At 40.4% G+C, this 60,948-nt stretch overlaps 1 protein-coding gene across 1 annotated transcript; it reads right to left on the bottom strand.

Annotated features, from left to right (window-relative positions):
• Positions 1-385: 385 nt before the first annotated feature.
• On the bottom strand, positions 386-39,585 carry LOC126259923 (cyclin-dependent kinase 9). The gene is made up of 7 exons (XM_049957014.1): positions 39,328-39,585; positions 39,103-39,187; positions 38,929-39,019; positions 34,516-34,682; positions 34,247-34,365; positions 21,487-21,757; positions 386-1,724 (listed from the first exon to the last, which is right to left on the bottom strand). The coding sequence occupies exons 1-7, from the start codon at positions 39,486-39,488 to the stop codon at positions 1,404-1,406; spliced, it is 1,215 nt and encodes a 404-aa protein (XP_049812971.1). The 5' UTR covers positions 39,489-39,585; the 3' UTR covers positions 386-1,403.
• Between the last annotated feature and the right edge of the window lie 21,363 nt (positions 39,586-60,948).

The raw sequence follows: 60,948 nt of genomic DNA, 5'->3' as shown, positions 1-60,948 counted from the left end.
GGAATAGATCTGAGGGCTATGCAAGTGAAAAAACTTTAATGCTGTATTATAGAAAGAGGTGAGGAATTAAATGAAAATGAGGTGGGATATGTGATAATACAAGAAGAATTGGATGGAGTACTGAAAGACTCAAGTCAAACAAAACCCCTGGAGCAGATTCATTGAAATCAGTAAATCATTGGGGAGGGGGGAGATAATACTGATACTTGCATAAACATCATTTCACCTATTTCCAGCAGTGAAGTACAACTCACAGTTATGTATTCAGTAACACAAAATGCATACTCCACACATTTCTACTGCAATGTTGGGGTCATGGAGATTTATGGTTTACTTACATACTAAACAGGGAGAGAGAACATTAGAACAAAATATATTTTTTTAAACATTCATTTAATTTCATTTCATACATATTTATAAACTTCATGGCAGTTAAGTTCATGGAACTCAGTAAATTCTTACCAATTAATGGCAAGTGCCGTATCTCACTCATGAGCAATTTCAGTAACAAAACAGATAAACAATAACAAATAAGAAAAGGCACACAAGATGAGGTTATCCAATGATATGAAGAAAATGTTGTTCTATGTATTTACAATATTTCTCCATTCCCTGAAATTGGTGGACTTCCAATGTGGTTTTTCCCCCCCTTCAATATTCCTTGCATATGTCACCTGCACAACAGTAATCATACACATCTAAGAATATGTGTAGTGGCAAATGATTATAACCTCTTACATAGTTTATGTCAGTTATGTACATTTGAATAAATAGTCTACTACACAAGGATCTCTGAGATCTCACTGCTTTTTGTTGATACAAAAATTACAATTCTTGTACTTCTGATGTAATTTGCCTCACCTGACCCCTTCATCACCAATACCACTCAGTAACGACATCACTGTGATATCACTGATTAATAGGGAATATAGTCCGTGATAGCATAAATTACAAACTAACTTCAGTCACAGAGTGAAAAAGCTCGTTTATCAATCCAATAAATGGATAGTCAAAGAATGCAACATACTTACAAGGAATGTATTATTGTATCCTTGCTACACTGTACCTAACCTACAAAAATTATAGGAATTTTATGTACAACTGTGATACCACAGAGCACCTTTGATTATATCTACAAGAGCATTCTAGTTAAATTGCATTTTAGTTGTGGTTTCCAAAAAGGCATATGGCCTTAAGCTGGAACGATGCAACTTAACAAAGTCTGAATAGTTGAGTCTAATGTTTTTGAGACACTGTCACATCACATACAGTAATGGCATAGTCATATAGAAATTCTATACAACTGAACACAAGAAGCACTGTACACAGTTCATACAGCGCAACAAAATTGCCATTATAATGGAAAACAAATTGAGGACTACAGCACAGTGAAAATGTGTCCTTCAAAACACACGATCTTGATATCCACTGTCCATAGATGCCGAAGACTTTGCAGCCATTCCTGCTGCTCCCGTGACACCTTGATGATGATGGTGTGGCCGCATGTGCCCCTGCCGTCGTGGTGGTGCCAAGTACTCAAACATGCTCTGTGTATGTTGTGCCAACATTTTGGAAAGATCACACGGCATCGGATCTGTCCAGAAGAAATCATGGTTGAGGGCAGAGTCTGAATCGTACCTCTTAGATGGATCAAGCACTAACAGTTTATCCAGGAGGTCACACGCATATGGGTCCTTTACATACGGCCTTAGTCGTTCCTTCACCTGTAACACACATGGAACATTTAAAACAGCTACAGCCTGCACGCAAAATATATACATTCATGCTTATAAATTAAGAATAATGCTGATACATGGTGAAACAATGCTCTCGTGGGCAGTTTGCAGGTTTAAATCACCTCGAGGTACGACCATGTGGTGTATTTGACCTGCGGTCATCACACGGTGGCACTGGCAGCAGTTCACTTACGCAGAGGTGTGTTGGTGCATGTCAGAGTACGGTGCAGCGAGTAAGTGTGCAGACGTTTTCAGACGTGCTAATGCTGACTATGTGTTGAAAATGGCTCAAAGAACACATATTGATGATGTTATGACAGCAGTTCATAGCACGGGCCCTCCGTGTGCCACAAAGTGTGATCTCAAGATTATGGCAACGATTCCAGCAGACAGGAAATGTGTCCAGGCGCTACAGTACGGGATGTCCACAGTGTACAACACCACAAGAAGACCAATTTCTCACTATCAGTGCCCGCATACGGCCATGAAGTACTGCAGGTAGTCTTGCTCGGGACTTTACCGCAGCCACTGGAACAGTTGTCTCCAGACACACAGTCTACAGACAACTGAACAGACATGGTTTATTCGCCCGGAGACCCGCAAGGTACATTCCACTGACACCTGGTCACAGGAGAGCCCGTAAAGCCTGGTGTCAAGAACACAGTACACGGTCATTGGAACAGTGGTCCCAGGTTATGCTCACGGATGAGTCCAAGTATAGTCTGAACAGTGATTCTCACTGTGTTAGATCTGGCATGAACCAGGAACCAGATACCAACCCCTTAATGTCCTTGAAAGGGACCTGTATGGAGGTCATGGTTTGATGGTGTGGTGTGGGATTATGATTGGTGCACGTACACCCCTGCATGTCTTCGACAGAGGAACTGTAACACATCAGGTGTATTGGGATGTCATTTTGCACCAGTATGAATGCCTTTTCAGGGGTGCAGTGGGTCCCATCGTCGTCCTCATAGATGACAGCACATAGCCCCACCGAGCTGCCATTGAGGAGGTGTACACTGAAACAGAAGATACCAGGCAAATGGAATGGCCTGCCTGTTCTCCAGACCTAAACCACATCAAGCACGTCTGGGATGCTCTTGGTTGACGTCTTCACACCCCCTAGGGCACTTTAGGAGCTCCGACAGGCACTGATGCAAGAATGGGAGGCTATACCCCAGCAGCTGCTCAACCACCTGATCTGGAATATGCCAACCCATTGTGCAACCTGTGTACATGTGCATGGTGATCATATCCCGTATTGATGTCAGGGTACATGCGCAGGAAACAGTGGTGTTTTGTAGCACATGTGTTTCAGGAACTTATCACCAATACCGTGGACTTACAGATCTGTGTCATGTGTGTTTCCTATGTGCCTATGCTATTAGACTTTTAAATCATTTTCTTGAAAGAAAAACATCTGACTACACTATATCTTCCCCTTAGCCTGAGAGCTGGGGGAGGGGGGAGTCATGAGAATAGCAGCCACCTTTACACTAATATTTGCTGCCACCCACAAAAAAAAGTCTTGTACAATTGAACAGTGAAGGAATGAACAAGAGCAAGAGTTAACATTTGAGCAGTTAGCCATGGACCACAACACAGAATTTATCACAGAATCACATGTAGCACTATAACAACTCACTGTCAAAGCAAAAGTTCCATGAAAGGGTGTACATGCAGACAAGAAAAGAAAGAAAGAAGGAAAAAAGGAAGGAAAAAAAAAATCTTTGTATCCCAGTCACAAACACTTTTTCCTGGGTGAAAGTACACAATATCCCTGGTGAAAGTACTTTTTCTGAATTAAATGACAATATATGTTCCATTGGAACTGTAAAACTAGCCAATCCCTTGACTGCTGAAGGTTTTATACACCAGCGTAGAACTTCCTACACTATAAACAATTTTTTTTTGTATGTGTGTGTGGTTAAGCAGGATCCCAGGAAAACAGCTTGAACTGCAGCACAATTATAAATTTCACTACTCTGTAGAAAAATCATGTGTTACCTGGCTGAATATACGTTCCGTTTTCCATAGGAAAGCCAACTACGGGTGAAACTACTCAAGAACTTACTTCGCACTGTTTTTTGAAGGATAATTATACTTTTTGTCATTGTTTTTACATAATTTGTATCTATGAAAGAACTAAAATAAATATGGACAGCTAACCTTGGAACTCTCTTTTTTAGCATTTGTTACCCTTTAAGATATATCAAACACAAGTGCACCAGTAAGCTTTTAAATAATGGCATAAATGGCTGGTCTTCTGGGTTCTAAATTTTTCTAAGTGGCTCGTCCCTGAAGTGTTAAGTTTTGATTTAAGGAATTCATTGCACATTCTCACGTGTAATGTAATTCGTCTGGTGTAAACGTAAATTTACTCTCAAAGTAGTGCTTCTCAAATCACTATTCGCAACATTTTCCCACGACCTGTTATAAATGTAAACTGCTATGGCAACATTAACATTGAAAGCAGTTTGTTGTTATGAAGTATTGCATAGTCTGACATTTTGCTGTTGGCAGACACTTGTGTAGGCACTGTCTGTTGCTGTTGTGAATGGCGCATTTTCTTTGCGACTGAAATTTCCTTTTGGTGTTATTCTCTCGTTTATGTTTCACTGCTCCATTATTATTCTGGAGTAGTGGTGTAAAGTAAAATTCTTTGTTAGAGTATCATTTCTTACCAGTCAAAATTACAAAAATTTAACTGAAAATTATGACAAAAAATCTTGGAATTTAAAAAAATTTCCAGGTTTTTCCCGGTTGTCTCGGGCCGTATACACCCTGCACAATACAATCTCACAGCTTACATTGTAACCAATGCAGGATTACTCATGAGTACCTCCGAGATTTCAGAGGAAAATTGCACAAAAACTACAAGTCGTACAGAAAATACACCACATTACAGGACAGAGCTCCTCTCCAAGTTTTTAGCTCATATTACAGGTGCTCGATGTGGATACAATCTATAACATGGCAAACATTAATACTCTTGCCATAAACATCCCAACATGCCATGTCAAAGATCGCATTGATTATTCTTCCTTGTAACTCTTACAAATTAAGTGACAGTTGAGCCAGGGCACACAGTGACTATGGGAGCCACTGCAGAGAAGGAGAGTCATGATGAGAAGCATGTCCAATCCAATAAAGGCAGTTCAACATTGAGGTAATCACAAACATTTGAAAGTGTGATGGAGTACCATCTTCTTGCAAAATGAAGTCTCTACTATCTTGCTGTAATTGTGGCACAAGCCACTGCTGTAGAACGTCCGTGTACACACAACTAGTCATCATTTTCTCCAAAAAGAAATTTGAACTTTCGCAGAGGACATGGAAGAGAGAGAAAATGTTAACTTCAGATGTATCACAAATATGTTCCACAGTCTCATATGGATGTTCTGTGCCCCAAACACGCACATAATAATGATTTACGTTTTCAGAGTACACATGAAATGTAGAAACATCACTGAAAACCAACCTCTGTACAAAACCATCTTCACCAGCAACAGCTGCTGCTGCTGCAAGTCATTACTAAAATCAGAACAAAGCACAATGTCCCAAGTTGTCAGTACACTGGTATGGTCTTGCATGTAAATATTTGTGTAGAATGCACCAGACAGTTGACGGCAGTATGTATAGTTTTCTCTATTATAGGCTATGCTCTGAAGCGCCTGCCCCTAGTGGTCTGCTCTGCAACTACATCACAGTGCACACTACAAATTTAAACTCGGAGAGATGCCCTATCCACTGATGTTTGTCATTATTCTGTATGTCTTAGTTTGTGCATACCTGTCTTCTAACGCCCTGGAATTATTATGAATAACCCTGTATACATGGCCCTCTAATTTATGGTTGTCACAAAAGAGGAATATAAAGTAACTAACTACTTATGCCAGCACAAAACTGAATTTGCAGAATTGAAATAGTTAAGTTACAATAATTTCCGTACACAAACCACCAACTATAACACTCCAGAGCCCTCTCCTACTAGCTCTTAACTATCCAGGAGTTATATTGGAGATTTCAACAGTCAGCACAGTATCTTGGGATTTGCAATAAATAATGACAAATGGGAAAATCTAGTGAACTGGATACAATAAGAATTCCATTTGGTTTTTGATGTCAAACGACAAAAATATGGGGTGGTATAATTAAACTTTCCCTACTTCACCAAGTGTAGACAGAAAACTATTTACTGTACGGTTATCAAACTTCATAGGAATGATGTTCAGGCTGTGCACTGCTGGACTATGTTGTCAGTAGTGTTAGTGTATGACTGAGCTATGCACCGGCACTGGTACAGTGACGTAGGGTTGAAACAAGCATCAGTATGCATTACAGTTGCAGACAGTCAATATTGGTCTGGGCAAGCTGACAGGGATTTACTCGAAAAAGCTGTTTTATCAAAACAACAGCAATATTCCTGCTGGTCTTTGCAAGTATTGATGCATAAAACGAATACAGAGAGCTTGGGGTTGAAGAACACAATTCAGAAGTTCAAATTAACTGGTGGCTTGGGAACTGCTGCTGGGAAAGACCAACAGGCAATCTCACCACAAATTGTTGAAGTTACTGTTGCCTTAGCTGACAATGTTGGATACAATGTATGATCTTCAAGCAGTGCACGAGCTTTGTCATCACAACAGAACATTCCGTGATCCACTTTTCAAAAAGTGCTTGAACAATTATGGAATTGTGTCTCTAGTGCAGTTCCAGGCTGTTGCAGATGTGGTTGCTCGAGACAGCATGTGATATTTGAAACCCAGATTGTAAACAGCGTATGGAATTAGCAACAGTTATCCTCTCACATTGGAATTAAAATGTTTCTTCCAGTGGTTTATTTGTTATTTCTCTTCCGCATCCTACACGTTTCCACAAAATTTCATTGCCTACCATCACTTTTTTGCATGTGGGTGAATCAAGTTACAATGGGATATAATCGAGCCCCTCCTTTATGAACCATCAGCAAACAGTATAACTCAGTGGAACAACAGCATCAGGGCAGCCCATCACTTGACAACAAACTCTTCTCTGAAGGCGAAACTGTCTTCTGTTTCATTCATTCAGCAATGTTTCAACAGAGGGGAGATAACGCCACCGGGACAAAGCCCAATTTGACGTAAGCAAAACTTCTTGCCTGATCTCAATTTCTTCTCAGTCCTCAGGAAAGCTGGACACTACTTGCTCCACTGAGCAAATAAATTCAGTGGTGGGAAGACTCCTAGGCATAGAGCAAAATTTATGTCTCCTTCCAAAGCTGACAGCATGATGTCATCCTATTCTTTACTCATGAGGTTAATCATGATCCATCACAGGTATTATCATCCAATATTGCAGGTCAATGGCAAAGAAGTTGAATTTCTGAAGAGTACCTAGTGACTGCACTCCTGTGTGCCAAGTCTGATAGTGTCCAAGAGCATCAATCTATCCATTCCCAATATAATGCTGACATACATGAAGAAACCTCCAAGTGCAGGTGCATGTGAGCACCATATTTCTAATTCTGCAATTTTTATCCAACTGTTAAAGTCTTTGTCTCTTGGTCCCTCGGATTTGCTTGCGAGCTTTGATGTGGTGTCTCCTTTTACCTGAGTTTCTCGTTAAAAACCCTCTATGTTAATTAGTAAAAAACTAAACACGGAAATGACAAAATTTTGCCACCTTATGCTGACATCAAGATATTTTTTATTCAATGACAAATACTTTGAACAAACTGACAGAGTGGCTATGAGTAGTCCACTACCCCCTCCCCCCTCCCCCACCCATAACCAATTTGTTTATGTAAGATTCTGGAGACAGGGAGATGAGGGTGGCGTTTTTAAAGCTTACATGTTTTTTGGAGGTATGCTGCTGATATGTTTATGGTGTGGCCACATGGAATAACCACTCTGAACCGTTAAGTGGATCACTGTAATTGCCTTCATTACAGTAGCAAGTTCACAATGGAGTCTGAAGGATGGAAAGCTTCCATTTCCAGAAGTATGGCTCACATAAAGGACAATGGGAATCTTGGACACGATGTTAATTGAAAGACACACACAGACTGGTACCTACATGCTACAAGTTGTCAATACAAAAGCAAGGGAATCCTGTGGGCATTGACAAAGAGCATTTATGCTAATCGCACACAGAAAGCGTGACAAGAGCTGGAACATCTTGAGCTGGTGTTAGAGCTGAACAACTATTCCAACAAAAAGGTATGTCGGAGTTTGGACGTTTGCCAGAACAAATAAACACTGCATGTACACTGGTGGCTTTTTCCCATATGCTGGGAGAGTACCTAAAAAGATAGAAAAGATTTTAGAAAGATAAAGTCAAAAATGTTATTTTGGCTGCTAGCCAAGATTAGAGTACACCTCAGCTTGTTAAAAGATTATATAGGAATGAGGAAGCCCAGCATTTACAAAATCCCTTGCCATTGTGGGAAACTAACCAAACCATACACACCATTCACAACAGAAGTGTTGAGCACTGTAATGACATGTGACTGTTGCAGCCTGAGAAATCTGTGATGGCAAAGAACTGCCTTTCTGAGGAACAAACAATGTTGAATGATGAGACAAATAGTTGCCAGTGTGCCTCACTCTTAAGATTGTGTTTTAAAAGGAGCCAAATTAAATTAGACTGGCGGACATTAAAACAGACAATGGTTACCTGTTTAAGTATGAGAGTCATCCATAAAATAAAGAATTAAATTAAAAAGACATATCAACACAAAACTTTATTTACAAAGTTAGAATACCTCACCATTTTTCAGTGTCGTCATCGTAACTGTCACGGCATTTATTGTAACAAGGCACCAATTTTTCAATTCTCATGCTGTACTACTCAAGCTCCAAAGATTCGATCCACGATGCCACTGCTTGCTTGAGGTCTTCATCATTTGTTAACTGTTTCCCACCCAAAAATTCCTTTAGTTTCAGGAGTAAGTGAAAATCAGTAGTACCAAATCAGGGCTGCAAGGAGGATGCCCGTAAATTTCCCACTTAAGAAATTTAAGTTCATGCTGTGTTTGAGCTGATGCACAAGGTCCTGCATTGTCATGAATCAAGAAACACTTTTGCCAACATTCCACATCACTGAAGACCCAGTCATTGCACTGTCACCATAAATCATCTTTACTTGCCTGGCAAGCTTTTCAATGGGCGCCATTATTTCGAAAGGTTACAGAACAAAGAGGCCTGAATGCTCAGAAACAAAGCTTGGCTCACACTGAGATGGGGGTAGGAGCAACCTGGACACTTGCGATGACGGTGGTTGGGGATCAGGACTGGGTGTTCCTTTAGTTTCTGGATGACCATCATAAGATTTGGAATCCTACTTTATCTGGCATTAAAATTTGCCGACAGAGGCACTCTATACCGATTCCTTGGTTTTTTCCAGTTTTCACCACTGGAACATTGTACTTTCACTTGTGTTCCAGTGCAGCAGCAGCTATTTCTGATGCATGCATGTTGGACTTCTGCAACATTTACAAAGGTCACCATTCACAGTATGAATGAGTTCTGGCAAAATTAGCAAACAACACTTTCATGTGAAGATGGTGGCCAGATGGACTACAGAAATGTGTCTAGATGTTGTGCCATCTGGCTGCAAATCCAACAGAATATTATGAAGAATGGAGGATGTTGACAAAGAGCTAAACAAAGACCAAGATCTTCACTGTGCCTTCACCAGAGATGAGAAGAATATAGAAATAAAAACACTCCAACTGAAAATGGCTGTAGTAAATGATGGAATTTGTCCCGAATTTATTAGTAATCTGGGCATGTGAGCTAGAAGGGGGCTCACAAAATCTAGTCTCATCTTTTTAATGCCACAAGAATCCCACAGCAATTTAAAGTTGTTCAAGCACTAACAGCTCAAACTAGAAAACCTACCACCAACACAGCAAGTTATTTCCGTTTCACTCTGCTCAGTATATGTTATGAACTATAAAAAAAGGTTAACTTACAACAGAGTACATACATTTACTGATGTCATAGGAACCCCAGAGCAGACTATTCGAACAAACAGAAGTGGTTGTGAGCATGTCTTTGCTTGAACTTTGTTTATTGAAATTGGCTTCAAAAGACACCAGGAAACATGTACTGCTTATGTTGATTTAAATGCAACCTATGATACTGCATGGCTAAAGAGACTACTGCTTTAGCTGAAATGAACCATAAGATGTGCTAAGCTCACCCAACAACTGGAAACTATGCTGTGTTTAAAAAGTAAATAAATCATTTAAGATGGTAAGACTGAAAGTGGTGTTAGCTGTTCCTTTATTAACATATACAAGCGACACGCTGAAAATAGCACATAAAAAGTTTTGCTATGCAGATGATGTCTCTCTACGAACACAAAGTAAACATTTTGAATAAGAAGAAGAAGAAACTGTCTAAAAGGACCTACATACCCTAAATGTATCAATGGAAAATTCAGGATAGAATAACGACAAGTTATTACACACACACACACACACACACACACACACACACACACACACACACAAGGTTGCTTCGTCAGGAAAGAGAGAAGGAGAGGGAAAGACGAAAGGATGTGGGTTTTAAGGGAGAGGGTAAGGCGTCATTCCAATCCCAGGAGCGGAAAGACTTACCTTAGGGGGCAAAAAGGACGGGTATACACTCGCACACCCACACATATCCATCCACACATATACAGACACAAGCAGACATATTCAAAGACAAAGAGTTTGGGCAGAGATGTCAGTCGAGGCGGAAGTGCAGAGGCCTCTGCACTTCGCGCACGCACGCAAGAGATCTTTCACGCGTCTAGCAATATGAGGTTTTTTTTTTTTTTTTTGTTCTAATAAAACCCCATGTCATTCCAAGCATGTGCGTCAATTTTTACCACTCTATCTACAAAATACCATGGTTTATTAAGTTTTCAAATTTATACTGACTTTTTGATCACCCGGTACTTTTCCAAGCAAAAGCAACTCGCATTCCCATGACTACTGTGTCTGGCTGCTGTGGCCAGACTGGCAGCGACAGTGGCCGTGTGTGTGTGTGTGTGTGTGTGTGTGTGTGTGTGTGTGTGTGTGTGTGTGTGTGATGTCCAATTCACAAAAAGGCCTTTAGGTGGAAAGCTTACTTTTTATCAGTATTTTTGTTGCGCCTGTCTGCAACTCAACATCTCCACTATATGACAAATGGCAGCAATCTATCCTTTTCATAATATTACCCTCCGACATTTCTGAAACATCTTGAGATGTCTGGATAAGGAAGTTGAAACAAGAAATATTACTAGTAACCTGGATGGAACAAGACGAGAAACCCATACAGATACTTTACATAAAGTCGCACAATCAACTTAGTGTTCTGTTGCTAAATACTATGCTCCTGTGTGGGTTTGAAGCAGTCAAGTCAGATCAATGTCCAACTTAATGACACAATAAAAATGATCACCAGGAGACAAAAATCAACACTAGTTTCCTGGCTTCATCATCTTTCTACTTTACCACCATCAGATCTCAGAGAACAGGCAGTGGACCAACGATGGAGTACAACAGGCTGTTCCACCTCGTGTGGCTGCCCAAGTGCAGCAAGGCGGGCATGAGTGGGCTAGGGCAGGCAAACGGCTGAAATGTGCGCAGTCTTGCAGCTGAGCCGTAGCATATGTAATTGTGCTACACTGAATGCACAGATGCTGACAGGGGTGTCCAAGCAGGTCAAACATGTGCAGAAAGCCATACACTATTTGCAACTCCCAAGAGTGAGCAAACTCGCTCACAGGAACCCATTCCCTATGAGGCAGCATTTGAACAGCCTGGAGCATTGTATACAATATACCAGTTCCCAAAAAGTCTTAAATTAACGAAGTTTATTGTCACCTTACAGATACCAGCCTTAAATTTACAAAGCTTGGTTGCCAGTCTTCAGCAACCTGCTCCTTGTCATTTAGAAGAATGCCGGTGATCTGACAGCATATTGTTTACTGGACAATGTCTGGTGAATCAGACTGACTAGCATAAAAAATACTGAGCAGCCTCAACCGCATCAGAACCAAACATGCATGGGCCTGAATGTGGGCAAACAGTACACCACATTATTTGTGACTGTGCAATAAAATGATCTGAAGGATACTGGAAGACTTCATGAAAGCCTCTCCCAAGGCTATTGCTTGGTTACGCTCCCTGAACATGGATGGCCTAATACATGTTCATTGCTACTATAGTTTTCTAATTATTTGTTAATATTTTCACGTGTTTGTTCTGTATCCTATTTTCTGTTTTACACGATTTACATTTTCCCTAGTTTTACCTTATGGGCGATTTCATCTCAAACCATACAGGTCAAGAGTGAATGCGTCATCACTATTTCAAAGTTTGCTGAAAAAAATATATGTCGAAGTTCCATATGATACTTCTCCAAAACTACAATATTTTGATTTCCTGATTTGTTAAAATGCTGCAGACCTCTCTAAATGAGAGTATTTGTGAAAATGTCTTAACAAAAGGGAAAATTGTAATAAAGAAACGAAAACTGATAGAGATCTGAATTTATTTTTAATAAACACTTCATTCCCCGATACTATGAGACACGATTAATACATACGCACTTCTGAGCTAGCGTGCTCTCTCTCTCTCTCTCTCTCTCTCTCTCTCTCTCTCTCTCTTTTCAAAAAATAAACTAGTAACTTTTTGTGAATTTCAAAATTATGTTTTCAAAATATGAATAGTCACAGGATGTCAAATGTCTTCAAAAATGATAAAGTGGAAAGACTGCTAACTGTCAGCTATGACATAACTGCACGAAATTCAAACTGCCAAAATATTTGCACATAAAGATGAAAGAATCTGATTTTTTTTGATTATTTAGAAATTATTTTCTCCAAAACCCCATCCTAAATATTCTAAAAATTTCATGGTACGTTAGTTGGCCATTGTACTTACGGAACATACAATCAGAGTGGGCAATACTTGCCTATACAAAATGTCAGAAATTTTTTAGGTAGACCTAGCTCTACTTTCAAGGTAAAAAAAAAAAATCATGGACACTTAAATATTTAATTTGATCGCTGATTTTAAGTAAACGTCATGCAAAATGGGCCTTTCTGAATCAAAATAATTACTTTACAATATTATATGAGAGCGTAAAAACAATTCATAATTTTCCCGAATAAGATTTTCACTCTGCAGCGGAGTGTGCGCTGATATGAAACTTCCTGGCAGATTAAAACTGTGTGCCCGACCGAGACTCAAACTCGGGACCTTTGCCTTTCGCACAGGAGAGCTTCTGTAAAGTTTGGAATGTAGGAGACGAGATACTGGCAGAAGTAAAGCTGTGAGTACCGGGCGTGAGTCGTGCTTCGGTAGCTCAGTTGGTAGAGCACTTGCCCGCGAAAGGCAAAGGTCCCAAGTTCGAGTCTCGGTCGGGCACACAGTTTTAATCTGCCAGGAAGTCTCAATTCATAATTTTGTTCAAAAGCATCTCTTAACAAAAATAGGATACAGAATATTTATACTCATTTTTCTTTTTATGATATTATTCACAAATTATTATTGTCCTCTGTCATGATTTTAATTCCTCATGACTTCCCACGAATTAAAATTGCCTACAATGCAACAATCAACACTGCACTGTTGAAAAGATTTCACTTTTTTTCTCATCTGCTTCTCATTGAAGTTGTATAGCCAAGCTGAATTTACGCAAAGACAAGGATGATCCAACAACAGCAGCACTTGGGAGATGGGAACTGCACACTGATCTCTTGACGATGGCCACTTTAAAGCATTAGCAGGACCATGAGGTGTCATAAGGGAGACGGTTATACCTAGCAGCTCATTAGAGAGACTTATCTTTCCCACCCACCACTGATTGACATACACACAAGAAATGAAGTGGCTCAATACAAATTCTTCTAATGTATACTGTAGTCTCTGCATCTCACACACAGTAACAGGCTGCATTTCACGGAGAACCATTTTTGCAATGTATGTGCCACTCCGTGATGCAACCCAGTATTAAAATTCCTGTACTACAGTGTTGACCAAGCTCAAAGTTGAAAGCGGTTTTTAAAATGAGATGCTGCACCATCAGACACACACACATGTTTAGGAAATGCATGGCCTCTAGATTCTATGTCATCAATTACCATGCTGACAGTGTAGCATGCACACACACTGACATGAATGAGATCAACACACTGACAATAGCAACACAGTGTGATCTTCCAAGGAAGTGAGCAACAACTGAATATTGAACTGGTGGTGTGTGCCAGTGGTAACTTTGAATTTCATTCTGCAAAGCAACTGACCAGGTCTCAGCAGAGTTGAAATGAACTAATGTGTCAGTATTTTGGGATGTGGCTGATTTTACTTCTGCTATGGCCTGTCTGTGAATCCTACAGATATGATGGTGAGCTATTCCTTTCATGACCCAATGCCTCCCTAACCTCTGTAACAAACTTATCCAACTCTACTGTGTTCTTCACTAACTCTCCTCCCTCCCACAATCCATAGGTTACATCATTATCGATATCCTGAAGGTGTTACTACTGTGTCATCACTTCAGCACCAGGACACATTTTTCTTGCTGCTCATGACATATACACAAAAGCATCAGGTCCATCTCTGCTTACTCCTTTCCTGTGATACCGCTTACGGAAAAACAAACAAGTTTTAAATTAGTGCGGGAAATACATGTGCATATTTCCTTCATTAACTGGCATTTTACCCAGTTTGGTTGTAAGGGCAGAATTTTGTGAGAACAATTTTTAAATTCAGGTTCTCCGTTTTCAGTAGGTGGTGGTGTGTGTGTGTGTGTGTGTGTGTGTGTTTTATTGGTCTTTTATCTTTTTACATTTTTAGCTTTTTCATCATTTTCACTAACAGACATAACATCAGCCTGGTTAGGACTTTGCCTGCTGCAATCTTTGTCATCACTTAGGTAATATTCCAGAGCAACAGTAAGTGTATCATCTTGCAATGGATGCCCACAGTAAGAATCTGGGCATGCCCAAATACCTTTCTCATTCTTTATTTTACAAGCTTTTGAAACAACAATGTGAGGAAGCAGGTATGTACTTCTGTATCTGCTGCTTACAGTAACTACCTGGTATCAATGTCAGTAACTGTACCTTCTCAGTGTAGGTGGCTGTTGAGATTTCCTGCATATATCATTATCCACTGGTTCTGCACCAAGTACATCTGCATTTACACTTCAAAAAGTTTTGAAGATGTTGCTTGTGTAAAACTTGTTCCCAATTTCTTTTTACATACTAATTTCTTTTTGTGCTTCTTACCATTCCTGGACGTTTAAGGGGGACACAGTAGGGGCTACATCAGAACTAACATTCACTCCATTAACAACTTCACACTCAAGAATATAAACATCTACACTGTCTTCTTCAGTCTCACATTCAAGGGATGGTGAATGTTCAGGTGGCTTGTCACTTAATTTCTTCTTGTAGTGAGTGTAGCAATTTCTGCACAATGGATGTGGTGCTAATACTGTTACTTGAGGACCAAGATATTTCTGCAATACATCTGACAGATTTCAAACAACTGTGAAGGGTTTTTCACTTTTCTTAAATACCACCTGCTTGAGTCTTTTTTCATAGTGTACATACCTCACTCTTTCACTACAGTATTTCCTCACTCACATCGTATCTAACAAAAAGTTCAAGCCAAACACAAATCTTGATGCAGAATGGTTTATGTGCAAGTTCTCACTTCTTTGTTACAAACATAAGAGTGCTGGAAACAGTGTTGGCAACATGCATATTTTACACTGGAAATTCAGTGATGCGAAATATGTAGAATGTTGAAGAAATTTTAATACAGAAAAATACTCCCCACTGTGTTTGCACTGGCTGCTAACATATTAACCAAACAATATTTTGTTTAATTCTCGAAAGTTTTCAGTTGGGTGTTTTTGAGTAAACAATTCATAACTCAAAAATGAATTTTTTACATTTTTAGTAATAAATATTTACATAATGCAGACAGCTGGGGCACAGAACATACTTTTTATAATCACATCAGCAGTATTTGGTAATATGAGGAAAAAAAAAAAGAGAGATAGTGTTCTGTGATTTTCCAAATTACAAAAAAGTGGAAAAATTAACTTAAATTTCGTATTTTCATCTTAAATTACTAAGTTAAAGGAAGCTCATAAGCATGAGGGTGCCAACAAAATTTCAACACCCTAAGAGGGGGTGTTAACGCAAAATATCTGCCAGGTCTCCAGTACTTTTGGTGTTTTTGTTCTCTACTGTTCTAAAAGTTATTTACAAAATATACCTTGTTCAAAGGGTCGTGTCATTTATAAAAATTAATATAAAACAAAAACTTTATTTCTTAACACTTATGATACAGAGGTCTAACATATATTTTTCCCAGAAAAATTCATGACCATTAGTTGACATGACCTGTATGATGTAAGATGAAATACCACTCCTGCTAAATGAAATGAGAGTTTTTCTTCATTTTATACAATTACTTTATAATTTATTTTGATTACAATAAAATTTAATTTGTTATATTTTTGAGTAATATCATTTCAGATGCCGGTTCACACTACATTGCAAAATCGGAATTCTAAAACAAAACTAGTAGTTTTGCCAACTCACATAATCCTTCCTTAGGGCATCTGAAACCAGTTTCCCAAAACGGGTTCCTCTAAATATTGTCAAACGGATGGGAATTTGTGTCCCATAACGAGTCTTGAGCAAAATAGGCAAATTCTCAAGAATCTTAAGGTATAATTATTTAGTAAATACAGTCATGGTCACATAAAACTTGTTACTTTAATTTGTGGATGACTGGTTTCCAATCTACTACAGAGTTCATCATCAAATCTATATTCCTTGGTGGCAGTAGGAATCCCCGACGTGGAGAAAGCCTGAAGCAGTGTTCCACAAAATATTTTAAATCTCAAAGCAATTCAACAAGGATTGAATTGTGGTGTCTCCCCTCGATCAGATATGCAAATCAATGTGCTGTTATTGCAGAAACGACTTTCTACGAGTGCCAGTATTGGATTACGCCACATATCAACTAGCTGTCATTGTCTCTGCCTCTTCAAGAGGTTGTCATGCACACAAAACAGTCACCAGCAGGATCTGTGGTTGGTATGGGTGTACTGGGTAGTTGCACCGACTCTGCACATGTGTGTGTGTGTGTGTTGCCGTCTAATTCTGATGAAGGCCTTACTGGCCGAAAGCTATTATTTGTGAGTCTTTTTGTTGTGCCTAGAACGTTTGCAGAGCAGCTGTGCTAACGGCAATTAAAATGATGTACTGATATCTTAACACAAGTTTGTCCTTTTAGGAGATCTGCCCTCCCAGATAACAGTCTGTCTGTTCCACCAATACACTGGACAGCAGCAATATCTCCTTTGGGAGACATGCTCTCCTACAAGGTAGTGCAGCCATTCCAAAGTGAGGCAGCAGCATCATGAACATGTGACGACGTTACTGCTCGAAGAAGTTGGTGTAGTTGCAGTCCTAAATAAGAGGGTAGCTTACTCAAGCAATGTAATTGCTGCCCAATCATAGAGAGGTATAGCAATCAGTAGGACAGCAGTTATGCCACTGTTCTCTCAGTACACAAACACATTCATTTATAAAAATATATACAATTATTTTTTGTCAGGCAGTGTTTTGTTTAACCCCAGCTAGCTGACTTTCCGGTGTGATTATAGCATACGAATAGCAGCAAACATGCATCTTTCTTTCAATACTCATGTTGTAAAACCAAGTGAAACACACCCAAAGACATAGTAATATAATAAGAAACTAAGTGAGTGTCTATAATAGACAAAAGCACAGAACAGTGCTGTAACTAGTAAAAAGTCACAATGCGGAAATTTGTTTTAAATATTGACATATTTGTGGTAACAAGCAAAAGTAAAATGAAGAGGACAGTTAGGCTGCAGAAAATGGAAGAGACCCCTGTTCCATCTTTGAAAGCAGTAAACAGTGTGTTTTGGACCTAATGGTCATGAGCTTTTTTGTTGCAGCAGTTGACAATGAAAGTCGCAAATGTACTACAAAACCAAGTTTCTTTTCCATTTCAAATAATAGTGTAAATATTCTTCTTATACACACAAAATTATGAACTCCACTATAATTCCAAGCGTCTAATGTTGCAAATTTACACTCCAAAGCATGTAATTAAATTTCCATAGTTTACAAAAATCATTTCAGACGTTTTAATAAACAGTTTGTTCTCTTCTATATACATGACGTTGAACTTTCGAAATATATTATGTATCTGAAATACAAATGAGAAAAGGGATAGTAATACAGAACATCCGCAGCATTCGTACTGTTTTTTATATTTTTATGTATTTACTTACATGTGTGTGCACAACAAATATATATTTTGGTTTTTAGATTCAGCTACAGAGATCTTATCACTGCCTTCAGTTTTTAAAAACTGGATGCAGCATAATCCACGAGTTCAACGCAACAAAGACAAAAATGGGAATCTGTCAACCCCGTACTGAAGTATGTGAGGTAAGGTTAATAGTCACTTTCGACACACAGCCCATAGAATTGAAAAAAGCTCGAGCTGGCGATGGATTTTCGAACTGGAACCATGGACGAAAGGGGATAAGGTCTCACCCAACGAATTCCTTTCATATTACTTTTATCTAGTATTAAAAAACATGTAAACTCTGAATGTCGTTCAATCAGTATCACTTTAGTTTAAATGAATGACAGCAAACCGTAACATGTTATAGAAACTATTCAGCACATTAAAAGGCAGTGGTAAGACATGTCCTGACAAGGATCCAACAATGATGAAAATTCCAACTTTATGCCACTTAAAGGCTTGCGCAGAAGATGTGGCACCATCAAATCTTGTTACAAAGAGTTGTTTATAAATGGCTTCACCACGTTAATCAAAATGAAATTCTAGTACTGACAGCAACTACACTCATTAAAGAATTATGGACAACATGAAAATTTGATGAAAATTGTGAAATGTCCCAAACTGAACACATCTGTCTGCCATCGACAGAAAATGCAGAGGCTAGTGGATGGGGCATCAAATGTTTTGTGATGAAGTTTCAGGACTGCAGTCAAAAATATGCAAAGAAGAGTCTCTAGCATTGTTTCTACATTGTATTACAATCTTAATCTCGATGTGCAGGATGGAACTGAAAAAGCTGTCAGCAAGATAATTTGTTGGACTGAAAGATTTATTAAACATTATGAGGGACTAGCATATATAATGCTTAAAATTTTTATTAAACTGTGGTGGATGTTTTATATTTATACATACTTCAATTTTGCAGATGACTAGTATGAATAAAATCTCTAAAGGCTATCAGGGCATATTATAAACAACTGATGCAAATTTGGATGACGATTCTGTTGGCATGAGAACTGGTAGTTTGGTATCGGGCTAAGCATCAAAGCATTTGCAAAGGCTCAAGCACTATTTTAATTTAATAATACTTACAGCACTTCTTCATCGAGCAGAAATTCTAAACGTAGAATTACAGAAGTCTAATTGAAAAATAGAACCAGTTACTTATTATTTGAGAGTGCTTCTTGTAATTTTAAATGTGAAGTAATTTGGTATAAATGTGTTCAAACTGCTGCTGACCTTGATCTTGACAAACCTAAACTATCATGTCAGCATGAAAATTCAAAACATCTGTCAAGGGTGTAACAAAAATGTCAAATACAAAACACCTCAATACCTTTCCATGAAATCACATAAGTATTTGAAAATTTTCGACTAATTTGACTGCCAACTCCGGCAGTTCAGGCCCCAGCTGTTTAAGCTTGTTAGAACCTGTGCATTCTTTTTTTTTAAATTTGCACTTATGTTAGTTTGACACACAGTTTACTCCACTGACATGTTTATAATGAATTTTCATTTCAGATTTGCAGAATTTCAGAGATAGTGATATACAAAGATCATATTGTTCTATGCTTTCACATAATGTGCAAAGATTGTTTGTCCTAAGAATCCTACCATTTATTATTTATTCCATGAATGTGAGATGATATTAATTGTGAAAATACAGAGTGGATTATGCTGTGGGCCAACGAAAATAGTGCACACAATCCTAAAATTCTAACAAGTCTCAATAGCATGGAAACAGAGTCAATATCAATACACACTCCAAAACACTGTACAATGACACTAAAAAAATGTAAATACCTACAAGAAACAGAAGTAAGCCCTCTTAACTGAAAATAGCAAACTGGCATAATAAGACTGGTTGTTTATGCAAATAACAAGTTAATAAAATCCTTGTGCAGCAGAAAATGTGAAAATATTTAATGGCATTAATAATTTATTGAATTCTTAATTAACACAAATATTTTAATCTATAAAATATATTATTTAGTTCATCAATAATCATTATGTTTTTAACTTTACACCTATCTCATAAGGAGCTGCAGCCCATACATATACAGTAGATCCCACCACAAAGCCTGAAGACGAGTCAGTGCTTGTCTGGAGGTGAATAATAAATTGCACTGGAATTGAATGTAGGTTTCATTGAAAAAACAATGGGCACATGACATATTTATATATTAATAGCACACATGAGGGGGAAAAGAAATAAAAAATAAAAATAAAATGTTTGGACTGGTAGCAAAGGTACATGAAGTACCCTCTGCCACACACTGTATGCTTGCTCATGGAGAACAGACATAAATGAAAAGCCGTTATGTTCCAACAGAAGAGTGTTACTAAGAATAAAGGTACTGCTACAAATACTATTATGTGGTTTCTGTACAACATTCTGATATTACCTGTGACTGTAACTACCTGTAATGCAGCTGCAACTGGTGGGTTGCAGTACTACAGGTCCACCACAAACTTCACACAAGGGACAGCTTGACAATAAATATGTTGGCCAGCAGATATAAGCCAATATGTTTACAAGATGGCCTACAGTGGAATCCATGGGAATTTGTGGCACCAGAATCACCACCTGTGGGGCTTGCAGCAGGTGCTACTTTACCTAAAATAAGGCAGGTGTAAATCTGGCAGGCCTGTACTTATGTAACTACCCTTCACCAGAGCAGGCATTTCCAGCCGCAGCACCAGTTCCAGATGATCGACACTGAAGCACCAATTACAAGCCACTGAGCAGTCACCAAGGATGACATCACTCTCCAACAACCACAGTATCATTTAGACTTGGCCATTCAGGGACATATACCACTGGTTGAACTTGGAATCTGCACAAACAAATTGCCATTAGTCAGTGACTAACACCCTGCAGGACTTTGAAATTCTTCATCTCCACCTGTAGGCTTTTCTTCACCAGTGACTAGCAATTTTGTGGAATTTATTCAAAAACTATTTATTGTATATCATCCAGACTTGCTTGGACTTGGGTCTGCAGAGAGCAATTATTATTTAATTATTGATTGTGCAGTGTCTGATTAAAGTGGTTACTGTACTGTAGTACTACCTGGGAATCATTATTTGCATGTTTGTGGTTCCACTTTGGTCATCTTGCACTCTGAAACAGCTGATGATATTCTGACAATTTACTGAACATCATTGTATCCTGCCCATTCAATAAGAGTCAAATTGTTATTTTAAAGACTCTCCGAGCACTGTCGTAAACATTCTTACATTCTCAACTATCTCAAAATGTGTTCTCATTTCCCATATCTAAAGACATAATTTGATTGTCTCACGACAATTTTGTTGACAGTGCAGACATCACTGGACTGATCATAGAAAAGAAGTGAGGGATTCAGCTTGCAATGTGCAGTACAGTCACAGAAACAAGCAATTTGGAGCACTCACCTTGCGTTTCTGTCCACGAGGCAGCTCCATCCTGGTGTATAACTCCAGTGATTCTACACCAGGCCAAACTTCAGGAGTGATGGAACCGCACAGCTGTGAGATAAGCGTCAGCTGTTGCTGCTCAGTGTTGCCTTGCATAATAGGGCTTCGTGTCCACATCTCAGCCATAATGCAACCAGCACCCCAGAGGTCAACAGGAGGACCATAGTTGCGGTCACCAAGCAGAAGCTCTGGTGGACGGTACCATAATGTCACTACTCTATTTGTGTACCTGTCCAATGAAAATCAAATCCTGTTAAATCGGAGAGGAGGGGAAAGAGAGAGAGAGAGAGAGAGAGAGAGAGAGAGAGAGAGAGAGAGAGAGAGAGAACAGTAGGTGATTTAGATATACTTTTGTAATTTGTAAATCACTATAAATCATTCGGCTAGGGGTACACCGTGTTCCAATTTAATTTTATTCTCTTCCAATTTCATTCAAGGATGGTACAAGCGAAATATTATTCCTGTCACATTTCACTGTATGCCAGAGTCTCTCTACTTTGTATGAATCAAAGGTACACCCATGGTCTAGGAGTAGCAACTTTGACTAGTAATAAAAACCCAGGATAGTAACAAAAACATCCTGGGTTCAAACAAAACCACTGCTTAAATTTTGAATAAAAATCAAGGCGGCTGAAGACTTACGGCATAAGAAGTCACGCTCATGGGACTTGTCGACAATGTAAAATTGTTCAAATAGTTCAAAATTATCAACAAATCTGGAGAAAGCTATATGGAAAGATGGGTGACAATACGTACAAGAAGCAGCAGGGAACACAAAGACGGGAACACCAAGAACAAAGTACTCCAATTAAAAATAGTGTAAGATGCAGTCTTTTGCCCCTACTGTTCGTTCTATACACCAAATAAGCAATGCCGAAAATAAAAATATTTCAAGAAAGAATTAAAATACAGGATGAAGGAATATCAACGATACCACTTTGTGACAACACTGGTATCATCAGTGAAGGTGAAGAAGAATTACAGGACCTGTTGAATGGGAACAGTCTTAACAAGTGCAGAATACAAATTGAGAATAAACCTGAAAAAGACATATTCCAGGCAAGCTGCAAATAGTTTACTTAGCAGTGCTTACTCTTATGAGGTTGTTTCAGCCATAATGCCATTTTCAACTACACCTGTAGATGTAAAATCGTTCAAATACACCAAAATCATCAACAAAATAGGGGTTAGCTATACAGAAGGGTGGGTGACACACAATATCTAAAAGAAGCAGTTGGGAACAATAACATCTACATGGATACTATGCAAATCACATTTAAGTGCCTGGCAGAGGGTTCATTAAACCACCTTGACAATTCTCTATTATTCCAATCTCGTATAGCGCGCAGAAAGAACGAACATTTATATATTCCCGTACGAGCTCTGATTTCCCTTGTTTTTCGTGGTGATCGTTTCTCCTTATGTAGGTCGGTGTCAACAAAATATTTTCGCATTCAGAGGAGAAAGTTGGTGATTGGGATTTCGTGAGAAGATTCTGTCGCAACGATAAACACCTTTCTTTTAATGATGTCCAGCCCAAATCCTATCTCATTTCAGTGACACCTTCTCCCATATTTCACGATAATACAAAACATGCTGCCCTTCTTTGAACTTTTTCGATGTACTCCGTCAGTCTTATCTGGTAAGGATCCCACACCGCACAGCAGTATTCTAAAAGAGGGTGGACAAGTGTAGTGTAGGCAGTCTCATTAGTACATCGATTATATTTTCTAAGTGTCCTGCCAATAAAACAGTCTTTTGTTAGCCTTCCCCACAACATTTTCTGTGTGTTCCTTCCAATTTAAGTTGTTCGTAATTGTAATTCCTAGGGATGTAATTGAATTTATGGCCTTTATATATGACTGATTTATCATGTAACCGAAGTTTAACGGATTCCTTTTAGCACTCATGTGGATGACTTCACACTTTCCGTTATTTAGGGTCAACTGCCAATTTTTGCACCATCCAGATATCTTTTCTAAATCTTTTGGAATTTGTTTTGATCTTCTGATGATTTTATTAGTCGACAGACAGCATCATCTGCAAACAACCTAAGATGGCTGCTCAGATTGTCCCGCAAATCGTTTACTTAGATAAGGAACAGCAAAGGGCCTATAATGCTACCTTGGGGAGCGCCAGAAATCACTTCTGTTTTACTCAATGACTTTCTGTCAATAACACAGAAACACCAAGAACAAAGTGCTTGGACAATATGTATATATAAAGACAGCTAAACTGACAGTTTATTCTCACTGATGCTTTATCTTTACAAAGTAACCTTTGCTAGTCAGAGATGTTAGTTGTGTTTCACTGCTATTATAATTTTGTTATGATTCTATCTATAGTTAACTTTTGTTTTCATTTACTGTGTATTTTTATCCACCTCGATTTCCAAATGGAAACAAAATTTTCTAGATGATTTTTCTTGTGCATGTATATTTCTAACTCTTCCAGAATGTTCATAGTGTGTCCTTTTTTGTTTTGTGTAGAACTTTTAATGTGATTTTGGGTTTTTAGATGTAGGTGAAAGCTGGACTGATTGCTGCCATAATTTCTTGCACGTACATTAATGCTGAAGGTTCATCCCATTTGACTGATACAAATTTTGGCGCATTTGTTGCACACAATTTTGTGTATGTCTGGGTAGGTAAAAATCATTAATTTTGGTTTTTCCAAATCAAATTTTTGTCTTTGGATTGTCATTATTTGGAATGCTAGTTTTATGTTTCTTTTGTTTAAGATTTGGTCTATTTTAGTCAATATTTGTACTGAATATATTGTCTGTACATAAGTTGCTTTTTGTTTTGTTTGTCTTTTGTTAATTTTATGTCCTTGTTTATGATTTTGTTTTTAGGTTTCATGTGTTTTCCACACAGTTCGTGCACTATATTTGGATTGAAATTATTTTGTTGAGTTACATTGGAGTACTGTAAGCTCATATTAAATTGGTAAACTGATTATTCAATTGATCATCAAATTAAAGTAGGCGTATCTTTGAGGATTTTGGGTGACGAGGACTTCCATCAATTACGTTGCCTGTAGGTTCCAAACAATTAATAATCGTTAATGATGTTGATTTTGATTGAGAAAGTTTATAACAATTATATTATAGATAACATTACAACAGCAATGAAATTCTGTAAACATAAAGCATCAACAAGAATAAATTGTCAATCTAGCCTTCAAAAGCACGTCATAGAAAATTTCTACAAAAATGAAAATTACACAACTTATAAAAATCTAGCAATAAGTAGACAGCCGACAGTTTATTCACTGATGTAATATGGCCACCTATTCCAACTAACCCATAAGTAGACTCACTAACTGTAACATCTACAGGCTCACTTAACAAAGGTGCTATAACTGAAACAAACTTGTAGTAAGGAGTAAGCACTACTAATTGAGCTATTTGTAGCTTTCCTGGAATAATTCTTCATAAAATGTCAGATTATGATGTATTCCATGCTGGAGGCCAGGCCGAAAAGAGTTAAGGAATTCTGCTTCCTTGAAATCAAAATAACTCCTGACACGCAAAGCAAGGAGGATACGATTGACATTATTTCCTGCCTGCCTGTCAACGTAAAATGTGCAACCCAGCAGTTTAGTGGAGAAACTGCAGCCTGAGGATGTTTAAAGGATGAAAGCAGTGTTAAAAAAATATTTAAAAAAATAAAAAATATATTTGTAATTATACAGCTGAGATGGTTTTCATTAATCATTAATATTAGTGTTTTTTATGGTTTTAGTTAATAAGTCATGGCTGCAAAATACTAACGCAAGTTCTTTACAGACGAATGGAAAAACTGGTACAAGCCAACCTCGGGGAAGATCAGTTTGGATTCCGTAGAAATGTTGGAACACGTGAGGCAATACTGACCCTATGACTTATCTTAGAAGATAAATTAAGGAAAGGCAAACCTATGTTTCTAGCATTTGTAGACTTAGAGAAAGCTTTTGACAATGTTGACTAGAATAGTCTGTTTCAATTTCTGAAGGTGGCAGGGGTAAAATACAGGGAGCGAAAGGCTATTTACAATTTGTACAGAAACCAGATGGCGGTTATAATAGTCTAGGGGCATGAAAGGTAAGCAGTGGTTGGGAAGGGAGTGCGACAGGGTTGTAGCCTCTCCCCCATGTTATTCAATATGTATATTGGGCAGGCAGTAAAGGAAACAAAAGAAAAATTCGGAGTAGGTATCAAAATCCATGGAGAAGAAATAAAAACTTTGAGGTTCGCCGATGACATTGTAATTCTGTCAGAGACAGCAAAGGACTTGGAAGAGCAGTTGAATGGAATGGATGGTGTCTTGAAGGGAGGATGTAAGATAAACATCAACAAAAGCAAAATGAGGATAATGGAATGTAGTCGAATTAAATCGGGTGATGTTGAGGGTATTAGATTAGGAAATGAGAAACTTAAAGTAGTAAAGGAGTTTTGCTATTTGGGGAGCAAAATAACTGATGATGGTCGAAGTAGAGAGGATATAAAATGTAGACTGGCAATGGCAAGGAAATCGTTTCTGAAGAAGAGAAATTTGTTAACATTGAGTATTGATTTAAGTGTCAGGAAGTCGTTTCTGAAAGTATTTGTATGGAGCGTAGCTATGTATGGAAGTGAAACATGGACGATGAATAGTTTGGACAAGAAGAGAATAGAAGCTTTCGAAATGTGGTGCTACAGAAGAATGCTGAAGATTAGATGGGTACATCATGTAACTAATGAGGCGGTGTTGAATAGGATTGGGGAGAAGAGGAGTTCGTGGCACAACTTGACTAGAAGAAGGGATTGGTTGGTAGGAAATGTCCTGAGGCATCAAGGGATCACAAATTTAGCATTGGAGGGCAGTGTGGAGGGTAAAAATCGTAGAGGGAGACCAAGAGATGAATACACTAAGCAGATTCAGAAGGATGTAGGTTGCAGTAGGTACTGGGAGATGAAGCTTGCACAGAATAGAGTAGCATGGAGAGCTGCATCAAACCAGTCTCTGGACTGAAGACCACCACCACCACAACAACAACATGGTTTCAGGGCGTAGAACTGCTACGGTCATTAGCACCCGGTCTGTGGCTTTTCGCTCCCGGGATTGGAATGGCTCTTTACCCTCTCCCTTAAAACCCACATCCTTTCATCTTTCCCGATGAAGCAACCGTTGGTTGCGAAAGCTAGAATTTTGTGTGTATGATTGTGTGTCTATCGACCTGCCAGCGCTTTCGTATGGTAAGTCACATCATCTTTGTTTTTAGATATATTTTTCCTGCGTGGAATGTTTCCCTCTATATAAAAACACAGATGATGTGACTCACCGAACGAAAGTGCTGGCAGGTCGATAGACACACAAACAAACACAAACATACACACGAAATTCAAGCTTTCGTAACAAACTATTGCCTCATCAGGAAAGAGGGAAGGAGAGGGAAAGACGAAAGGATGTGGGTTTTAAGGGAGAGGGTAAGGAGTCATTCCAATCCCGGGAGCGGAAAGCCTTACCTTGGGGGGAAAAAGGACAGGAGTACGCGCGCGCGAGATGCCAAAGAATAGACGGCCGAGCAGAGGGGTAAACTATGCTTCCATAGTCCAATTTCGAGCACACTAAGGCGCAAAACACACACACGCACGCACGCACGCACGCACGCACATATATCCATCTGCAAATACAGACACAAGCAGACATTTGTAAAGGCAAAGAGTTTGGGCAGAGATGTCAGTTGAGTCGGAAGTACAGAGGCAAATATGTTGTTGAAAGACAGGTGAGGTATGAGCGGCGGCAAATTGAAATTAGCGGAGATTGAGGCCTGGCGGATAACGAGAAGAGAGGATGTACTGAAGGGCAAGTTCCCATCTCCGGAGTTCTGACAGGTTGGTGTTAGTGGGAAGTATCCAGATAACCTGGACGGTGTAACATTGTGCCAAGATGTGCTGGCTGTGCACCAAGGCATGTTTAGCCACAGGGTGATCCTCATTACCAACAAACACTGTCTGCCTGTGTCCATTCATGCGAATGGACAGTTTGTTGCTGGTCATTCCCAGATAGAAAGCTTCACAGTGTAGGCAGGTCAGTTGGTAAATCACGTGGGTGCTTTCACACGTGGCTCTGCCTTTGATCGTGTACACCTTCCGGGTTACAGGACTGGAGTAGGTGGTGGTGGGAGGGTGCATGGGACAGGTTTTACACCGGGGGCGGTTACAAGGGTAGGAGCCAGAGGGTAGGGAAGGTGGAGATTATATATATAATGATTATGTGACTTACCAAATGAAAGTGCTGGCAGGTCGACAGACACACAAACAAATACAAACATACACACAAAATTCTAGCTTTCGCATTGGGAACTGCAGACCAATGTGCGTGCCATAAAAGAGCAACACAATGACAAAGCACTCTGTAGATCGGTGAAGGGAACCATGCGAACAGCAGGCTGAAGAGAGACTGCGGCCTTGGCCGCTATATCGGCCGCCTCGTTTCCACGGATATCAACGTGTCCTGGGATCCAGAGGAACGCCACAGAGATGCCGAGCAAGTGGAGGCAGTCCTGAATCCGGTGGACCAGAGGGTGGACAGGGTATAAAGAGCTTGGAGACTGGGGAGAGAGCTGAGCAAATCTGAGCATATAATATACTGTAGTCACTGACGGCAACAGATGTATTTGATAGCCTAGATAACAGCGTAAAGCCCCGCAGTAAAAACCGAACACTGATCGGGAAGCCGAAACCAATTAGGGGTGTCACCAACAATATAGGCACTCCCAACACCAAATGATGTTTTAAGCCGTCAGTGTAAATAAATGTGGCATCCTTCATTTGTGCGCATAGAGCAGCAGATGTCCGACAATAAACGAGAGAAGGGGGTTATCATCCTTGGGAAGCTGACAAAGGTCAAGGAGCAGGCAGGTCCAGGGCCGAAGCCAAGGCGGTGCTGTACCCCCAGTTGTCAAGAAAGTTTTAGGAAAGTGGAAGGAAAGAGAACATAGCAGTTGATGGAAGCCGACTCCCGGTGGTAGAAGAGAGGAAGGGCGGCCTGCATACCCTAAATCCAAGGAGGCATCGAAATAAAGGTAATGGGCTGGATTAGCAAGCATGGAAGACAAATGGCTAGCATAACGACTCAGAAGGACAGCTCACCGATTGGACAGCGGAGGGTCAGCAGTCTCTGCATAAATGCTTTCCACAGGGCTGGTGTAAAGAGCTCCGGACGCTAAACGCAATCCACGGTGGTGGACAGAGTGCAGATGCCAAAGAATAGACGGCCGAGCAGAGGGGTAAACTATGCTTCCATAGTCCAATTTCGAGCACACTAAGGTGCCCAGGAGGTGCCCCAGGAGGTACCATTGAGAACACAGAGGGTGTTAAGGGATCACAGACAGCGAGCCGAAAGATAGGAAATGAGGGAGGACCAGCACAGTTTTCTGTCAAACATAAGACCCAAGAATTTAGCGATGTCTGCAAATGGAAGGTTGATAGGGCCTAGATGTAGGGACAGCGGAAGAAACTCCATACGACGCCAAAAATTGAGACAAACGTTCTTACTGGGAGAAAAGCGGAAAGTGGTTTAGATGCTCCAAGAGTGGAGGCGATCGAGACATCCTTGAAGACAATGTTCAAGAAGGCTGGTCCGTTGAAAGCTGTAGAAGATCGCAAAATCGTCCACAAAGAGGGAGCCCGAGATACTCGGGAAGGAGACAATCCATAATTGGATTTATGGTGATGTCAAACAGTACAACACTTAGCACGGAGCCCTGGGGTACCCCATTTTCTTGGGAGAAAGTACAGGAGAGAATAGTGTTCACCCGCACTTTAAATGTGCGCTCTGCCATAAATTCACGAATAAAACGGGGCAGCCGACCTTGAAAGCCCCAAGAGAACAGTGTGCGGAGAATGCCTGTCCTCCAACAGGCATCGTATGCTCTCTCCAGACCAAAAAATATTGCTACAGTTTGGCATTTCCTGAGACAATAGTTCATGATATAAGTGGAGAGCAACAAGATGGTCAACTGCAGAACGATGCTTTCGGAAACCGCATTGGGTAGGTGTTAAAAGACTAACAGACTGCAGCCACCAGGCTAAACGGCAATTCACCATACGCTCCAAAACCTTACATACACTATTCGTGAGAGAAATGTGGCAATAGCTAGAGGGGAGATTGTCTTTTCCAGGTTTCGGAACACGAACGATGATAGCTTCCTGCCATCTTCTGGGACAAGTACTGTCGGTCCAAATTCAATTATAAAGGCGAAGGAGGTAACACAGACTATGGTATGGTAAATGCAGCAACATTTGGATGTGGACACCATTGGGTGGAAGAGCGAGAAGAAGATAGTGCGTGTTGGAGTTCCCGCATGGAGAAAACAGTATTATAGCTCTCGATATTTTGAGAGGACAAAGCAAAAGGTTGCACTTCCATTGCACGTTTCTTTGGGAGAAAGGCTGGTGGGTAATTTGAAGAGCTCAAAATCTCAGCAAATTGTTGACCCAATGAGTTAGAAATTGTGACGGGGTCCACTAAGGTATCATGCGTGACAGTGAACCCAGAGATCAGGGAGAAACTAGGCGTGCCAGATAACCATTGAATTAGACTACAAACTTCTGAGAATGGAGTGAAGGTGTTGAAAGATCTAGTAAAGAAGTCCCAGCTTGCCTTCTTGCTATCGTGGATGACGCAACAGCATCGCGCATGTAACTGCTTATAGCGGAGACAGTTGGCCAAAGTAGGATGGTGGCGGAAAACGCAAAGAGCACGTCGCCGCTCATATATTGCGTCACGGCACACCTCTTTCTACCAAGGAACTGGTGGGCGCCAGGGCAAATCGGAGGTGCAAGGTATTAAATGCTCCGCAGCTGTAGGAATAACTTCCGTAACATGAGTGACCTGATCGTCGACGCTAGGGAAGTGATGGTCATCGAATGTCGCTAGAGACGTAAAAAGTGTCCAATCGGCTTGGGCAAACTTCCAGTGTCTCGAGCACAAAGACGGCAGTTGTGGCTGCAATCTAAGGACACATGGAAAATGTGTCACTCGAGTGTGTATCAGCAAGAGCGAACCATTCAAAGTGCCAAGATAGCTGAACAGTACCAACCGAAAGGTCCAAATGAGAGAAATTCGTCATGGAGGCAGACAAAAATGTAGGTTCCCCAGTGTTGAGGCAAACAAGATCCGCTTGATGGAGGGCATCAATCAATAGGGAGCCTCGCGGACAAGGACGCGGAGATCCCTAAAGTGGGTGGTGGGCACTGAAGTCCCCTACCAGCAAATAGGGAGGGGGGGGGGGGGGGGGGGGGGCGGCAGGAGCTACCAAGGAGATGAAAGAGATCAGCTCGTGCCATCGGTATGGATGATGGAATGTATACGGTACGAAGAGAGAAGGTGTATCCAGAAAGGGAAAGACGGACAGCAACAGCATGGAAGGAACTGTTTAAGGGGATTGGGTGATAATGGACAGTATCATGGAGAAGAATCGTAAGTCCCCCATGTGCTGGAGTGCCATCAACAAAGGGGAAATCAAACCGGACTAACTTAAAATGAGGGAAAACAAAGCGAAAGACAGAAGATGACCGGCGAGTAGCATCGTAAGAGGATCAAGAATTCATCCCAATTGGCTCTAATGCCACAGATATTCCAGTGGATAATTGACATAGGTTGGGCAGAAAAGGGAAGAATCTTACCACAGTTGCTCTCAACTCAATGACTGCTGAGAGCTGGCAGCCAACAGCGTGGAACGGCATTAAGCCGAAGGCAGAAAGATCCTGATCCATGGGTTGTTCGGGGGCAGCTAATGCCACCAACAATCGGCTGGTGGATCGGCCGTCAGTAGTGCTCCTTGGCGACATGGAAGACGGCCGAGGGGGGTTACCGCCAAGTGGCACTGTAGATGAGACATGCCGTGGCGGAGGAGAGGTACTTGGTTTCTTATGAGCCTTCTTGGAAACAGGACGATGAGATAAGGGAGGAATCGATGGTTGTGAAGTCGGAGTACGTAAAAAATCTTCACGAGTAGGCTCTTTTTTGGAAGCTTGGAGTCCCGTGCTCGCCACAGATGTATCCACAAAAGAGTTGTGGACCCCCCCTGGGGGATTAATATTAGTGTCATCTGTCGTACTCAACATGATCAAGAGGACATAAAAAACATACTAGCACAGGCAAAGATGACAATTATGGCCAAGAGAAATCTACTGGTATCAAACACACAGGTTAATTTGAGGAAGAAAGTTACAAAAATGTCACTTGGAGCAGAGCATTACATGGTAGTGAATTGTGGACAGTGGGAAGGCCACAACAAAAGAGAACCGAAGTGATTGAGATGTGGTGTTACAGAACATATTTAAAATGTGGCAGACTGATAAGGAATGAGGAGGTTCTCTGCAGAATTGGCAAAGAAAGGATCATATTGAAAACACTAACAAGAACAGGAAGGGTGATCGTACATGTGTTAAAACATCAGGGAATAACACAAATGGTACTAGAGGGCACTGTGGAGAGTAAAAACTGCAGAGGAAGACAGAGATTGGAATACATGCAACATATATCTGAGGATACAGGCTTCAAGTGTTACTCTGTGATGGTAAAATTAGCACAGGAGAGGAATTTGTGGCAGGCCACATCAAACCAACTGGAACACTGATGACTTACAAGAAAAAACATGAACCTTGCCTATGTGAGGTGGCTTGCCTGTCTCTGATACAAACAGCCGTACAGTAGGTGCAAGCACAACAGACGAACATCTATGGAGAGGCCAGACCAACATGTTTCTTGTAGGGCAGCAGCAGCAGCAGATTTTTTTAGTACCTGCTGGGGCAACAATTCGGTCTTGTAACATTAGTGAACATGACCTTGCCATGCAAGTACTGTGAACAATTGGGACCAGGGATTAATTACAGCCCTTATTTTACGAAAGGGTATGCATATCTACTGTGTAGTTAAATGATAATAGCATACTACCGGTAAAAATGTTCCAGAGGGGATTACTCACAAAGATGTCACCATGAAAAACAAAATTGGCATTCTATAGGTCGCAGCATGGAATGTTGGATCACTTTATCAAGTAGGTAGGTTAGAGAATTTAGAAACGGAAATGGATAGTTGAAGTTGTTGTGGTTATGATCAAAACGCAACAGCAGGAAGAAAAGAAAAGAACTTCTTGTCAGGTGAGTACAGGGTTATAAACAGAAAATCAAATAGTAGCAATGCTGGAGTAGGTCTAATAATGAATAAGTAAATAGGAAGATGGCTAACTGTGATGAATATTATAGGGAATGATGTTTTTTTTTATCATAACCAAGATAGGCACAAAGCCAGTACACACCACAGCTGCACAAGTTTATATGCTAACTAGTTCTGCATACGAAGATATCGAAAGCATTTATGATGAGACAAAAGAAATTATTCATATGATTAAGGGGGGGAATACTCAAGAATCAGAAGAACAAGAAACTCAGCAAAGACCTCGTACATGAATCAATTACCCTTTCATTTTATTCCGGCACTGGATATCAGTTCAGTATCTGCCTTCTGCTCAAGTACATTTTTGTGGCCATTCCACATTAAATCACTCAAAGGCAAATGCTCATGTGTTTGCAGTTTTGACAGATTCTAGTAGATGCTTGAAAATAGTGTAATAAACCAACAGTACACACACACACACACACACACACACACACACACACACACACACTCTATATGAGTGTTTTAATTGTGCCTGTCTGCAACTTGACGCGTCTTCTTTACGGTAAGTAGCAATCTTTTCCTACATTATCGACGTTTGATGCCTCGTATTCAAATTTGTTATCCATGAAAAGACCACAAGAAATGACAATGTTATCTAACAGATTATATATATGACTAATGACCGTCCCTCCATAATAAGTCTTGAATCCAATCCATATCTGGTTTGACATCCCATAAACCTATAGTTTATCAGCAGATAATGTGAAACTGCACTGAAAACAAGCATCACAGCATGACTGTACTAACAGAGAAACTTCTGGGTATCATGAATGGAAAGAGCAAGATATGTTTCACATGACATGCACTTGCGGTATCCACTTTCATTCTTACAGAGAAATTGTTCAGTCCCAATGTCATGGAACTTTTACTAATTCCATCGGACTGCTAAAGACAAATCAAAATTCTGATAGAAAGGTCAAAAATCTCAATAACTAGTACAGAGTCTAACTGACATCACAATGGCTACAGTAGCCTTCACTTGTTTGAACTTAAGACAGGCAACATTAAGGTGGAAAACGGATGTGGTTATCAGAGAAATGGTCGATGGTCAATGAAGAAAATGTGTTAAAAACAGAGATAAGAGCCTCACAATAAAATAATTCCAAAAGTTTTCTGCTTATTACCACAGGTAAGGTAGCAGGCATTTCATATAATTTATAGACACACCCACTAAAGATTCATGCATAATGATTTTTTTTATTTGGACTGCTTAATTAGTAAATTTGGTGCTGTTAAAAATATCATTAAAACCATTCCACATCTAAGTTATAGACTGTTCCGTTTATGAAGTTTGAATGTATGCATTTCAGATGCAAAATGTATAATCCAAGATTTGAAAGCGATGAAAGTAAGACAGCCTGTTGCAAGAGTATATGTTTCAGATATTACTGTCACTATAAACTAATCATAAATTTTTAACTTACTCTCACCTGTCTTTTGTCCACGATACAATGAGAGGCCAAAGAACAAGCAAAAACTTTAAAGGGAACTTAAATTAGAATTACCTGTTCCCTTGACCATTTTTATTTGCACTAAATGCTCTTGCCAGACCAAAGTCAGCTAACTTTAAGATGCCATTTTTTGTAATAAGGACATTAGCAGCCTTCATATCTCTATGTAGTATCTGAAAGTACGAATAAAATTTAGTTAATGTATATAGAGTTACGCTCCAAACTTAATTTCAAAATAAAACATTCATATTTGTAACATCCCACTATTACTTGTTTGTTTGTTTCTTTAATGTAATTTGTTTATTTGTGAAATAAGAACATACCTTGTTGCTGTGGATGTAATACAAGCCATTTAGCAGTTGCTGCATTACTTTTTTAATCTCTCCCAAGCTAAATTTCACATTAACATTGGACAGCAAGCCAGCTAAATCATGTTCACAGAAGTCGAACACCAGATAAAATGTGGACCGGTAACGGTTGTGCTGGGACGCTGCACATGGGAAGGAAAAAACCAGCAACTTAAAATTGTTTTCATGTCATAAGTTAAGAGAACACAATGTCAAATACATATTTTTCAGTAAGCAGGTAAACATTTGCTAATTTCTGTATGTGCTACACAGTTACATGTATTGCAATGACACTAAATAATAGGCACATTTATTAACTGCACACATTCAGTTTTTAACAGGACGAAGACTGAACCCCTCCTCTTTCTCCAGTTCGGGATTTAAATTTAATGGAAAAATTCCAGCATAAAACCCCACCTTTTTGTGAAGAATTTAAGCTATATATTTGTTACAATTGGTTATGTGGTTAACTTTGTACTTGGGTAGCAAGTATAGTGGTCCAAGGTTCGTTGCCATTATCACATAGTTTTAATTACAGTACACTGCCATGAAGACCATTAAAATTTATAACTAATACAGCTTGCTGTTTCTCCCACACCTGATAATCCAAGTCTTACAATTTTTTTTCCTCCGTATGCTGAATGGTAATCTCTCTTCAGATCAATGTTTCCATACCCCCCAGCAGTCTTCATTATTGTATTATTATGTACCATTTCAGTCCTCTGTGGTCAGTTCCTTTGGCCATCACATTGTCTAATGCTGTTGGTACCTTTGCTTCACTGCTGTACAATTGAAACCTCTACCAGAAAGTGGTCATATCTGATGGCCTATTCAATTTTCCCTCACAAATTGCTATTTATGTTAGTTTCCTATACTGACAATTGTTTCCCAGGTTAAATAAACCAACACACTGAAAGACATTAAGAGTTTGTAAAGTAATTCATCTTAAATCTCAACAACACAGACATATCATTGCCCAAGAAGTACTACCAGTTAATGGATGGAACAAAATTTCTTGTTGTGTTTAGCACGTTCTGGGCATATATACATTAGCACAAAATATAAAACATTCTCATACTGAACAATTTTTATGGTCTTCCTTGTTTTTTTTCCCCCATTCCATCGCAAACTCCTTAACTGTAAGGTCTTTCTACAACACAGATCTAGTGGCAATGTCAAGCTGAATGGCCAAAAGCAATTTTCTGTAGATATCACACAAGCCTTCTAGAATGAGTTTTTCACCCTGCAGCATCTCTCTGGATACGCATAGGAAGCCTAAGGCACACATTCTGCAGTGAGATCCATACACACCTCACATAAATATAACCTTTTTGTTTGTTTCTTTTGTGTTAGTTCATGATCCAGACATTGTACAAGTGAACTAAACCTTTGTAACTTAGCCTCTGCACGCGCGCGCACACACACACACACACACACACACACACACACACACACACACACACACACACACACACACACACACATTGGCTTAACATTTTTTGCCGCACAGGCTTAGATCTGAAGACAGATCTGCTGCGATTACAGTTTGAGGCCACAATGGTATCTGCAGTGTACACCAGGAGTTAGTCTAGTGGTCACTGCCAACAGTTTGCAAACCGGTCAACTGGGCATGTGCAACAACATACAGTTTGATACCTTCACACTGCCACCACACTTTTGTGTTGTATTTGTCACAACACTTAGCTTTAGTTGTCAATGTATAAGTTCTTTTCACATTATACTGGATCACTAAATGGCCCTATTCAGTGTTTTTCATACTCCAATTAGTGTCCTACAAAAAATATGCTTTTAGTTTGTAACACATTAAAGATTATCAACAACCCACTGTTGTTTTTAAGATTTGTCACACTGATGATAAAATGTCATGACAGGTAGGAATCAAAAAGAGTCACCAACTACAGGTGCGAAATTCAACATTGAAGTCACCCCTAGTGGAAGTTCAAGCTTCCATCTAGTTTGTAGTGTTGAACTACACGAAAAAGTTTTGGCAAACAGGGGAAGGAAGCCTACACTTTCACATGGGCAAGGGACCAAATTTCTATAAACATAGGAAAAAAGCAACAAAATTGTTTGCAATTCAGAAAGTTACAAATTCATCTGTTACTTTGCTACACTATTACCTACATTCCTGTACGGTATATGTAAATGTTTTGTACAGCCGATAAATGAGCTAGGCAAAAACTTTAGAGTATGCAATTGCAAAAGACGTATTTTCACATTTTAAATTTGTTTGGCTTACAGACAAAAATAATGTCTTCATCATCCAGCATGGCAATCTTGGCCTACCCCAGTGATAACAAAATACAATCAAATTTTTTTTTGTCACGAGAACTACACAGCGGTACACAAAGCATTATAGCCATACTTTTGATAATCTCCTCAGATTTGAATCACCAGTTTTGAAATATTTACCTTAATCTTAGTATCAAAACAGTCACATAAATGCCACATTCACAGTGTGAATGGAAACTGCTGCTCAGACAAAGCACTGCCTTGTGTAAATTGACCACATCATCATCCTATTTTATAATGTATCACAGATCTGTTGTAATAGACAAAGTTAAACTTCTTTATAACCACCTGCTAACAGTAACCAAAGGAAAAAGAAATTGCTCTCTTCTGCCAAATAAGGCAAAAAGCTGCCATGGCATAAGTTTCAAACCCTTTTCAGGAACTACTGTTATTTTTAGGCATAATAACCGGGAAAACTAAACCCAAATAGGCCTACCTCAATTTTACACAATTTAAAGAATAATAATGGTATTTAGTGCTACTCTTCTAGGCCTACAAGCTGAGTCACGTACAAATTCATGAAAAATTCAACAGCTGATTGCTCAGCAATAAACTGGCAAACTGAACACTTGTACAGAACATATGAAATCGTTCCTACTGCAGTTTAAAAGATCCTGGAACATACTTCCATGGAACACACATTGTAAACAGTTCAGAACACAATACAGATGGAGCACCTATTACACACATCTCTGTAGAAAACATTACCTCCACATTATCAATCAACTTAAAATATGATGAGAGCAGATAAAGTTTCAACAACATTAAAAGAGCCAAAGCTCCTCTTGAAAATGTTCAAAAAACTTCACTTAATGTAACTGAGAACCTTAAGGACCTAAAGCATAGCATCATCAATTTTGAGCATTTATGCATGCTCCTCACATATGTTCATCTTATTGTGAACCAGCTTTATCTGTGTTTCATGTAGGCCCACATCGTGTATACGGGCATACAGGGAAAGCTTTTTCACCAGTTTCGCTGATATTCACTTTCATATGGACATTGTGTTCTGTGCTTTGAGCTCTTATGGTTCTCAGTAGCTCAAACATATTATAAAACATGGCACTCTTGGTAATACTCCATACAAGTACTTTCATATAATATGAATCACATCCTACAGCTACTACAATAAATGAGCTACAACTGTCAGAAACCACAATATTTCTAAATTGCTCAGCAAGTGTCAGATTAAACATTCAAAAGTCCCAATTCAGTCACTAATCACTTCAAGCTTTTCTGACATTTCTCACTCCTGACAATTATTTGTGAATCTGAAATGTGCCAAGCAGAACTGAGGTCCAGAGTCCATGTTAAAATGTAGTTGTCATATAACTTGCTGGTAAGTAGATTCAAAGTTCAGAGGAGAGAACAGTTAATGGTTCAAATGGCTCTGAGCACTATGTGACTTAACATCTATGGTCATCAGTCCCCTAGAACTTAGAACTACTTAAACCTTACTAACCTAAGGACATCACACAGTTCACCCAGTCGTCACGAGGCAGAGAAAATCCCTGACCCCGCTGGGAATCTAACCCGCATGCGGGAAGAGAGAACAGTAACAGTATACCATCTCCAACAGAACCACACTTAGAAAAGCACTGCACTTTTTCAAGCAACCTTAGCATTTTGATCAGTTCTTCCATGTAGGATAGCAAGATACAAATATATGCCAGTACTACCTTTCACCATCATAACTGGGTTGATGGTCCACTCACTCCGCTACAGTTTTCATGTCCAGGTCAAAATTTCCATGGAAAATGAAACCCCTGCTGTAAGGCAAATTAAAAGCAAGCACTGCTTTCACGATTTTTTTCCCGTTGCAAAATACACCTTCACTACATTTAATAAATAAAATATCAACGAACACAATTTTTTCTTGTTTTACAATACTCCTCAGCACTCTGAGAATACTCCCGCATTCTGATCACACTGCATTGCATTGTTGACACTTATACCAGGGGACAATGAAATAAACCATCCGGCGCTACATAAGGGCACCATGTAAAAAAAACACTATGCATAGAACAATTCTGCAATCTCCATAGGTTAAAATTATTCGCCTTTGTGAAACACTACCTTTGGTCCGGCAAATTTCTATCAGATTCACGACGTTTTCATGTTTGAGAAGTTGCAATATTCTTATTTCTCTCAATGCCGTAATTGGAAACTGAAACAAAAATTTCGTTAGAAATATGCAGTAATCAAACAAGTGTGTAAAAATGTATTGTTATGAAATCGGATTAAACATACTCCCTCCTTTTCGTTGTCCATCAAAACTTTCTTCATCGCGACAAACTTCTTCGAGTTTTTCTTATCACGTGCCTTAAACACTTCCCTGGGAAACAAACAAATCAACGTTTAATAACGCGTGTGAAAGTATTTAACCAAAAATGGTACATGTAAGGCCTATCCTACTGGATTGTCGATAAGTACAAAAATCTTGAACTAGGTCTAGATTCACAACACAAAACATACCCGAATGTTCCCTGGCCTATTTTGGCGACCTTTTCGTATTTCGTTGCCTCATCACAGTATGGAAAATCAAATTCTTCAATGTATTTTTCTTTCTCTTTAATATTCATAACCGAGCTAGTACTGCTGCTTTCTCCAGTTCTCGCTGCAGCACTAGCCATCATTTTTCCTACCCGTACCTAGTTTCTTATTAGGGTATTAACTTTAGTGAGCACGAACATTCAAAACATTTACAAATGCTTTCATACTCGCCATTGCATCATGAACAGCAAAGATCTTTGGCGAACACTTCAAAACAACAGGTATTGCCAACATTACAGTTGGCGGCCTTAGCAAAAAAAAACAAAGATAAGCAAAGTCATAATTTATGATTGCAGCTCAAATTCGAAATTATGAATGTTAATGTAAAGTATACATGTTATCATAAATTAACACATTGAAAGTATACTTCAATGTGTTTACAGCAATAATATGAAATTAAACAATTTTTTTTCCTAGATAATTGAAAGGCTCGACTATTAGAAATTAAGTGCCACTGAAATAATCCAACTCTAAATCAAAATTAAAACACGGACAAAATACACTTTACGATTATAAAAATTAACAACAAACTTCCATTTAAACACACAAAAAAGAATCGTAGCTTGCACTTACGTTGCCAACAGAGTGGTTTTTCGCCAATAAAAGCTGGACTGCGCTCCAATACGTGCACAAAGATACGCATTTCCATACTCATAGCTAGCACACCACTCTCCGCAGATCGCTTGCGCTACACTAAACGATTGCTAACGCTGCATAGAGTTTATAGTTGCGATTCTCGATAAGCTGTTTCGATATTCTCTCGATAGTCGAATATTGTAGTCTGCTCTCTTGCGCTGAAACAGAAATGAGAGTAATATAAGAAAAATATAATGCTAAAATAACTAAAAATCCGTTTAATATTTACAGTTTCCATCTGAAATCAAATAGAAACTAATTCTACCTTTTACAGGTCTTCGAAAGACAGTAATAAGAGCATTATTCCTCTTTAATTTTGCAAGAGGTTTACATTTTTCCATTCCGGGGCGAACTAAATTCTTTTTGGCAACCCAATGCTACGACACTAGTAACTGCACTGATAGTGTGCTTTTAATGTTATTATATTGTTCATTTTAGTGTATTATTATTGTACAGTAGTATAATTCTTATGTAGTCCGCCAAGTTGTAACACATCAGTGACGCAGAACTTGTAATAACAACTTGTAACACTAATAGTAGTAGTAAGACATAGAAATGTAGGAAACTTGGTGGATGCATTTCTAACTTACTCTTTGTCATACATATAGAGCGGACACTTGGCGCCGCCTGGAATTTGGGTAAAGTCTTTTTATTCTTTACAGAATTCTATAGAATTTCTAGCAGTCATTGTCTGAGACTCCACTAAAACGCAGATTTAACATTGTCGACAGTGACGAAAAATACTGCAGCCTTAGCAGTCATTATGTTACTTAGCTATTACTCCGTTCGCGGAAAATGATGCTGATTGCTTGGTGAGGCTGTGGTTCCGGCACTAATCTGCAGTCTAAATGGATAAAAGAGTGCACATACCCAGGGCAAACCCGGTGGGAAGGGTGGGGGTGGGTGGGGGGGAAGGTGGTGGCCCCGCCACCCCAGAAAGATGTGTGTCTAACTCGATGGTACAGTGCCAATCATCCGTCCCCTATTCCCGTAAGGATGTTCCATCCCCTTGGTGCACAGTGAAATCTCAACAGTTGCTACCATTTACCTGTGGAAAAAGAAAATCCAAAATGGACTGCTAAATCTGTATTCCGTCTCACAAGACAGAACTGTTGTAGTACTCTCGGACGAACAAAACCACGCTATGTAGGATGAGACGTAAGTCAGTTGTCACAATCCATAGGATACGGTGCGGTGCGTATGGAGCGCGGTGGGGAACGGGCAGAACTCTTGATGACGTCAGAAGGCGAGTCGCAACTCTAGGTTCCAGTGGAGTTCAACGGCGTGTATAAGAGTTCTCCAGAGATTAAACAAACAATGGAGTCGGACGCATTGCTGACCGATTTGATGCTTGCTGAAAATGCTTTTCCGAAAGTCTATTTATTCAGTTTAAGGAAAGATTCAAGTATTCCAGTGAAACAGAGAGAATTGTTTCGAGAGTTTAATACTTTGTATGAGAGTTTACGATTAGATCCTGACAAATTCCGTGAATACATGAGAAGGTTTGTGTCTACATTTGATTATATTTTGATAGAGATTGATGCAGGTCTGAGAGTAAGGCCTACCCTGCACCAGTTTCCATTTAACGATATCGGCAGAAGAAAATTTATAGTTACCTTGAAATTAACAAAACTAAACTCAAGAACATTTATTTTATTTTAAAGGAAAATAGTATTACACAATTTCAACAGTTGCATTAATACCTACTGCTTTAAAGCCGAGCACAATGGAGGTGATTCGAAAAATGTGTGATGTGTAAATTACAAAGAATCGTTTACTTGATATTGATATTGTTCTGGAGAGAAGAATAACCAGTCGAATTCTCAGTCACAGCTTCACTCAACGGCTAATTGATTTTTCTCCGAAAACTCAATTTCTGAATGGTAGACGACTTCATAGAAGGTAAAACGCTCATGAGAAACATAATTTTTCATTTCGCTTAATATTTTCTGTTTTTACAGTGCCAGCATGTTTTCACTCGAAGCATTAGTATTTCGTTTCCTTTTTGTGGAAGTTAATGGGTGAGTTGTGCATTGAGACAGCTCACCAATCTCTTTGTGTTGAGATGTTCCTGTGCAGTCTGACAAGGAACTTTCGGTGTACTGTGTACCCATTCCTGCATTTAAATTGCCCGTTGTCTCGATGGTATCAGTTCATCATGCAGGAACAACATTAAAGGAAAGTACTGTCGTGACTATGCATTGTTGAAGGGGCTCCTGATCCAAACCCACACACTGATCGTTTCGTAACTTCTTTTCTGCACTGATCTTTCAGATCCTTCCAGTCTCTCATCTGAAAGAAAAGAAAAAATTAAAAATAAACGAAAATATACACTGCTATGTTCTCTCTTGTTTCAGAAATCTTGCGACAGGAATAGCGTTCAGAGCTATGGCCTTTAACTTCCGTGTGAAAAAAAAAACGACAATAATGAATGACATGTGTGCACCAATGTGGTCAGAACTTGTTAACTCACACATGGCGCCTGCCTCTCGGGACGAAATGAAGAAAATTGCAGATGATTATTCTAGGGTATGGCAGTTTACCCACTGCATTGGGAGCACTTGCAGGATGTCACTGGGAAATCATTAGTCTGGACCAATCAGGATCAGCATGTTATTATTATAAGAATTACTTCTCTGTTGTTTCACAAGCTGTCGTCAATGTGAATAAAAAGTTGAAGAGGCAGAGTGATGCAGGAACTTTCGATCACTTACTGCTAAATAAATTAACTGGAAGTGGATATCTCAGTATACCACCGCCAGAAATAATGCGTCTAACCGCAAGTCAAGTATCAAAATAAATGATCTTCCAGCAAATGCGGCATAACCATTGAAGCCACACTTAATGATTTAATTCCCAGAAAGAACTCTGATTGACGAAAGAAGGTATTTCAGTCAACAACACCTTTCTCATGGTCAAAAGTGCACTGTATGTGCATTTGAAATGTTGGTGCAAAATGGCACATACTACACTAATTGCCATTAAAACTGCTACACCAAGAAGAAATGCAGATGATAAACGGGTATTCATTGGACAAATATATTATACTAGAGCTGACATGTGATTACATTTTCACGCAATTTCGGTGTATAGATCCTGAGAAATCAGTACCCAGAACAACCACCTCTGACCGTAATAACGGCCGTGATACGCCTGGGCATTGAGTCAAACAGAGCTTGGATGGCGTGTACAGGTACAGCTGCCCATGCAGCTTCAACACGATACCACAGTTCATCAAGAGTAGTGACTGGCGTATTGTGACGAGCCAGTTGCTCGGCCACCATTGACCAGACATTTTCAGTTAGTGAGGAATCTGGAGAATGTGCTGGCCAGGGCAGCAGTCTAACATTTTCTGTATCCAGTCCGCAGCTCGTGGTCGTGCGGTAGCGTTCTCGCTTCCCGCGCCCGGGTTCCCGGGTTCGATTCCCGGCGGGATCAGAGATTTTCTCTGCCTCGTGATGACTGGGTGTTGTGTGATGTCCTTAGGTTAGTTAGGTTTAAGTAGTTCTAAGTTCTAGGGGACTGATGACCATAGCTGTTAAGTCCCATAGTGCTCAGAGCCATTTGAACCATTTTCTGTATCCAGAAAGGCCCGTACAGGACCTGCAACATGCGGTCGTGCATTATCCTGCTGAAATGTTGCGTTTCGCAGGGATCGAATGAAGGGTAGAGACACTGGTCGTAACACATCTGAAATGTAACGACCACTGTTCAAAGTGCCGTCAATGCAAACAAGAGGTGACCGAGACCTGTAACCAATGGCACCCCATACCATCACACCGGGTGATACTACAGTATGGCCACCCGAGGTGGCCGTGCGGTTCTAGGCGCTACAGTCTGGACCAACGCAGTCGCAGGTTCGAATCCTGCCTCGGGCATGGATGTGTGTGATGTCCTTAGGTTAGTCAGGTTTAAGTAGTTCTGAGTTCTAGGGGACTGATGACCTCAGAAGTTAAGGCCCATAGTGCTCAGAGCCATTTTTGATACGCCTGTATGGCGATGACGAATACACGCTTCCAATGTGCGTTCACCGCGATGTTGCCAAACACGGATGCGACCATCATGATGCTGTAAACAGAACCTGGATTCATCCGAAAGAATGACGTTTTGCCATTCGTGCACGCAGGTTCGTCGTTGAGTACACCATCGCAGGCGCTCCTGTCTTTGATGCAGCGTCAAGGGTAACCGCAGCCATGGTCTCCGAGCTGATAGTTCATGCTGCTGCAAACGTCGTCGAACTGTTCCTGCAGATGGTTGTTGTCTTGCAAACGTCCCCATCTGTTGACTCGGGGATCGAAACGTGGCTGCACGATCCGTCACAGCCATGCGGATAAGATGCCTGTCATCTCGACTGCTAGTGGTAGGAGGCCGCTGGGATCCAGCACGGCGTTCCGTATTACCCTCCTGAACTCACCGATTCCATATTCTGCTAACAGTCACTGGATCTCGACCAACGCGAGCAGCAATGTCGCGATACGATAAACCGCAATCGCGATAGGCTACAATCCGACCTTTATCAAAGTCGGAAACGTGATGGTACGCATTTCTCCTCCTTACACGAGGCATCACAACAACGTTTCACCAGGCAACGCCGGTCAACTGCTGTTTGTGTTTGAGAAATCGTTTGGAAACTTTCCTGATGTCAGCACGTTGTAGGTGTCGCCACCGGCGCCAACCTTGTGTGAATGATCTGAAAAGCTAATCGATTGCATATCACAGCATCTTCTTCCTGTCGGTTAAATTTCGCGTATGTAGCACGTCATCTTCGTGGGGTAGCGATTTGAATGGCCAGTAGTGTATGAAAACCTTTAGAGGAATGTACAACATGTATGTTTTAAAACCAAAACAGCACGTCTTTCACACAACATCATAAGAGAATGTGATGGATATAGAGACCCATTTACAATATGATTGAAAATAGCACAGAAACTGTAAAAAACAGTGATCTCAGTAGAATGAATAATAGTTCAGCCCTAGTGGAATGAAATGTAAGCGACATGTTTGTGAATTAGATTTTCAGAACAGAATGACGCAGTAAAAATTCTTACTTACCATCAATATTAAGCTCCACTGCTATTTCTACATTGCTATTTCTATACTGAGAATGATTCGATTACCACATTTCTGGCCTTTCTTGTACGGCAAGGATAATTTCTTTGAAGGACATGGCTCGCCGCTCACTGCACGCTCAAGAAACACAAACAGGTTTGGGGTACATGCGCATGCTCTGTTGTTATTGCCAACAGCATACTCTACCCGAAATGCTTGTCTTCAGGACACTTCTGTATCGTCAATCAGGTTTACGTTGGACGCCGCAGGGGAAACTCCATTCAAAGCTGCCCAACCCCCACATCCTTAGACTTTGATTCGCATAGCATAGTGGTAGTTAAATGTGAACTTGTGCATGGTACCCACTGTAAGTTTACACTAGCAGTTTGAGGTTATGTTTTTCGTTGTTCCTGAGAAACAATGAATAGAAAGTTAACTACAGAACAACAGGTATTTGTTTTGGAAACATGGCCGTCATTATAGTGATGCTTGTGATTTGTTTGTGGGACATTTTCCAAACATACCACCTCTATCTGGAAGTCGTATTCGCAAATCGAAATTAAGATTTGAAGAGACTGAGTAGGCAGCGGGGTTTCCTCATTCAGGTAGGCCAAAGTCTGTTACTACAGAAGAGAATCTTAATGTCGCGACGCAATGGTTTATGCTGTCTAACACTCAAAGAAAAGCGTTCAAGGAGTATGGGACAGCAAGAAAAGACTACGAAGGAGTTATAAAAGGATGAAATTGGGACTATATAGGCCTACTTTGCTTTAAGGCCTAAATGAAGATGGTCCGGACAGGTATATGGAATTCCGCGAGTTATACATAATCCGAAAAGAAGCCGATCCCAAGTTTTACAAAGATATTCTTTGGAGCGACTTTTAAGATGCATGGCAGAGCGAACAGAGACTGCTGTGTCTATTGGGATCCTACAGTGATGGAGACAAGAATTAAGCTCACATGGTGTGAGTGTATGGGCATGAATTTTCCAAGGTTAGCTAATCAGACCTTATTTTTTAACGGTACTGTCAATTAAGAAAATTACCTGTATGTGCTTCAAAAAGGGTGGCTAGAACTGGGAAATAGTCCACTTTTTAAATATCTGCATTGGGTTAAGGAAAAGTTGATGTGGCAACAAGATGCGACACCCGCATATTATGGAGTCATTTTGAGGCGCTTCTTAACTAAAAAACTATGATAAATTGTTTGGCAGGCAGGGTACTATTGAATGGCCTCAACGATCTCCAGATATCACATCCATAGATTCTTCAGTCGGAAGAATACTAAAACATTATGTTTATTCCATCAAAATTCGTGACGTCGAGCATTTGAAGGAGTGAATCCTATTCTAATTTGAAAACCTACAATCCCATAAAGTTTGCAGCAAAACTTGTAAATTAGAGTTGAAAAGATGCAATGTTTGCATACTAGGGAAATTCTCCATCGGACCCCCTCAGATTTAGTGGTAATAGGATACAGTGGACACCTCTACAAAAACTAAACTCTGATCAAGTATGAAAACTGGAAGAAGGTGTACTGGGCTATGAAAAAAAAGGGGAAAACAGAAACAGTGAACGATCCCAGAACAAGAAGTGTAATAGAGAGCAGCGGCGGAAGAGAAATGGCGTCACGGGTAAGTGGTTACGGCGTAGGAATATGAAGCAGGCGAGCCGTGTTTAAACCTGCCACGCGCCAATTTTTAGCGGTGTTCAAACCTCCCTCTGGCAACTTTTATTTTTTTAGTTTTGCTGTTCGCTTTATTCAAATTTGTGTCTGTGTCGTGGTGTAACGTCCAATTGCAACAGCGAGGTGTACGGTAGGGACCTATAATGACAGTTGATTCTGCACATCATAATAAAATAAGGGAAATCAGAGCTCACACGGTAAGATCTAGGTGTTCGTGTTTTACCGCGCGCTGTACGAGTCTGGAGTAATAGAGAATTGTTGTGAAGGCGATTCGATGAATCTTCTGCCAGGCACTTAAATGTGATTTGCAGAGTATTCATGTAGTACTACTCTATTATCAGACGAAAGCAAGTGGCGGCTTTCGAATGGACACCATAAACCTTTGATGACAAGGCGGCAAGTCAACCGAATTCTCCACCAGAAAACACGTCTGGTGTGTCATGCACGGCATTAGTGACAGTGCATGTGTCAAATGATACGAATCTCTCATCGACGGTTCTAATATGTACGACTGGTAAGTGAGTGAGATATGCCACCTTGCCCGATGTAGGTGTTCGTATGAATGTGAATGTGGTCACTCCCAAGGAAACGACGAAAACATAATAGTTTGTCACATAAGCTGCAACAAATGAACGCAACAGTTTAACGATCACAGTTTTTCTGTGCTCTATCAAAACATATGTTTTTAAAACCCGCATCTCGTGGTCGTGCGGTAGCGTCCTCGCTTCCCACGCCCGGGTTCCCGGGTTCGATTCCCGGCGGGGTCAGGGATTTTCTCTGCCTCGTGATGGCTGGGTGTTGTGTGCTGTCCTTAGGTTAGTTAGGTTTAAGTAGTTCTAAGTTCTAGGGGACTTCTGACCACAGCAGTTGAGTCCCATAGTGCTCAGAGCCATTTGAACCATTTTGTTTTTTGTTTTTAAAGCTTCTGAACTTGCGTTCCGTTTTGGAAGTCTTGACTCTTGAATTCTTTTGTTGCAACATTGTTCACACCGTTTATTTGTTGTTTTCATTTCTGAGACGTCTATGTTGTATCTCGCCTGCTCTCACCATTCATCACATTTACTTGCAATGGTAATGTATTCTTACCTCATGACTCATATTCTGTAACCAATGCAGAGTGTGACAACTGCAAAGACTACGAAAGAGAACAAATGCACAAACCAAAAAAAGTTTTGCATCACTCCGGTTCCCAGAACTCCTGAAGATAGACGTTGACTGTGGATATTTATCACAGACACAGTCGCTTTGACTGTTCAGAGATGTTACTATAACCTCCCAAAGATGTAAACCTTCATGCATGAGCAGCGCCTATTAGACCGAGACAGCCGATCAGTTCCAGTCATTCCATCAGGAAGGAGGTACACGGCTCGTGTTGTCTGTAGTTCAAACATGCCTAGACGGTCAATACCGCGGTTCGATCGCGTCTGCATTGTTACTTTGTGCCAGGAAGAGCGCTCAACAAGGGAAGTGTCCAGGCGTCCCGGAGTGAACCGAAGTGATGTTGTTCGGACACGGAGGAGAAAGAGAGAGACAGGAACCGTCGATGACGTGCCTCGCTCAATCCGCCCTAGGGCTACTACTGCAGTGGATGACCGCTACCTAGGATTATGGCTCGGAGGAACCCTGACAGCAACGGCACCGTGTTGAATACTGCTTTTCGTGCAGTCACAGGACGTCGTGTCACGACTCAAACTGTGCGCAATAGGCTGCATGATGCGCAACTTCACTCCCGACGTCTATGGCGAGGACGACCACGACACGATGCAGTGCGGTACAGTTGGGCCCAACAACATGCCGAATGGACCGCTCGGGATTAGCATCACGTTCTCTTCACCGATGAGTGTCGCGTATGCCTTCAACTAGACAAGATGGCCGCCGAGTAAGTGACGCCAGAAACCATTTCCAGAAAGATAAGTGATTTAGACAGTAATATAATTTAGTTTAACGCCGACAACAAATTAAATACGTGCATTAGTGTATCGTTTAGTCTTGCCATTAAAGGTTTCACTTTTCTTTGCGTATTTTTTCAGAAAACACAAAAAGATCGTAACTTCGCGAAGTCGCGCTTAGGCTTAAATTTTGTAAACGTGTTTGTTTCTTGTTTCACGGTAATTTAACTAGTTTCTCGGTAACAAATAAGTAAACTACCGCAAATAGCGTATAACTTCATTGTTTTAATACAGATTTCAGAAAAACAGCGTAACTTTATATCAGAAACTTGCCTATATACATTTGTTTATAGGCCTAATTCTCGTAACGTTTTTGGAGAATCAAAGTTAAAGTATCTCGTTTAATTGTCCTTTTTTTCATTCCATCGAGTGAAATATATAATAAATAGCGTATACCTTCATTGTTTTAATACAGATCTCAGAAAAACAGCGGAATTTTAAATCAGAAACTTGCTTATATACATTTGTGAATAGGCTTAATTCTTGTAACGTCTTTTTTGATTTTCGGTAATTTAATTGATTTATTCTAGCTAAAGTATTATTTTTGCCATGAGTGAGAAGTGCCTGACTTGCCGTAGAATTGTTAGTTCCGGGGTTTGGTGTGATGGATGTAGTAGTTTTTTTCACTGGGGGGACTGCAGTGGCGTGGGTGTTGGGAAAGTGGATCAGGCTCATCAGTGGTTATGTAGGATTTGCAGCAGAGATAGGAAGATAGTGGAACAGGAGGGGAAAATTGCTGCCCTTCAGGCTGAGCTAGATCAGGCTAGGGAAGATCTGGACAGGTTAAGGAGGGAGAAGGGCAAAGAGAGGTGGGAAGTGGCAACAGGTAGCAGAAGGAACAGGCCTAGAACTAAGTCTGACAGTTTTGTGGTGAATGTCAAAAATAAGTTTGACCTGTTGCTTCAGTTAGAAACTGATGAGCCTCAAGCAGAGGTAGGTGTAGACAGGACACAACAAACTTTCAATAGGAAATTGAAAAAGAATGTAGGAAAGTTATCGAAAAGGAAGAAAGTTTTGTTGTTAGGCAGTTCTCATGCCAGAGGTGTAGGCCAACTTCTGCAGGAGGAATTAGGACCAGAATACCAGGTCACAAATTTTTTCAAACCAAGTGCTAGTCTGGATCAGGTGACAGAGGATTTAGGTTCACTCTGTAAAGGATTTACCAGGGAAGACACCGTGGTTATTGTGGGAGGGCCAGGGAACAGCATTGACAGAGATCCTGGGTACAGTATAGAGTGTGACCTGGTAAAGATTGCGTCGGCATCGAGACACACCAATGTTGAATTTGTATCTGTCCTGAGACGTCATGACCGGCCTCATTTGGACTCTTCTGTTGGGAGAGTTAATTTGGAGTTGGAACGGCTGCTTGGGTCGGGTGCGGGGGCTCATATTGGTGTGGTTCCTGTTGATTATCTCAGTAGGTGGGACTATACCAGGCACGGCCTACATCTCAACAGGAAAGGGAAGGGGAAACTGGCTGGGGTAATAGCAGGAAATTTAAGGGGGGGAGGCACTGCCATGAATGGTAAAATACCAGTGGTTACAGGTGTTGGAGCAGCACCTTTTTTAGGATAGGTAAGACAGAAAGATGTCAAGTTCTACGAGAGGTCAGGATTGAAACAAATCTTCAGTTTAGGAAAGAAATTAAACAGCACAATTCTAGCACATTGGATCACCAATCACAGCTATCAATTATAAATTTTCACCAATCACCAGAAATTTTATTTCCACCAAGTTGTAGCTCAGTCCTAGGTAATTGCATTGATGAATTAAAGTCACCCAACCCAGTTGACATAATCTGCCTCTCTGAACACCGTGTGACCACTGGTATAGGAACTAGGCCTAAGCACAATGAGAAACTCAGACAGGAGAGTACTGCAAATGTTAGAATAAGGAAAGGTTCTCATAAAGGTATAATTAAAAATAATGTAAGTATATTTCATCAAAATATTGGGAGTTTAAAATAAAGTAGATGAGCTTCTGGTTTGTTTAGAAGATTTAGAAGCTGAGAATGAAATAGATATACTATGCCTGTCTGAGCATCACATTGTTACTGATATGGATAAGGTAAATGTAAGTGGATATAAGCTCTCTGCACATGTAATGAGAGAAAATATGGAGATAGGAGGAGTTGCCATATATGTCAAAAGTTATCATTGTGCAAAAAGTATAGAAACAAAAAACTTTTGTGTAGAGAAACATATAGAAGCATGTGCCTGTGAGCTTAAATTAAATAAAGGCACATTTATAATTGTAACTGTATATAGGTCCCCATCAGGAAATTTTCATCTATTTCTGAAAAATTTGGACACCTTGTTGTGCTATCTGTCAGACAGGGGGAAGCAAATTATTATTTGTGGGGACTTCAATGTAGATTCTCTGAAAGAGGGTAATAGGAAAAATGACCTTGAAGTATTACTCGGTTCTTTCAATTTGACACCCGTTATTGATTTTCCTACTCGGGTGGTAAAGGATAGCAGCTCACTGATAGATAACTTCTTTATAGACCAAGATAAGTTTAACCAGATAAATGCTCAGCCTGTTGAGAATGGTCTTTCTGATCATGGTGCACAGCTAGTTACAATATATGACATAGCTCCATTCAGCAATACTAAACAGTCCTCCAAAGTGGTACGTTCAGTCAACGATTTAACAATTGCAAATTTCAGGGAAAGCCTACAGCAGTTAGACTGGGATGAGGTGTACCGTGAACCTGATGCCAATTTAAAATATAATTTATTTCATGACATTTTTGTAAATGCATTTGAAAACTGCTTCCCCAAGAAAATAGTTAAATATACTCGTAAGAAACCTTGTAAGAAACCATGGCTTACTAAGGGTATAAAAATATCTTGTAACCGCAAAAGGGAAATGTATCTGACAGCAAGAAAGAGTAGTGACCCAGAAACTATCAAAAATTATAAAAACTACTGTGTTATATTAAGAAAAGTTATTAAAAAATCCAGGAGTATGTGTATCATGTCTGAAATCAGCAACTCTGATAATAAAATTAAAACAATTTGGAATATTATTAAAAGAGAAACAGGTCAACCAAGAGCAGAGGAAGACAGTATTACCATCAAATTGAATGAAAACTGTACGAACAAAAAGTCAGAAGTTGAAAATATTTTTAATAATCATTTTCTAAATGTTGTGGATATAGTAGGATCCAGGTGTTCATTAGAAGATGCTAGGCTGTTAATGGAAGAGGCCATACCTATGCAATTTGATACAATTGAAATCTCACCCACTTCTCCCTTTGAAATTAGGAAAACAATAAACTTGCTTAAAAGCAAAAACTCACATGGAATTGATGGCATTTCCAGCAAAATACTAAAAGCTTGTTCTCAACAGATAAGTAAGATTCTCAGCCACCTGTGTAATAGCTCTCTGGAACAGGGCATTTTCCCTGATAGACTGAAATATGCTATTGTTATACCTTTGCATAAAAAGGGGGATAGATCTGATGTCAACAATTACCGTCCAATCTCCCTTCTAACAGCTTTATCCAAAATTTTTGAGAAAGTAATGTATTCAAGAGTAGCTTCACATATCTGTAAAAATGAAGTACTAACAAAATGTCAGTTTGGTTTTCAGAAAGGTTTTTCAACAGAAAATGCCATATATGCTTTCACCAGTAAAATTTTGAATGATCTGAATAACCGAACACCACCCATTGGGATTTTTTGTGATCTCTCAAAGGCTTTTGATTGTGTAAATCATGAAATTCTGCTAGACAAGCTCAAGTATTGTGGCATGAGTGGGACAGTGCACAAATGGTTTAATTCGTACCTAACTGGAAGAGTGCAGAAAGTTGAAATAAGTAGTTCTCGTAACATGCAAAGATCAGCACATTCCTCAAACTGGGGAACTATCAAGAATGGGGTTCCACAAGGGTCAGTCTTGGGTCCTTTGTTGTTCTTATTATATATTAATGACTTGCCATTCTATATTCATGAAGAGGCAAAGTTAGTTCTCTTTGCTGATGATACAAGTATAGTAATCACACCTGACAAACAAGAATTAACTGATGAAATTGTCAATACTGTCTTTCAGAAAATTACTAAGTGGTTCCTTGTAAACGGACTCTCACTGAATTTTGATAAGACACAGTACATACAGTTCCGTACAGTGAATGGTATGACGCCATTAATAAATATAGACCTTAATCAGAAGCATATAGCTAAGGTAGAATATTCCAAATTTTTAGGTGTGTCCATTGATGAGAGATTAAATTGGAAGAAACACATTGATGATCTGCTGAAACGTTTGAGTTCAGCTACTTATGCAATAAGGGTCATTGCAAATTTTGGTGATAAACATCTTAGTAAATTAGCTTACTACGCCTATTTTCACTCATTGCTTTCATATGGCATCATATTTTGGGGTAATTCATCACTGAGGAATAAAGTATTTATTGCACAAAAGCGTGTAATCAGAATAATAGCTGGAGTCCACCCAAGATCATCCTGCAGACATTTATTTAAGGATCTAGGGATATTCACAGTAGCTTCTCAGTATATATACTCTCTTATGAAATTTGTTATTAACAACCAAACCCAATTCAAAAGTAATAGCAGTGTGCATAACTACAATACTAGGAGAAAGGATGATCTTCACTATTCAAGATTAAATCCAACTTTGGCACAGAAAGGGGTGAATTATACTGGCACTAAAGTCTTTGGTCACTTACCAAATAGTATCAAAAGTCTGACAGATAACCAACAAGTATTTAAGAAGAAATTAAAAGAATTTCTGAATGACAACTCCTTCTACTCCATAGAGGAATTTTTAGATATAAATTAAGAAAAAAAAGAAAAAAATATTAAAAAAATAAAAATAAAAAATAAAGAAAAACAAAAAACACAAAAAAATAAAGTTGTTATATTAACTTAAGTATGTTGTTAAATTAACCTAATTATGTCATGTATTGGAAAATTCGACTCGTTCCACATCATTACGAAATATCGTATTCATGATCCATGGAACTAGTATTAATCTAATCTAATCTAATCGTCGGAGACGTGTTTGGAGACAACCCGGTCAGACTGAACGCCTTAAACACACTGTCCAGCGAGTACAGCAAGGTGGAGGTTCCCTATTGTTTTGGAGTGGCGTTATGTGGGCCAGATGTACGCCGCTGGTGGTCATGTAAGGCGCCGTAAGGGCTGTACGATACGTGAATGCCATCCACCGACTGATAGAGCAACCATATCGGCAGCATACTGGCGAGGAATTTGTCTTCATGGACAACAATTCGCGCCCCCATCGTACACATCTTGTGAACAGCTTCCTTCAGGATGACGACATCACTCGACTAGAGCGGCCAGCATGTTCCCCAGACATGAACCCTATCGCACATGCCTGGGATAGATTGAAAAAGGCTGTTTATGGATGACGTGATCCACCAACCACTCTGAGGGATCTACGCCGAATCGCCGTTGAGGATTGGGACAACCTGGACCAACAGTGCCTTGATGAACTTGTGGATAGTATGCCACGACGAATACAGGCATGCATTATTGCAGGAGGACGTGCTGCTGGGTATTAGAGGTAGCGGTGTGTACAGCAATCTGGACCACCACCAATGAAGGTCTCGCTGTATGGTGGTACAACATGCAATGTGTGGCTTTTATGAGCAATAAAAAGGGCGGAAATGATGTTTATGTTGATCTCTTCCAATTTTCTGTACAGGTTCCGGAACTCTCGGAACCGAGGTGATGCGAAAGTTTTTTTGATGTGTGTATTTCAATGACCGAACGGACATTTCATAATCCTGTGAGGAAGGATAGAACACGGCTGTGCAACACCATGACCACTTACTTACCCACGACGCCATTGCTGGTTTAGCATGCTCTTTATTGCAGTTCCTGGTTTTGGGCCGTCCATTGCTTCTATTTCGCTTTTTTTCACAGTTCAGTAGACGTTTTCCCTGTTTTCATGCTTGATCTGTGTTCAGTTTGTGACGGGCTATGTACTGGGACACCTTACTACTAAATCTGAGAATGGGGGGGGGGGGGTGCGATGGGGAGTTTCCCTTGTTAGAATAGCATCGAAATCATCTTTCGTAGGTTCACTTGGACTCTACATGAGTTTCTGTATCGATAATAAATTTCTATTTTCATTTGCATCTGTTACGACCTGAGTGGAGTCACGCTGTTATCAGGGGCTCGAGCGAAGAGGGGGGTGAGAGATCCTGTGAGCGCCAGGAGGCTCAATTTGCAGTCATTTAGTGGCGAGAGTTTTATAATCTCTCCGACTTCTTCCCGAGGCTGCCTGGCAGCGACCATGCTGAGTCCCCGTTGCGTAAGAGCGCGAGTTGGCACGTCAGTGCCCGGCGATGAAATTGCTGAGCGCAGGCATTGGCATTGCCCGTGGTCAATGACTCGGCCCGTGGGAGGGTGCGGTAGCCGTGCGTCTCCGCAGGAGAACGTGGCTCTGGACTTCTGTCGTAGCCTTAGCACTTTCGATGTACTGCGTACCCCTGTAGTCGGTTGTCGAAATGGCACGAAGGCAAAACAGTCAACAGAAACACCAAGGACAGCCTGAGTGGCGGTCTCAGCATATAGTCGCTTGTACTGCCCAGACTAAACAGCCTTGCCATGGCCATGGCAGTGTGCGTTTGGGTGTCTGTGCGGTTGTGAGTCTGACTAGGTGTGCTATTGTAGGAAAAAGAGCTAGTGTTCTAAAGATAGTGTGAATGTTGTTTTCTGTTACCTGACACTGTGCTCCACAAATCGATATGCCTTTCCCTTATTTTACAATTGCTCCATCCCGAAATTTCCATTCGGTTCTGCCTTTAAACTACTAAGTAGGTAACTATCAATCTTTTGAGATACACTAAATTTTGTGTACTTCTTGTCAAATTTAGTTTTTGAGGCACAAGGTATTTTCCAAATCACTGAATGAGTTATACAAAAATGGTAAATTTTGAATCTTGCTCCCTCTTGGAATAATTTCTCGGTATCCCATGACCGTACACCATGGAAATACCAAATAGAGCACAAGAAAAAGGCTGATCATCATAAATATAAAGCGCAGTCATTGTATTAAAATAGTCCGCAGCTCGTGGTCGTGCGGTAGCGTTCTCGCTTCCCGCGCCCGGGTTCACGGGTTCGATTCCCGGCGGGGTCAGGGATTTTCTCTGTCTCGTGATGACTGGGTGTTGTGTGCTGTCCTTAGTTTAGTTAGGTTTAAGTAGTTCTAAGTTCTAGGGGACTGATGACCATAGATGTTGAGTCCCATAGTGCTCAGAGCCATTTGAACCATTTTTTGCATTAAAATTTTTTATTTAACTGAGGGAACATTATTCTAATGTACAACCAAAGCTATAGAATTTCTTTTATAAAAATGTAGAGATCAGAGGCCCCTTACAAGGAATTGTAAGAAAATGACTTAACTTTCATGGTTCTGATGTCGCAGATGGTATAGACATGCTGCAACCATAGCTCAAGTCATGGTTACAGGATGACAGAACGAGTAAATTTTACAAAATGGTATCGCTCCATTCGACTGGTGAACAATACTCTGGAAATGGTTGAGTAAACGTTTTATAGACCACTTCTTTTATAGAAAATTTACGTTTCCATAAGATTCTTCCGTTGTATTATAGTGTGGCATCTGTTGTTCCTACTATTAGTTTTAATTGGTTATTCTAGTTTAGGACAGTACCGGACGGTTACTCCTAGATGTTTTACAGTTACCATTGTTTCGAGTGATTTTTCGCAAATAGCGTAATCGAACAGTAATAGATCTCTTTTCCTGTCTATGAACTAGACGTTACACTTATTTAAGTTCGTGGTCAAGTGTCAGTCTCTACACCAATCATCCAAGCCCCACAAGTCTTTCCGCGTTTCTGGTGTTGGAGCCTTCCAATAGACAACAGTATTATCTGCGAACAGCCTGATGGAGCTTCGTATACAAGGAGAAGAAAAAATGCCGCATTTCCTGGTCGACACGCGATTCATCATCCAGATTCAAGCCAAAAGTTTATCTAGCAAAATCTGATTGGCTGCATTTTGAAAACGCATATATGAAAACAAGGACTTGGTAACACTACCGCATCTGAATGTATAGAGATTCAGCCTGCGCTACCACACCAGCCGTCGTAGCTCGCCGAGTAGACTGCTGGGACATAAAAACTCATATCGACCATAGAGCTATGGTACTAACCCTTGTCACCTTCTTTTTTTTTCAATTTTGCCGTCGGTTCACTAGCTCTCGTCGTTTATCAGAACATAGTTTTGACACATGACAATAGCCGAAACTTCCTGGCAGAGTAAAATTGTGTGCTGGCTCGAGACCTTTGCCTTTCGCAGGCAAGTGCTCTACCAACTGAGCTATCCAAGCACGGCTGACAACCCGTCCTCACAGCTGTACTTCCGTCAGTACCTCGTCTCCTACCTCCCAAACTTCACATAAGCTCTCCTGCGAACCTTGCAAGTCTAGCACCTCTAGAAGAAAGGATATTGCGGAGACATGTCTTAGCCACAGCCCGGGGGATCGGACCGAGACTCGAACTCGGGACCTTTGCCTTTAGTTGCCTGTGAGGAGGGGTCGTTAATCGTACTTAGGTAGCTCAGGTGGTAGAGCACTTACCCGTGAAAAGCAAAGGTCTTGAGGTCGAGTCTCGGTTCTGCTCACAGCTTTAATCTGCCAGGAAGTTTCATATCAGTACATACTCCGCTGCAGAGTGAAAATTTCGTTCTGGATTACAATAGCCGATCACATGATCTATTAAACCGCATGCATGAGTCTACTAACCGGGCAGTGCACAACCATAACTGCTCCTGTCAATAAGGCGGCTTCCCGATGGTGTACACAAACGATCTACATCTACATCTACATGGTTACTCTGCAATTCACACTTAAGATCCTGGCAGAGGGTTCATCGAACCATTTTCATACTACTTCTCTACCATTCCACTCTCGAATGGCGCGTGCGAAAAAGGAACACCTAAATCTTTCCGTTCGAGCTCTGATTTCTCTTATTTTATTATGATGATCATATCTCCCTGCGTAGGTGGGTGTCAACAAAATATTTGGCATTCGGAAGAGAAAGTTGGCGACTGAAATTTCGTAAATAGATCTCGCCGCAAAGAAAATCGCCTTTGTTTCAGTGACTGCCACCCCAACTCTCGTATCATATCAGTGACACTCTCACTCCTATTGCGCGATAACACGAAACGAGCTGCCCTTCTTTGCACTTTTTCGATGTCCTCCGTCAATCCTACCTGGTAAGGATCCCATACCGCGCAGCAGATGACAGACAAGTGTAATGTAGGCTGTCGCTTTAGTGGGTTTGTCGCATCTTCTAAGTGGTCTGTCAACAAAGCGCAGTCTTTGTTTCGCCTCCCCCACAATATTATCTATGTGATCTTTCCAATTTAAGTTGCTCGTAATTGTAATTCCTTGGTATTTAGTCGAATTGATAGCCCTTAGAAAATGGTTCAAGTGGCTCTGAGCACTATGGGACTTAACATCTGAGGTCATCAGTCCCCTAGAACTTAGAACTACTTAAACCTAACTAACCTAAGGACATCACAAACATCCATGCCCGAGGCAGGATTCGAACCTGCGACCGTAGCGGTCGCGCAGTTCCAGACTGTAGCGCCTAGAACCGCTCGGCCACCCTGGCCGGCATTAGCCCTTAGATTTGTGCGATTTATCGTATACCCAAAATTTATCAAAAATGTTCACATGTGTGTGAAATCTTATGGGACTTAACTGCTAAGGTCATCAGTCCCTAAGGTTACACGCTACTTAACCTAAATTATCCTAAGGACAAACACACACACCCATGCCCGAGGGAGGACTCGAACCTCCGCCGGGACCAGCCGCACAGCCGGCCGAAGTGGCCGTGCGGATAAAGGCGCTGCAGTCTGGAACCGCAAGACCGCTACGGTTGCAGGTTCGAATCCTGCCTCGGGCATGGTTGTTTGTGATGTCCTTAGGTTAGTTAGGTTTAACTAGTTCTAAGTTCTAGGGGACTAATGACCTCAGCAGTTGAGTCCCATAGTGCTCAGAGCCATTTGAACCATTTTTGAACCAGCCGCACAGTCCATGACTGCAGCGCCTTTAGACCGCTCGGCTAATCCCACGCGGCCCCAAAATTTATCGAATTTCTTTTAGTACACATGTGGATGACCTCGCACTTTTCTTTGTTAAGTGCCAAATGCCACTTTTCGCACCATACAGAAATTCTCCCTAGATCATTTTGTAATTGGAACTGATCGTCTGATGATTTTACTAGACGGTAAATTACAGCGTCATCTGCAAACAATCTGAGCGGGCTGCTCAGATTATTACCTAGATCATTTATATCAATCAGGAACAGCAGAGGGCCTATGACACTACCTTGCAGAACGCCAGATATCACTTGTGTTCTACTCGATGATTTACCGTTTATCACTACGAACTGTGACCTCTCTGAGAGGAAATCACGAATCCAGTCACACAACTGAGACGATACTCCATATGCACGCAATTTGATTAATAGTCGCTTGTGAGGAACGGTATCAAAAGCCTTCTGGAAATCTAGGAATATGGAATCTATCTGAGATCCCTTGTCGACAGCACTCATTACTTTATGGGAATAAAGAGCTGGCTGTGTTGCACAAGAACGATATTTTCTGATTATCAATAGATCATTTTCTCCAAGGTGATTCGTAATGTTCGAGTACAGTATATGCTCCAAAATCCTACTGCAAATCGAGGTCAACAATATGTGTCTGTAATTCAATGGGTTACTCTTATTTCATTTCTTGAATATTGGTGTGGCCTGTTCTACTTTCCTGGAACTGCACGGCCACACCGGACGGCTCCAAGGAGTGTTTTCCAGCAAGAGAATGCTTATCCATACACCGTTGTTATAACTCAACATGCTCTACAGAGTGTTGACACGTTCCCTTGTCCTGCTCCATCACAGATATGTCCAATAGAACATACACGGGACATCATCAGACTACATCTTCAGCATCATCCACAACAAAACTTGAACGTCCCTGTACTGACAGGCATGGAACTTCATTCCACAAACTAACATCCGGCACCTGTACAACACAGTTTATGCACGTTTCCATGCTTGCGTTCGACATTCTGGAGGCTACATCGGTTATTAACGTATCAGCACCTAACTTTTGCATAAGTTCATGTCGCAATTACATTAACTTTAGATCTTGCTGTCTTCATCAGTTACATATGCTACCTAGACAAATGTATGTCCCAAATTCCATTACTGTACATTAATTATTTTTTGGAGTTGCTACTCTTTCTGTTAGTGTATGAGGCTTGTCCAGAGTTAGGACTCCGAAGATACAATGAGGAAGTGTTCCTTACACTTCAGTGACAATAAGCATTTGTCCATGTTAGATAGCTTATATAGTTGTATATTAGGCATTTTTAGTGATAGGGAACAAACTACTGCTGTTCCATGGTTTTCAACATTGATTCTCGTTGTGCGCCCGTAATCACGTCAGAAGCCTTTCACATGTCTCACCTCAGTACAAATGACGGCTCCGCCAATGCACTGTCCTTTTATGCCTTGTGTACGCGGTACTACCGCCATCTCTACGCGTGCATATCGCTATGCCTCATGGTTGTGCTATGCCAGTGAATCGAAGTCTGCCAAATGCTTTACCTGCGATTGGGCCTATGAGAGCGTCACTTTTCACAGAAATACAAAGTGTTACACCCAGGTACTTACAGGGTGTTTCAAAAATGACCGGTATATTTGAAACGGCAATAAAAACTAAACGAGCAGCGATAGAAATACACTGTTTGTTGCAATATGCTTGGGACAACAGTACATTTTCAGGCGGACAAACTTTCGAAATTACAGTAGTTACAATTTTCAACAACAGATGGCGCTGCAAGTGATGTGAAAGATATAGAAGACAACGCAGTCTGTGGGTGCGCCATTCTGTACGTCGTCTTTCTGCTGTAAGCGTGTGCTGTTCACAACGTGCACGTGTGCTGTAGACAACATGGTTTATTCCTTAGAACAGAGGATTTTTCTGGTGTTGGAATTCCACCGCCTAGAACACAGTGTTGTTGCAACAAGACGAAGTTTTCAACGGAGGTTTAATGTAACCAAAGGACCGAAAAGCGATACAATAAAGGATCTGTTTGAAAAATTTCAACGGACTGGGAACGTGACGGATGAACGTGCTGGAAAGGTAGGGCGACCGCGTACAGCAACCACAGAGGGCAACGCGCAGCTAGT

Source organism: Schistocerca nitens, chromosome 5 (assembly GCF_023898315.1).
Source record: "Schistocerca nitens isolate TAMUIC-IGC-003100 chromosome 5, iqSchNite1.1, whole genome shotgun sequence".
In the NCBI taxonomy this organism is placed as follows: Eukaryota; Metazoa; Arthropoda; class Insecta; order Orthoptera; family Acrididae; genus Schistocerca; species Schistocerca nitens.
Note: the sequence above shows the minus strand (reverse complement) of the source record. Positions and strands in the feature narration are given on the sequence as shown.

Coding starts and splice junctions, on each gene's coding strand:
- LOC126259923 (XM_049957014.1), bottom strand. CDS start 39,488: ATGATGGCTAGTGCTGCAGCGAGAACTGGAGAAAGCAGCAGTACTAGC. Junction 39,188..39,327: donor ATAGGCCAGGGAACATTCGG/GTATGTTTTGTG, acceptor TTTGTTTCCCAG/GGAAGTGTTTAAGGCACGTG. Junction 34,366..34,515: donor ATTACATCCACAGCAACAAG/GTATGTTCTTAT, acceptor TCGTACTTTCAG/ATACTACATAGAGATATGAA.